This window comes from Petromyzon marinus, chromosome 75, assembly GCF_048934315.1.
Source record: "Petromyzon marinus isolate PM22_M1 ecotype Great Lakes invasive population chromosome 75, UKy_Petmar_22M1.pri1.0, whole genome shotgun sequence".
Lineage (NCBI taxonomy): Eukaryota > Metazoa > Chordata > Hyperoartia > Petromyzontiformes > Petromyzontidae > Petromyzon > Petromyzon marinus.
In genome coordinates this window covers 2,038,015-2,098,962 of record NC_133741.1, presented here as the reverse complement: position 1 = coordinate 2,098,962, position 60,948 = coordinate 2,038,015, and the positions used below count along the sequence as shown (strand labels likewise).

Here is a 60,948-nt window from a genome sequence, read left to right as displayed (position 1 = left end):
CTCGTGAGCGGTCTGCACTGCTCCAAGAGCAGTGGTTGTCAACCTTGTTTGGCTTCTGCTCTACCCCCCCCCACCCATTGTTGAGTTTAGTTTCAACCGAGTTCCCCCCTGCCTGACCCAATGTGGTTCTAAGAAATGCATTTATTAATAATGAACGTGAATATTTTAACCAAATATAAATTTTGGGAGGTATTATAACTAGCTAATAACTGCAAGCGAATAAAAACAAATTCAATGGATGCCCTGTATGTGTGATATAATTTGGTCATGCTCGCCGGTTGCTCTTGGAAAACTGCATTGTTTACGATAAAATGAGTTTAGAAAGGTCTTTTACATCATTTTACTTTTCCATTTGGATTGAAATTGTATCGTAGTTATTTTATATTGGCAGATTCATACAACATGATTAATCACCAATGACTCTCATATGATATAATTTCACACATGTATAAATTAGCTCACGTACACCCCATTAAACTCCCAGCGGTCTGCGTACCCCACTGTACTATCACTCTATCAATAAAATTTGCCTTGCCAGAACTGCCCATAATGTTGTCGACCTAAAATAGTTGGGAATGAAGCCATTTATACCTTTCAGAAAATATTACAGGATGCTTTTAATCAGATTTCTTCTCCTCAGAGGGTTAAGAATATGACCCAGGTAATTTTGCATTGTCCACCGATTCCCTAATGGTTTGTGAGTATAATGACAGGGTGACACCTGCTGGCCTGGGAAGGGATTCACGGGTACGGGCACAGAAGTAACAACCAATCAGGGAAGGAGGTGTATCTGGAGAAAAGGTAACAGATGTGGTTAGCCGAGGTACTCCGGGAACCTGCTCGAAGGTTCCACGAGAGGGCGTGGCCGGAGGCGGGGCCTAGCCACGCCTGGGGGGATATAAGGGGAAGCGGCCCCAGAGCTCGGGGCTTGCGTGTGGGGTCCTGGGTCCTGGCTGTGTCGCTGTTCACCGACATCTCTCTCCATCGTCCGGCCACGTGGGAGATCTCCTGCGTGGTTTCCATCGCCGTCATCGTCACGCTGCCAGCCAGCGGCATGACCGAGTGAGGGCGAGGGGACCACGCCGAGTGATCGGCTGTGCGTGTAGCCAGTGGAGGTGTTATTACCTAGAGTTATACTCAGTGTGAGGAAGAACAAGCGTTGGCCTGTGTTGTGCTCAGTGTGAGTAATAAAGAACAAGTACCCTCTCTACGACGTGTCGTGGAAGTCGCTCATTACACAAGTATGATTTCCAAGAGCGTTCTCATAGAAAAGGCCTTGGCATAGTTAAAGTCAATATCGGAGGTGTTTTACAGAAATTTGTGCCCTTCAAGGTGAAACTCAACAACTTGTGTCCTGAAATTGTCCGCCGTTCTGACATTAAATGTGAATGATCTGAACTTCCTAAACGAATTTTCAACCGGTCCCTTCAAGTTGGACCAGCTGTAAATAAGTGGTGGAGTTGCAATCTACATTCAAAACAAAAACTCCTGCTCTCTCCTTCACACTATCCATAAAATAAGATGCTTTGAAGCAATTGTGTTTAAACATTGATCTTCCTGGAAAACAGTCCTTTCCTGTTCCGTGTTGCTATAAACAACTTAATAGTTATTTCTAGATTTGAAGTTTTCGTGACTGCAATGATCCATACTCTTTTGTTCTTTCGGTAAAGTCACGTGGGTAAAACATAAAATAAAGTTAATCAAATCACGACGTTTCGGAAGCAACACAAGCCTCCGTCATCAGGTGGCATAGTCACAACAAGAAGTAATTTGCTGTAGTGGACTTAATGTCTTAATAGTTCTGGCACCATCCTTTCAAGTACCAGTAGTTTTTACCTTGAAATTTAAATCTCACAATCTATCGGTCCCAATGTAATAATCTCACCTGACCCACAATCTAAGATAGTTGGTAATTCCATTATCATTTGTTCATGTGGTTAGAATTCATCTGAGCAACCACTGCATTGCCTTCACTATTTGCACTTCACCAGATGCTCAAAATGCCTCAATTAAGTTAAATACGTATTTATTGATGTCCAGGCTTTGTATAATTATTTCCTCCATGCAGACCAGGAAACTGTCTGCAAAATCCCAGTGGTTGGCATTTCCTGGATGTAGCATTTGTACAAATAGTTGAGAATAAAAAATATGCCTTGATAAATGGATAACTTGCTCTGCTCAACTATTTAAAATATACAACCTCACGAGCCATAATCAGCGCATAACCCACCAAATTCCACATCCCCAAGATACCAGTCCACAGGCGTGTGTCAACATATCCACATCGAGCAAAGAGCAAAGTCAAAATTTACTTTGTCCCTACCCTGATAGACTTTGCACTGGCCGCACCCTATCACGGAGAGCATGTGTTTTTTTCCTGAACACATTGTATGTCAGGATTTGTTCTGTATATTCACGTGACTAGCTTCATGCGCAGATTCTGGTAAGAAAAATTACGTTTTTTTCATGAACTTTCACTGTTGGCAAGCTCTGAGTTGTATGTTTGTTCAATATCTGATGTGGCACGGGGAGTAGAGAGCTTGAGCTTTGGCTTGCAGAGTAATGCACATCCATTTCCGGATTAAATTAATTTTCAACTGTTAATGTCAAACCTTTGTATGTATGTACGTTGCACCTCTTTCGCACCGTACGTAGACAACCATGGTAATCTGATGTGCGAGGGAAGGACAACAAATGTGAATTGTACGATATTGATAAACACTTTAAACATCAAAGGCAAAGCATCCCCTTGTCAATATGAACGTAGATTGGCGCATGCCTACATTGATGCCCCGCAGCCATGGTTGAAAGTTTCAACGTTCCAATGGCCATGGCCAGCTTATCTAGAATGACCATTTTTGACATCCACGGAGTGATAACTATTTTATCAACCTGAATGAGATATTAGGGTTCAGTTAAGCCATGCTCCAGTGTCTGTATGTGTTTGTACTGAGGGCAACACCATTGACGATTATCTAAACCGGTCCTGGGCCTCCCCTAGGTAGATTCAAATAAGTACCTGGTCTTGCATGTAATAACATCGCCACTGGAGAGACAAAGGCGGCAGGGCGTGGTGCTGGTCACTCACCCCCTCGTGACCGTTGTGATAGCAACAAAACTGGGCCATCATGGTAAGATCATGAATCATCATTGACCTGGGAATATGCTGATACTTGCGACAGGAATAATATTAGCATGCAATAGTATGTGTATGTGACTCAAGCACCTGGATTGTTTCAGATCTCAGAAACTACGCATGCTTGAGGATTATGCTTGGGTGGGCAACTACCATGCAAACATGTATTATTGGCTGCAGGCCTACATGGTCCGCAGTACAAGTATAGTGCATTGCAGTAAAATGTATTATGGGACTGTATTCCAATGCTCCCAGATATTAACAAGCTGTACTGAGTGGCCTGGTGAAGTCTAATTGTACAAAGGCCAATACGACCTCGAGAGGTTTTCATCCAGAAGTGGATTAACAAAGTGTGAAAATTCGTACTTAATTGTATGACACATGAATTGCTTGCGGAAAAAATGAAACTGAGCGAAAAACACCTTCACCAGGGGCGTCACAACACCAAGGATATGTTAACCCTTTCCACTTTCTAAGACGCCTCCAGGTTACAGGGTGGGTGTCCCGTCCACCACTGAACTTCGGAACGCGCGAGCGGCTCAGCGTTTATTTTATTTAGAGGGGCACAGTAGCGACGCGACCGCCGGACTCTACAATAGCTGGTGCCAAAACTGTGCCACACGCCCTTGTGGGAGCCTCGGTACCGATAAAGTTATTTTAGCTTAGCTTATCGTAGACGTACGCATATGTCATCGCAATGGATAAGGGGTAAGCAGATTGAGGAACGATTAGCCCTGCGACTTAGACACAGAAAGAACAATGATTTGCTAGTACAGGTATTCTTCCACATATAGAACAGATAGTTAATAAAAAGTTGTCCGTAAAGTGAAATTCTGAATATTATTTAAATGGAGATGCGTTCCGACGGACAACAAAAAATCGGCCCCAAAACCTCAATAAAATCACACTTGAAAATGAAGAAAACCTTAAAAACTATTTAATATATCTAAAACAATTACAACAAACAAAAAGCATAAAAAAACAATGCAGAAACCCTTTTTAAATCACGTATTTGATGGGAAATGGATAATTTCACGATGAAATATAAATAATGATAAGTTGCTAAAATAAATACTCCACAGTACTCGCATCCACGTTCTCTTTTTTGTATTTCTGCCATAGAAACACGCGTTTAGTGCGTTTGGCTGCTATATATTTCCACGTGATAATTAACTTCGTTGAGCTGTCATTTGTCGCCAGGTCACTTCTGAAAAATAAGCTAATAGCATAGTGGGCTTTACCTGGTTAAATAAAAAGTTTATTTACATGTTTTATGATTTGCTTACCTTTCCAATACTTTGCACTCCTATCGTGTTTTTGTATTCTTTTGTTTCTCTAACTTTCTACTGGACATCTGTGAAAAAGAGCTTCATAGCTCATCGGATTCTTCCAGTATAACTTGCTGCATTCTAGCCAGTCGGCGCTCTGCTCATTGCTGTGAGCGTTGCTCCTCTGCCTTCCGTTGTTGTTGGAGGGCGACTGCCTCCAATTGCTTAGTAGCGTCATTCACGAGCCCCCTACATAGAGCCCGATCTTGGCACTGCTGGTACCAGTCAATCTCCTATTACCGCATCAGTCAATCTCTTCTGCAACTCACGCAGCACCTGTTGAATCCTCCTCTTTCCGGGGTTGGAGGGGGATTCAACGAGTACCCGCATGCGCAATGGTGGCTGGGCATGCGGGATAAATGATCACTCACTCAAACAAAGATCCCCCGTAAAGACTTAAAATAATGTTGAGGCAAGTGCTCTTAGCGAGCTCCTATGAAGGCAGGAACGACACACGAGGGAGTGGAAAGCCAGCTCCATGACCGGCCCCCTTTGCCTCCTGAATGAGGTTCTTTTTACACATCACACTAGGTACTCCTTGATGCTCAGTCAACCTAGGGGAGTCCCAGGACTGGTTCAGATAATCGTCACTGGTGATGGCCGTGGGCGGAAATCGTATTCGGGGAGCCAGGTTCGTAACACAGCGCGCTAACCACTGCACTGCCACTCACACATTTACACAAAGACCCAGGCGCTATGGGTTGACTGGTTGAGTTGATCCACAGATATACCGCCTGTGCTCTCCACTGTGCACACATACACAGTATACTCACCCTCACGACATACTGTAACCACATCGACCCAACCATCCATCGTCACTTCCTCAACAATCCCCTACCTCAACGCATATGCTATATCTCTATTAAACCAACATTCTATAAATCTCGCGAGGGTAATTACGTGCCAACCAGTGCTGGTGAAGTATGAATAAACAAATGTACAAACTTTCCACGTGTTAATAATAAGCTATACTCATTAGGCGCCTTTCACAATATTTCAATGGAATGGTGTGGCCATCAACCAGCAGTGGTTTCACAAATAACTCTAAACTGTACGTAGTACATGTCGATGTTTAAGTCTTTTCTGTATTCTCCAGTGTGCACAAGTGCTGTAGAAAGGCGCAGATTGCTATGGCTATTGCAGGTGGTATGCATTTTATTGATATGAATGACACTGCCGTGTATCTGCACTCCTGGCATATGGAGTATAAGGGACGTTCAAAGTGTAGCTCTGTGGTTCTCGACTGGGGGTACGCGGAGCCCTGGGGGTATGTGCCAATTTCCCAGGGGGTTATTTCTACATGTTTGAAATTATATCACACGTGAGTAATTGGTGACTGATCACGTATGCATCTACCGATAATATTGTAACCTGAAACGATGTGAAAAATACCTTTCTAAACTCATTGATTGTAAACAATGCGGTTTACAATAGTAACCAGTGAGCGGGAACAAATTATGTCACGCATGCAGAGAATCCGTTGACTTTTTTTTAATTCTCTTGCAGTTCCTCGCGTGTTAGGATACCTCCCAAAATGACAACGTCTTGTCTTTCCGTATATTTATTACTAGCTGTACTACCCGGCTTCGCCCGGGACTTGGATTCACCACGCCCGGCCGCCTTTGTCTCCCCAAGTGGCGATGTTCACACACCACACCAGTTACTTGTTTGAGGTTGAGTCGACCTAGGGGAGGCCCAGGACCGGTTAAAATAATCGTCACCGGTGGTGGTGGTGGTGGCCGTGAGCGGGAATCGAACTCGGGTCGCCGGGTTCGTAGCGTCGCGCGAATCACTACGCAGTCGATGCCCCCCCCCCTACACACACATAGGATATAGACAAAGATATCTCGTGTAGCCTGTAGGGGGCAAGTGCTGTTAGCGAGCCCCTATGAAGGCCGGCACGGCACACGAGGGGGTGGGTGGCCAGCACCACGGCCGGCCGCCTCTGTCTCCCCACACACCACAGCAGTTACTTGTTTGAGGCTGAGTCGACCTAGGGGAGACCCAGGACCGGTTAAAATAATCGTCACCGGTGGTGGCCGTGAGCGGGAATTGAACTCGGGTCGCCGGGTTCGTAGCGCAGCGCACTAACCACTACACTACAATGCGTTACGCTTCCACATGCGCGGGTCACGTGACAGATTTGACGTCACAGCTCACTTGCCGTGCAAAAAATATATGCATTATTGAGCCCCCCACCCAAAAAAAGTGTATTTTCATAATGTTTGCATGGTGTACAGTCTGGAAGGTACCCACATAGCAAATTTCAAGTTTGTTGCATGTCGGGAAGGACGCTAAACATTTTGAACAGACACACGTATTCACAACTGTGCCTTTTAAATATATGGAGATGAATAAAGTTCGCTGACAACTCAACGAGTAACCGCGAGTGACTATATACATTTGGGTAGTTAGACGACTCTATTCTGAGACAACATAGCATCTAGTCTCAAGACAACTTGAAGATGATGGAGACGACCCGTTCCATGCCGACGACGATGGCGATCCCCCAAACCAACAGCCCCCAGGTCTGGTTCACGCCGGCTCTTATGCCTCGCCCGATCCGGCCACGCCCCTATTCTCGAATTCTCCTCACCGCACCTGGCTCTGTCAATCGCCGCCCCTATTACACTTTCCCGCCATTGGATCCCGTGCTCCCCCTCACATGGCACTGTCAAACGCTTGTCTCATCAATCATCATTAGCACGTCCATTAGTAACCATGGTCCCGGGGAACCATACTGTCCCGCTATCGCTCCGTAGTGTCTTTACACGTATAGTGGCGTAACACGCACAGGGTTGCAAACAGCGGATGCATTCACGCGCACGGTAGCAAACAGCGAATGCATTCACACGCGGGGTTTGCAAACAGCGGGTGCATTTCAGGGCGAGCAGGTGCAAGCGTTACGACATGCAACAGCCGCCAGAGAGGCTCCAGCAATTAAGGGGAGAAGCAATAAATAGGTGGGTGCATTTAGGGACAGGCAGTTGCAAGCATGCAAACACAGAGTAGGCGCCGGAGAGATGGGAAATGGAGACAATAAGGGAGAGAAAGCATGTGCAGGAGGCGCCGCCGAGGTGCTGGCTTAATAGGGAGCAACTGAGGACCCTTAATGAGGAGGGGGATATAAAGGGGTGTGCAGAGAACATGGGGTTGAGTAAGTTGGAGCTGAAGGAATGAAGAGGACAAGAGCCGGAGACAAGAGGCCTGGGACCTTGCCCTTCACACCTCGTCCTCACCAGCGGTGTTGGCTGATCCCCCGCTGGGGGCACGGAAGATGTTGGAGGTGTGTGAGAAGGCTGAGTATTCAGTAACAAGCTAGCAGAGTATTAAGTAACAGGCTAGCGGAGTGTTTAGTAACAGGCTAGCGGAGTATTCAATAACAGGCTCGCAGAGTAAGAGAGAGAGTTTGGAGCAAGAGTGCGTTGTGTAAAGAGTGAGGAGCATCCATGTGTGATGCGAAGTAATGAAGTGACACAGGAGAAAAGCTGACAGTGTCCGTGTGAATACACCACTACACATGTGTAGCGACATAGAATTAGCTATGCAGCAGGATAGTGCTGGCTGCTGGCAGGGAACGGGATCTGCGGCTTACAACATTCCTGACATCAGCAGGCCAGGTGATACACCAGCGGGGATATCTAGGAGAAAAGTTACAGAAAGGGCATGTGGGGGGAGCCCGGGAGCCCGCTAGTAGGGCCCTGAGCGATAGCTCAGGCTGTCGTATGAAGTGGGATCCCCGTCGTGCAGTTGAAGATTGTCGCCATCATTGCTGTCGTCTCGTCGCCATTGTCGCTGTCATTTTAACTCGATATTGCACTGCTAGACAGTAGTTGGCTGTCTATGTTCAGTGCCGTAGGTGTTAGACGGCAAGTGTTGTGTATAGGCTAACAACCCACTTAGAGTTGTGTATAAACGAGCGACAGAAGAGTGTGTACCAGCATTAGCTGTGCATTGTGCAAAGGGTGCTCGGTTGAGAAAATAGTTCCTCCAAGTCTTCTAGTCTCCGAGTTCAGTCACTACACATGTGTAGTGGAGTAGGAAGGTGTGCTGGGGAAACTGCGCGATTGTATTGATCACACGGACAGTGTGAGGTTATTTGGGGGCTAGCGTATGGAAGGCGTAAACAGCGTGGGTCGCCTTAGGACAGGCACGTGCAGAAGCTGGAAGGTGAGGTAATCGGTTGGGCCAATTAAGGTAGACGGGAAGCAACGGTGGTGATTGGCTGGGACTGTTGTCGGGGCTGGAGAGGCGCCGGGATGTCTGAGAGGAGACAGGTGGTGGATGACGCGTTGTGTGCGGAGGCACGCGGCCCAATTAATTAGCAATAATGTGAAGGGGGATAAATTGGGAGGAGGGACGGAGAGTTGGGGAGTCGGAGCTGGAGAGAATGGTGAGTGGGAGCTGAGGAGAGTTGGGGTCCGGAGTTGGAAGCCAGGAGTGTGTGTAGAGTTAGCGGAGCTGAAGAAGACGGAACAGTTAGCGGTGGAGTGAGCGTAGAGTTAGTGGAGCTGAAGAAGACGAAGCAGTTAGCAGTGGAGAGAGCGTAGTAATAGAGGAGCTGGAGACGAGGTGTGCGGCGACAGAGAAGTGAGATTGGGTTTTGCTGTGTGCGACAAGGCTGTATAGCGGAGGAGCTGAGGAGGATAGCCAGCAGTGGAGAGAGCGTAGGAATAGAGTTGAAGACGTGTGTGCGGAGCAAGCAACATGATACTGGGAACCAAGGTGGTGAGTGAGACGGGCGAAGCACGGCGAGTGAGCCGTGGTGTCCAGGATACGGTGGAGTGTGGAGGACGTGTTAAACGATGAAAATAAAGAAGTGGTTGAAGAAAGACAAGAGTTGTTTGTGTGAAGTTAAACCACTACACATGTATTTCTCAGAACCATGTTGGGTCAGGCAAGGAGGTATTCGGTTGAAACAGTTGTAGCCAAACAAGGTTGAGAACCACTCTTGTAACTTGCTGAGTATTCTGTTTGAATACGGCGTGGAGAGCCTCCCATTGGTTTAGAGGCGAGCCGGGATTGCTCTAATTGGCTAGCAGGAGCAGCCAAACGACGCCTAATCGGCCAATGGCTGTCTGATTGGTCGCCCGATTTAAACGGTGAATGATCTGGAAGTTTGACTGTGCAACAGGCATGGAAATATCTAGAAAGAACATCATACAACATTTAATTAAAAAAGTGTTTTACCAGGTAAAGCCCACTAAGCTATATTGCTTTTTTTCAGAAACGACCTGGCTATCACAAATGAGAGCCCGACGAAGTGGCTTATCATCATTTGGGAATTGATAGCAGCCAACTACTTTGCATGCGTGATGTTTATTCTAAATGTGGATAGAAAACACAGAGGACCCGAATACAAATCCACGCGACCGTGCGGGGAGAGATGCAGACTCCAAATATACAGGAGGCATCAGGGTCGGGACCAAACCCACGACTTCCTGTATACCAGGCGAGTTAGTTAACATCTCACCACTGCGACGCGATGGTTAGTTATGGCTCTGGTGTAAAGCTCACTGCGCAGTGTGCATCATAAACACTACTCTGCAAACATCACCCATGTGTGCTGGCGTGTACCTCTCTTCATGAGTGCAAAGGCTATGAAAGCGATGATGACAATGTAAACTCACGTAGAAAAAATATATAATTAAATAGAATACGACGTTTCGATTGCAACACAAGCAGTCATCATCAGATAGAACTAAATTTGAGAGACAAAACACAGACACGGAGACACACAAACAGACATTCAAGCAGAGAGAGACAACACAGACACACAGAGAGAGACACACAACATAGACACACAGAGACCCAATGCCTCTGTGTCGTGGCCTTAAATAGAGAGGGAGGGGGCAAAGACAGAGGTGGGTCTGCTGGAGCAGAGAAATTAGCATGTCAATGAGAGAGCTGTGTGGACATCCACCTCGTGGTTGCCGGGGAAGAGAAGGAGCGAATGGACCTATGAGAGCCTGGTAAATCTTAGAGAGAGAAATAGGCAGTTTGAGAAAACAAACTTACCAATATTGGGGGGAAATGTAATGCAGTGCAACACAGAATGGGCTCACACACAGTTAACACATATCCTGGTTGATTACGTTCTCCAGAGATTGCTAAATTAGAGCCGTGTGGAAATCCACCCCACGGCGGCAGGGGGAGAGAATGACCCAGCAAGAATGGTCAATTTTAGAGAGAGTTGTGTGGAAATCCACCTCAAAGCGGCCGGGGGAAAGAAATTAGCATGTCAATGAGAGAGCTGTGTGAAATCCACCCCGCGGTGGCAGGGGGGGAGATTGAGCGAATGGACCTATGAGAGCCTGGTAAATTTTAGAGAGTGTCTCTCTGTGTGTCTCTCTCTGTGTTGTCTCTCTCTCTGCTTATGTGTCTGTCTGTGTGTCTCCGTGTCTGTGTTTTGTTTCTCTCTCAAATTTAGTTCTACCTGATGACGACTGCTTGTGTTGCAATCGAAACGTCGTATTCTATTATTTAATTTATTTTCTTTTTACGTGACTTTACCAAAATAACCAAAGAGTCATTCCTGCAGTCACGAAAGCTTAAAATAAAGTTTGATGACAATGTATTGATGTACATTTCTGTCTGCAGAAAATGCTGTTGGAGTGGGCATCCCTTTGTCTCATCGCTGGTTTTCCACAAGTCATACACGCTGGGAATGTTCTCGTGTGGCCAGCTGATGCGAGTCACTGGTTCAACATCAGAGTCATCATGGACGAGTACGTAGACCCGTGGGGCCACTGGCCGCCACTGGTTGCCTTTCATGCGGCCCCTGATGTGCGGACCCCCCGACAGTACACAACTGTGAAAAGATCTCCCATCATAATTCTGCTGTCAACCCCCATTGGTTTCAAATGTGTGGTGGCCCACACGCTGATGATGTCTTATCAGCAAAAGTGCCCCCCCCCCTGAAAATTAGCGAAGTACACTAACGTGGAGAGAACACCGCATCGTGATTTGTTGAGTTTTTACAGAACGTACGGTACATATTATTAGCCTACGTGCCCTATGGCCATGATCCGTGAGGGATATGTCAGGGCAACCATTACTAACCAACATAACTGTCCATCGTTGCCGCTTCGTGGGCAAAGATGGCAGCAGCCTGTAATCAGCCTGTAATCAGTCATGGTTTCTCCACCTGAAAAATATGGCATCTTTCGAACACAGCACGAGTGGGATCTACACGGATGGAAAAATACCTTCTGATGGATTGCTTTTATGCCAAGTGATGCAATGTGAATTTAAAATTTAGTCTTTTGCACCCAATATTAGAATTCGTAACATGCTTTGGATCAAATTTCATAAGTAAAATGTTTGTTGTAAACCCTCCTCCACCCAACACAGCCCATTAATAAAGTTGTCAGTTGAACAAACGTTGATACTCCTTCAGCACACGTTATTTTATAGAGCATTTTATAATATTTAACCTTTTCACCAGGTAGTCTCCATTGGTGTTGGACCAGAAGACGCCAAAAGGCGTAACACCAATGGAGACTAGGCTCTAAGAAAAGCTGTCTGGGGTGTGGACCAATCAAATTCAAGGACAGTGCATATTATTATCAGAGTTGTCTTTTTTGTTTGCATTTTGACTGCTTGTGTTGTGGTTATTGCAAACATGATGCCTTGAATAAAGGTGTCAGTTTTTGTGCCAGTTAAAAGGGTAAAACCTATTCCTATATCTTGTTACTGGCAAAGGAGGTCTCATAATGTAAACGCTCACCCCGAGCCCTCAATACTCTGATAGTGTGCTGTTTTTGAGTTGTACGCCTTTTGGCGTCTTCTGGTCCAACACCAATGGAGACTAGGCTCTAAGAAAAGCTGTCTCGGGTGTGGACCAATCAAATTCAAGGACAGTGCATATTATTATCAGAGTTGTCTTTTTTGTTTGCATTTTGACTGCTTGTGTTGTGGTTATTGCAAACATGATGCCTTGAATAAAGGTGTCAGTTTTTGTGCCAGTTAAAAGGGTAAAACCTATTCCTATATTGCACACACGTGTTAAACATTGTGGGTTGCACTCCAGCATACCGGTGTGCTGAAGCAGTAGAATATTGGCACATATGTCGATTTAACTCATTTATTAATTGGCTGTGTCAGGAGGAGGAGTGTTTACGGCACACATTTTGCTAATGCAATATGACCTAAAATATAAATGATTAAACGTAATATATTGTATTTACTGAGTGACTGGCTAACTGACTAGTAATAACGGACTGTATGAAGGAAGTACATTTCTCCACATCATCATCATCGTCACGAATAGGTGTCCACTGCACATTTTGTCATTTGTTTCCACTTTCCTCTGTTTGTACCAATATGCTCAAGTAACGCCACATCTTTCTGGCTCCAATCTCTTTTGTCGTCGTCAAGCCATTTTCTGTTAGGTCTTCCTCTCTTTCCGGTTCCTTCCGTTTTTCCCAACAACACACTTTTAATTTTCTTGCTGTTGTCAATCCCACAATTGTTCAAATGGTGCCAGTTTCCTTCTCATCGCTCCCTTAATGCATCAAGTCTTTTTCCGTGTGCAACCTATTTCTTACTTATACAAATTCCTTCACACCCTTTCATATTGGATTTTTCAGACCTCGAATTGAGAACTACGTTTAATGTGATGTTTCGTTCTGTTATTGATAACAGGGCTGAGACCATCAACTCACTATACAGTCTGTTCTCCGATAACACGTGTTTTCATAACGCAAATTGGATATACGCAATTGAGTAAATGGAACTACATCGCACGAGTAGGAATACGTGGTTGTACGGCTGCCTCGGCGTAGCATCATTGCACAAGGCAGGATTCTGCTGGATGATTTTAGATGCTATCTACGTGCCTAAGTCTTTGTTCGGTTTGCGTACACATCTCACGTGTTATCGTGGACTGCTTTACCCCCTATATTATATTTATTAGAACGCAATTTTCCAGAACGTGGTGTTCTTCATGAACGTAACTGCCACGATATAGGAGAACTGACTATACTTGAGAATGTGATTTAGTCAAAGGTGGTTACCTGGATTTCAAGCCCGGATCTCAGCAGTGCCGGTTCGCCACTCCAATCTCTGAGCCACTTAGCCACTTCACCACGTCTTTGTATTTTTTAAATCTACATAATTGACTTTCTTTGTGCCAGACTCATTGAGCGTGGACACCAGGTCACCGTGATTGTCCCCACTGGGGCGATGTTCATGAAAACCGAGGACTTGGGTCACGTGCAGCACGAGCTCCTCAAAGTCAACTACACAAAGGAAGGGCAGGAGCTCATTATGAACGAGTTCTTTCAGTTTTGGATTTTCGAATTCTCCAAACACTCGTACTGGGAGATCTACAAGCGGCACTCTGCGGTGATGGCGGAAAACCAAAGGGGTAAGTCGTTTTGTTACGTCGCCCTGCCAAAAACTGACCACTGTTAGAGCCGTGGGGCCTCTATTAATAACAATAGTAATAAACAAAACTTCTCACTAATATAGAAAAGCATCACTCAGTCTAAAGTGTTATTTTTCATGAGTGTGCAAGCCCTGGCATTTCTGGTCAATTCTGCTTATGTAAAGAAGTGTACCGTTTCTTCATAATGTCTTCTGGAAATGGCTGTAACTAAATCTCAGTTGTGTCTTGAATTGGTTCAATGTGACTCGTAATGCATTTTTACAATTATGCACGTTAACTGCACCTTTGTTCCAAATTGCGAGTGCCACTCACGCGGGTACACAATAAGAAATATCAGTTTCGTTAATTAAAAATAATAATAACCCATAACCCATAGGATGGATTCAATGCCACTGCTGTAACAGACAGCAATTACAATGTTAATTGCGTTTGCCAAGAAATAACTGTTAAACCAACAACCTCATCAGGACCAAATAGAACTCTTGGAGATGACCAATCTCTTGCTTGTGTAGCCAGTATGGGGTAAATGTAATGAATCACACGTATAATGACACTGGTCTACAGCCAAAATAGTTTCAAAATAAATGTAATCCAACTGTACTAATTCTGGGCCACTGAGAATGAAAATGATGCATTGTTGATTGGCTCTAGTTTTCAAGATACGCTACTGAGTTAGTATATACGATGCTTGACTTGTGAATGGCAGAGGATCTCAATTTAAACCATGAATTACTCAAATACATATTTGGCTGGATCTATGAATAAATATATGACTGGGTGTGGACAGTACTTGCTTTTTGAGCAAAAAAATGAATTATGCAATCTGAACCTGGTATTGCATCATACATGATATGAATTGCATCATATTCTTTGGGTCTTTCGGTAAAGCCACGTAGATAGAAATAATAAATGAATTCCTCCAGTCACGAAAGCTGTAAGTGAAGAATTGCATCATGTTATTCCTAGAAGTCATGGATGATGCAATTATAACTAGGCTTACATCCCTCTGCTGAACAAATTGCCCTATTTCAGCTCTAGAATCATGCTGTGCCGTGCTCTCTTATTTCTCAATGTTTGATTTTGCAAAGGGACACATTTCTATTTAACCAAAGGGAGCAAATATGCCTCGTACTTAGGTGAACAAAGCAGATAACTTCTGCTATGTTTTTGGTGAAGTGACTTTTGCATCACAAAAGCGAAGTATAACCACTATGGTTAAGAAAGCCTATCACGTTTATTTTGGCTGAAAAATTGGCGATCAAGACAAGATGTGGGCCCCACACATATGCTGCAACACTTGTGCAACAAATCTTCGCCTGTGGTTGAACAGTAAAAGGAAATATATGCCTCTTGCAGTGCCAATGGTTTGCAGAGAGCCAACATCATATCACCAATTGTTGCTTCTGCATGGCGCCTCCAGTTTGGAAAGGTGTGTCAAAAAAGAAAAAGTGGACTGTGCATTTTCCAAACATTACATCAGCTATATGCCCAGTACCCCACGGAGAAGGACTGCCGGTTCATGATGCACCAGAATCATTCTCACTTGAGTCAGACGTGGAAGAGGATGAAACTTCTGGTCTGGAACCATCAAGGTCACAGATTTTCTCCCATCCTCCTCCTCTGAACCACACCTCATAACACAAGGGGAACTGAAAGGCCTTGTCGGGGATTTGAAACTACCCAAGAGTAAGGCAGAGCTGATGGGCTCCAGACTGCAGCAGTGGAATCTCCTGGTAGGTGATGTTAGGGTTTCCATGTTCTTTGACCGTCAAAAGGATCTTGTATAATTCTTCTTCATTGAAGGTGATCTTGTAGCCTGCAACAACATCGATGGTGTGATGGCAGCCCTCAACATTGTTCATGATCCAGATGAGTGGATCGATTAATCGAAGATGAGTCTTAAAGCTGTTTTGCTGTATAATGGCAATGTTTTGCCATCAAATACAGTTGGTTATGCAGTCCATATGCAGGAAACCTATGACAACATGAAACAACTTTTGAGGTGCATAACTATGACCAACATCAGTGGCAGCTTTGTGTGGATTTGAAGGTTGCTGTTCTCTTGCTCGGTCTGCAGACTGGATACACAAAGTTCTGCTGTTTTCTCTGTGAATGGGATAGTCACGTGAGAGATTCCCACTACATCAATATAGATTGGCCACTCCGACAGTCATTGGTGCCTGGGAGGAAAAGTATTCAACATCCACCACTTTAGGGGAACTCCTTTGCCAGTACTAAAATATGATAATCGGGGTTTCCCCTTTTTTCTGGCAACAAAACGGGTGTTAAGATGTTAAAAAACCAAACTGAAACCTTTTACAGGGAATCATGTCTGCATTAACCACAATGCTTGTGGTAAGAATGCACACAAAAAACACACTGATGATATATGCATTGTCCTTGAAACTGGTCAACACCAGAGACAGTTTTCTTTTGAACCTCGTCTCAAACGGTGTGAGACCACAGGACGCCAAAAGGCGTACAGCCCAAAGACAATGCACTATCAAGAGTAATGAGAGCTCGGGGCCGAGCATCTACATCATGGGACCTCCTTTGCCAGTACCAAAATATAATAGGGTTTTCCCCTTTTTTTCTGGCAACAAAATAGGTGTTAGGATGTTAAAACACCAAACTGAAACCTTTGACAAGGAATCATGTCTGCATTAACCTCAATGCTTGTGGTCAGAATGTTGCCAGAAAAAGGGGAAAAACTTATGATATGAACAGGACAGGTGACATGTTATCATGTAAAGCAACCATAAACACATCAAAAGACCTAGGTTTACAATTAATGAGCAAAACACTACTATCTACCCAATGTTCATAGATATAAAATGTAAAAACTGTAATATCTTGGGAATAGTAGCCAATCATTTGTTTTAATTGTGATATTTGAATTCAGCACATCAAAATCCATAATAAACAGCACATTTCATCTCTGAAGCAGACCGTCCAAAACATTGTAGACCATTGTTTTCAATGCAGTTATTGATGACCATGTATTGGACCCAAAGACTCACGTGACTATCTTATTTGTGTGACTGCACAGTAGGCCACGCCCACCAGTGGAGTAATCAATTCAGGGTACAGGGCACCTATTCAGATTCAGATGTACGCTGTACAGGGATTTAGCATTGAGGTGTTGTGCAACGTGGGGTCGATTGGTGTTCATCTGGTCATAGTTACAAAGGGACGAATGCTCCTCAGAACACTTTGAAATGAAGAGTTGCCATTCCACAACCCTCTTATGTCCCTCGGTGGTGGAGTCACTCGATTCTCAAGAGGAGGGAAGAAAACAACGCAGAGTATCCACTCATAGCCTCTGAACTCCTATTATATTGTTGTCTTTATTAACCGGCCTATCCCCTCGTTTAGGTAATGGGAAGAGAGGGATAGGGATGAGCCCATTACACTTTTCTGAACTCCTTTCGCACCGTACGTAGTCAACCATTAAAATCAGATATGCGAGGGAAGGACAACAAACTAAATACAAAAATGATAATTCTATAGCGTATGGTGAATGTCATATGGATGGTGGATGGCATAAGCTAATTATGCCATCTAAAAAGGGATGTTGAAGGGGCAGATTTCTATACTGCCAACGAGATGGGACTATGAGATGTCTCTTGCCAATGATGTCTAATAATTTACAGAATCAGGATATCTTCTATATATAGGAGGAATCCGATTAACCATCAAGCTCGTATTTATAGATGCACGGGGCCAGAACGTGACAGCAACAAACTATTCAAGAACACAATAGGAGTGCAAAGTATATGAAAGCAAAGCAAATCACACAAAAACGTATGTACAGTACATATATGGTAGCAGGTAAAGCCCACTGAATTATTTCGTAAGCGACCTGGCCACAAATTATAGTTCAGCGAAGTGGCTTATCACTTGAAAATTTATAGCCGTCAAATAATCTAAATAATCTAAACGCATGTTGATTCTAACTGTGGAGCGAAAATAGGAGGACCCAGAGAAAAAAAACATCCTTGCGACCATGGGGAGAGAGACATGCAGACTCCAAATATACATGCCTCAGGGTCATAAACGAGCCCCTGACCTCTTGAATACCAGACAAGGAAGATAACATCACGGCACCGTGGTACTCCTTAAGTAGATAATTACTTGAAGACTGGATACAATACCTTCTCATTGATATTGTTTGATCATATTTTACCACACTGGTGTATGCAGCCGTGTGAAATTGAGGGACCTTAGAGCACTGATGTACTAATTGGGCTCAAACTCAATTGGCTGGATTCTTAGGTCGCGTGTCATGGGTGAAAGAGTATGGTAAATGATGTGTCTGCTCTCTGCGCCTGCTTGTGTTGATTCTTTCCAATATTTGGACCATGACACTTGGCACACGGCAGCCTCCACTTTTAAAGTAAACCCGCAAGGAAACGGTGTGATTCGAAAAGAGGATACGGCATTTACATTTACCGTTAGTACAACTCGCGTATCACCCGTGGTGGCCTGGACAAATTTGAACCAAGAACCTCTTAACCATGCAGCGAACATGCGACCGCTGAGCCATGTTACCAGTCCGTTATATTTTCCCCACTTGTAAATCACATTTGCATGTTTATTTGCTCATCGTTTTTTTGTGTGTAACCCATGCATGCATATCTGCACACGTACATCCACGCAGTCGCCAAGGAAATGTGCATGGCGTTGACACGCGACAAGGACCTGATCTCTCGTCTGCGGGATAGCCACTTCCACGTGCTCCTAGCTGACCCAGTCGCAGTGTGTGGTGATGCGCTGGCTCTAACACTGGGCATCCCCTACGTCTACTCACTGCGCTTTTCACTGGGCTATGTGGCTGAGCGCTACTGTGGGGCGATGCCCGCGCCTCCATCCTACGTGCCCGTGCCCCTGTCTGATCTCACGGACCAGATGCACTTCTGGCAACGAGTGCGAAATACAGCGATGTACGCATTTACCGACGTACTGACTTTCCTCATGGCCAGAGAGTTGAACAGAGCTTACAGTGAAGTGCTAGGTAAGTGCATGTGTGTCAAGCGTTTAAACTTTGTGTAAAAAGGTAAACGTATTGTATTACAGAAAGGTGTGGTGGATACATGACGTATTGGCGGTGCACTGGCGGTGTGCAGTGTTAAAAAAAAAGCTAAAATGTCACAATAATTATTTATTTTCCTGCGATTCGCAAGCCGGGGCAGAAAATCTTGCAGGGTGGTACATCAAAATCAGTTCTCGTGATCTCGAAGCATTCGGAAGGCGAATGTTTATGAGCAGCTGAACACGAAGCATCACATTCTGTTGCCGTATAGCAGCACCCAGCATGGTGACGTTTGGCTGGCTCAGTGTTCCAAAGGCAATATTTGACTCCTGCCCCATGACTTGATCGGACGGTTCCTCGATATATTTACAGAATCATTTCTGAGCGGACGGTGGCATCAAAAGATAACTATGACTCATGGTTTCACCGCACGTTCGAATTGGGAAAGCAGCTGCTGAATCTAAGTGCACATTTTGATGGAGTCTGCAGCCCATTCAAGGGTCAATAGTGACATTGTCAGACTTTTATTGGGACTGCTGTGTTGTTATGCTGCACCGGTGTACCACCAATATGTCTAAATGTCTTGTTTTTTTCTTTTTTACAAATATTAGATATCTGTGTGATTGCATGTGAAAGAGCTCTATAGTGATTCTCTCACATATTGAAATTGTACGCTATATACAAAATACATCCTGCTTGCACTGCCATCTCTGACCTCGCAGGAGAAGAAACGACAATCTGCCAGGTGATGAGCGGCGCCGAGTTCTGGCTCATCCGGAACAACTGGGACCTCGACTTCCCACGCCCGTTCCCCCCGAACTTCGTTTTCGTCGGAGGGCTCCACTGCAAGCCCGCAAAGCCCTTACCCAAGGCAAGTTAAGCAATGCGATAGCTTAATCCACAACATTATCATCAACGGTAATACTAATATGGTCATCATAAATGACATGTACGTTAAACCCTCTCAATCCGCGAGGGTTACATTCTTTGAAACCATTGCGAATGCAGAAACCTAGTGAATACAGGAGGGAAATGGAAAATTATTCATAACAATTACTACAATGCATAATATATATATAAAAGGGAAAGTTGTGAATATGTGTGCCTGTTCGAAATGTTAAGCTTACTTCCCAACATGGAACAAACTTGAAATTTGGCATGTGGGTAGCTTCCAGACTGTACACCATGCAAAAAGAATAAAAATAGACTTTTGTATTTTTTTTTGGGGGGGGGCAATAATGCATATATTTTGCACGGCAAGTGAGCTATGACGTCACATGTCATGTCTCCCGCGCATGCAGAAGCGTCACGGATCCCACCCCCCAACCCTCCGCGAGTAAAGTGCCATACAAATGTGTTGCAGGTCTAAGGCGTTCTTCGCGCAGCATTGCTTTATTATTTCAGTCGTTTACTGCCGTACGCACCCTGAAAGTTGTGTGTCTGCAGCAAGCGCGTGTATGTGTACCTATGGACGCGCGCGCGTGTGTGTGCGGGGAGAGACAAAGGCGGCTGGGCGTGGTAAATCCAAGTCCCGGGCGAAGACGGCTAGTAAATTATAAAGAACAATGTGTTTCATATTCTTAGTTTTTTCGGTAAAGTCACGTTGAAGGGAAACAACAAAATAATAAAATATATATTTCATATATTGTTGTTTCCCTTCAACGTAACTTTACCGAAAAAACTAAGAATATGAATTACTGCAGTCACGAAAGCTTTAAATCAAAACAATGTGTTTCTTTTTGGTATTACCTTTGATGATCATGATTTGACGACGATGGAGGCGAGCAATTCAGCAGCATGACTCCTCCGGAGTCATTCTTACTGAAGGGGAGTGCTAACCGCAACACACTCTCTGATTTCATTCGCGTTATTTTTAATGGACCTCACAGTTGACTCGTTTATACCAAAATGTCGGCCTACCACAAAGGCACTCTCAACAGTATCTAGCCAAACAATTATACCTTTTCACTAAACCTCATCACTTTTTTTCCGCCCTTTTTTCAGTAGACGCACTTTCTTCTCTCATTTGACGCCTGAGAACCATGATTAAGGGCAGTTAACTAGCAAGTGTGTACTGCATAAAGTAAAACATGCACAATAGCGAGTTCAGAGCGGGATGACTGCAAGACTGAGGACTGAACGGGCAGCCGAAGTGGCGTGCATAATCTTCACAGTTTTAAATGTAGTAACGTCTACGCACACCTCCACGGCGTCAGTGGTCCATAAGCACTACGTAGACTCGCGAATACTGAAGTCCGGCTGGGTCACGAAAAGGGAATTAGTGTACATTTAGTGCCTCCCGAATATGCAAAACTCGCGAATTGAGAACTCGCGCATAGCGAGGGTTTACTGCACTCAGCACCAGCATCAATGACACTGATGACATGACCGATCAGAGAGCAACATCAAATATAAAACATCAATAGCATCAAATATATCACTGTTCTTACCAAATATTAACGTGCACTATGATGCTCACATCGGACATACAACAGGGAACACGCCAAGAACGCCTCTAAATCATTTATATAGATTCGACACTTTGACATAGTGAAATACTTTTCCATAACATAAGTTTATTTTATTTATTTACAGTGATCGACATATTTCACATATAACAGTTCCCAATTGGGGTCATTAATGATCCCATAATAAAAAAATGACAGTCTTTTTTTTCACAAACATTAAGTACTATTTATTGGGCAAAACAACAACTGCATAATTATTTTATATGCATGATATTTGATCAATGATTAGTTTAACGATATAAATATTATGCAGATATATTTTTGTATTATTATATTAGTTCATTGACAATATTTTAAACATACCATATAATTTTTGAAAAATCAGATATTTTATTATAATTTAAACAACTACACATATGCATATTTGACTCAAAAGAAAAGCACTAATTCCAAAATCCAAAACTGAAATATAAATGAACACAAAGAACACCTGTAGTGTTACACTTGATTCGATGCAAACAACTTTACCCACAGTGAGTCCCTCTGGGTTCTCTTCCTCGGTCCCCTGCTGCTCCTATTGGTCCACCTCATTAATAACTTATTTTGTCAAAGTCTATTTCCACATAGGTGACAGCCTACTCAGCACCTACAATGATTCCAAAGATGTCGCTGGATACAAAAGGCTATCAGAATGTGCCCGCTACCTTGCACCAGCGATTCTGGGCCCATGGTCTCTTCTTGAATCACGTCCAGATTTAAAGCGACTCTGCTCAGACAGCCAATCATCACCTCCACGCTCCTTTCTAGCATATTCATCGCTGGCTCAAGTATTCAATTGTCAGAGCCGTCAGCATCAATATCGATTCCACATTATCCTTCAAAACAGCTCACCTCCGATTAGCACGGTTGGCTACATACGGTGCAAAAGAAGTTCCACATGAATACGAGCACATACAATGTGTAACTCTCCACAGCACAACGTACAACTTCCTCTCTACACCAAGAACCAGGATCGTTACTGCCCGGCGACATTTCTCCCTGGCAGCCCCAAATCTGAAATCCCAACCCTCTGCACATTTGCCCGGCTCTTTCGCCTGGCTTTAAGGTTTTTCGTCTTTCATGTTCATAATACACCGTGTGCATTACAGAATTGCATTATTAGTATCATTATCATGCATCTGCCTCATCCCATCTGTGTGTGGCTGTGTCACTTTGAGCACTCCAGATAAAAGTATGTACGTTGAACCTCTTTCGCACCGTATGTAGCCAACCGCGCTTATCGGAGGTGCAGTGAAAGGACAACAGCGTCACATACCCTGTCAGATAAATGTAACCGTGCACGTGTTTGCTTTATTTTTGTTAATTTCAGGACTTTGAAGAGTTTGCGCAGAGCTCAGGTGAGCACGGCCTCATTGTGTTCTCGCTGGGGTCCATGATCAAATACATGCCTTTGGAGAGGGCTGAAGTAATCGCCTCTGCACTGGCTCAGCTCCCACAGAAGGTAATACAAAAACAAATCTACGTCTACAGCAGTGGGAAAAAAGGGGGATTGTCTCGCTGCTTAGAACTGCTTTAAGTATTTAGTTTGTTGTCTTTCCCCTGCATGCTCTGACGAGCATGGTTGGCTACGTACCCGGCAAAATAAGTTCAACATACATAGCTGGATGAAGTTTACCTGGAGGAAATGCTCTACCAATGCCAAAATACTAATATACCACCATCCACTTGTTAAACATTGTTTTATCAACGTCACCACAATGTCACCGTTGTGCTATGATGGCAGATTGTTCGTAACCTTTAAGTCAATTTAATCTTCATTAAAGTCAGGATCAGGCTTTTGTCAGCTCAAGACAACCAGTCTGGGAACGTGTCTACAACGTAAGAGCTGTGTAAGAGTGCTGGTTGCCTCTTCCCTTCAACCGGAGTGTGTGACGCGACGCCGCGTGACCTGGTAGGTGGTGTGGAGATACGAGGGGGAGAAGCCATCTTCCCTGGGCTCCAACACTATGCTGGTGCCCTGGCTGCCACAGAACGACTTGCTGGGTACGCAGCACTTCCATGCAGTGGTTGTCAACCTTGTTTGGCTACTACTGTACCCCCCCTTTTGTTGAATTTAGTTTCAACCAAGCACCCCCTTGCCTGACCGCTCATGATTCTGATAAATAAATGTATGAATGATGTTAACCAATTGTTCATTTTGTGAGGTATCATAACTAGCGAGTAACTGCAAGCGAACAAAACAAATCACTGGACGCTCTGCATGTGTGGCGTAAATTGTTCGCGCTCGCAGGTTACTCTTCGATACCCGCTTTTTTTACGGTCAATTATTTTCGATTGGCAGATTCATGCATGATTATTCCCGAATGACTCATGTATGATATTTATACATCAGCTCACGTACCCCTTGGGACATTGCCACGTACCCCCAGGGATCCGCATACCACTGCTCAAATTATATGAAATGACAGCATCTAAAGACCGAATATATTTGTCCTACACTTTCATCAGAACTGGCCAGGTGGCGCTGTAATTCCATTTATGCCCTGTAATTAGGGGATTCTGGTAATAGATAACTTTCAAATTGGATCAATACCTGAGAATGTCATCAAAGTCAAAACTTGTTTAGAAGCATTGAAGTTTATGATGCTATTTTTGGTAATCACAAATGAAAATGTTTGTAAAATTAATAATGGATGCTCCATAGCAGCTATCCCAAATGCACGAATTATTTATGCACCTCGATGTCAGCTCAATGCAAAGAGAACCTGATTTACAAATTCAACCTCCTGTCTAAGAATAAGCCAGAGCCACACATTAAAAAGTTAGACTTTGATAAGATTGTTATCAATCAGAGTAACAGCCCAATTTCCGACAGCCTAAAATCGGTACTAGCTAAAGGGTTGAATTTCGTAGTCACCCCTAAACACATCCCAGTTTATGATATCATTGCCTAGGTCGACGTAGCCCTTAAAGGTTTGGGAAACATTCCTGCAGACGTGGCGAGGTCGGAAATCACTGGAATCTTTCAAAAAACGCTAAGAAATCCATTAGCAACATCAGCAAGGATGAACGCTTTAAACTTGCTCAACTGAAAAAGAGAGATGACATAGCCATCCTCGACAAGGGCAATGACACTGTCATCATGGACAAAACCACATACAGTAATAAAATTCAGGACCTACTTAATTATGGCAGCTATACCAAAATCAATAGAGATCCTACCAACCGCCTGGTTATGACAACCAACAATATCATCACTGATTCGACATCTTTAATCGAACCAACCAAGCGGCTCTCCCTAAAACCCTCTGCTGCTAGACCACCCAGATTTTATGGCCTACCAAAAAATATATAAAGAAGGTACACCACTCCGTCCTATCGTCTCCACCATTGACTCACCCACCTACAAACTGGCCTGATTTCTATCTGAGACCTGGCAAGACCACCTCAGCTGTACTTAATTTAGCTCACTTGGTATCTCTAATTAAAGATATCTCACTATCTCCAGGCGATTTGCTTGTCAGCTTCCATGTCGTTTCTTTGTTTACCAAAGTTCCTGTGCCTGACACGATTGCAATCATTGAATATTTGGTCCAACAAGGACTGACTGCTGATGTACCGGCCCTGGTGAGACACTACCTCACCAACACTTACTTCACCTGGAATGGTACATTCTACAAACAAGTTGAAGGTACCCCAATGGGTTATCCCTTATCTCCAGTGGTCGCCAATGTTTTAGTGGAAACTTTTTAGACATATGCCATCCAGGCATCCATCCTACGTCCTTCCTTGTGGAAGAGATACGTAGATGACACGTTTGTCATCTGGCCACATGGCCTGCCAGCTCTGATCCAATTCTTCAACCACATCAATTCCATACACCCAGCCATCAAATTCACCATGAAGGTGGAAAAGGATGGCAAGTTACCATTCTTGGATGTTTTAATCGAAAAGAGACCAGATGGCTCATTGGGACACTCTGTCTAGAGGAAAGCCACCAACACGGATGCCTGTCTAAAACCTGACTCCCACCACCATCCAGCCCAGAACTCTACACCACAGGGCTCGTTGTATTTCCAACCATCACCACCTAGCCAGTGAACTGGAGCACGAACATCAAGCCCTCAAGATGAATGGATATTCGGATTGCACAATCCGTAAAGCTGTCACCCCAACCGTTGGGAGAGAACCACCTGAGGACCCAATCAAAACCATAACCTTGCCATACATAGCAGGGGTCACCAAAAATATTGCCAAAATCATAAGCAAACCCAATATCCAGGTTCGATTCAACACAGTACATAAAATTCGTGATCTGATCCCATCTCTGAAGTATGTGATCCCTGATATGCAATACCCCAGTGTCTACAAACTAAGTTGTGTCTTCGGCAGTAGTTACATTGGAGAAACCAAGCGACATGTCTCAGACCGTGTTCGTGAATACAAAGCAGATCTGAAACACAGTAGGACTAATACCTCTGCCGTGGCTGATCATTATTTTAATGCTGTGGGCACATATGATATTGATTTATCCAAGATGAAGGTTCTATGCAAACCCACTGGCTATCAACAAAGATTTGTTCATGAAGCCATCCAGATATATAAACACTGACACAATTTCAACCGAGAAGATGGGTACAAACTGAGTAATCATTAGAAGGATGTTATTAACCAGGTAATGTCATAACTTGCTGTGATGCATTCCATAAAGCCTGCCGATGTTAACATTTATTTCCGATTCTTTGAGTTACATTACCTTGTTAAATGTCTTTACATTAACAGGCAAAATGTCTCACTAACATAGCCACTGCTTCCCTTTTCCTCGATGTGGCGGTGGCTCTCCTTGTTTAATAGGCTGAATGTGTCTCATTAACACAGTCGCTGCTGCGGGAGCCATCTCACATTGACATGCTAATCTCTAATCTCTAGCAATCCCATGGCTTCTTCAGCACCATAGTCGTGGGGTTACATTAACATATTGACATGCTAATCTCCAGAAATATAATTGCGAGTTATATTACTTGTAAATTCCATCTCTAGCCCCGCCCACTTACCCTTGAGTTGTACCCATCTAAAACCTACGTATATAACCTCTTGCTGCAGAAGTTGTCTTGCTATGTTTCTCCTGCCTCAGCAGTTCGCCTGTTGTATTTTCACCTGAATACAATTGCTTGTGTTGCGATCGAAACGTCGTGATTTTTTTTATTTTTTCTATCTACGTGACTTTACCGAAATACCCAAAGAGTACAACCTACATTTGGTATATAACCTTGCCCTGGCAATCCAAGCAGCCACTGTCAACGACATAAAATCCTCTCTGAAACGAGACCTACACACTATAGGGCAGGGTTATTCATTGCAAAGCCGGCGGGTCACTGGCGGCCCCTGGTGTCCTTTAGTGTGGCCCCTGATGTGGGATTCCTCGACAATACACAAATGTGAAAACAACCCCCATCATTATCGTGCTACTGTCACACCCCAAAGGTTTCACATGTGTGGCGGCCCTCAGACTGATGATGTCTTATCAGCGAAAGCGGCCCCCCTCTGAAAATCAGTGAAGAACACTGCCATGGGGGAATATTTCTAGAAATGGAGGCTCAAGCAAAATCCCCACACAACAACAGTCACTGCATTTCATCTTGACAATAGGAGCGTCAAGCACACCCTCTGAAAGTGACCTTCTTCAGAAACTCTGTGCAACATGACACCACTCCAACCTCTCTCGGAGTGAATCTGGACCTGCCATGACCACTTGAAAAATGTAACCGCCAAGTCCAAAACAAAGGTTAACCTTGTCCAGAAACTGGCAAGCACAAGCTGGGGAGCAACAGAACCCAGTGCTACGGACATCAATGATGGCCCTTGTGTACTCTGTAGCCATGTACTCTGCACCAGTATTGACCAGAAGTAGTCACACTCGACTTGTTGATGTCCAAGTGAAGACTGCAATGTGGTGTATTACTGGAACCTTCAAATTGACCCCAACACCCTGGCTACCCATGCTGTCACAAATCTCTCTCCCACCCAATCACTGCGACACTGCAACCAGTGCCGGATTAAGCTAGTGCGGGGCCTGTAGTATATATTATAAAGATAAGAAAAAAACGTAAATATTAAAACAATTTTTTACTTGCATAGTAAAGTTATTGTATTTTTTTAATTTGCTGTACAGCCAGACAATATGACAAACCGCTAAATTTACACACCCAGTCATTCATAAAAGTTGAAGGCAGTATAGTACTATAGTAATAGAGCATAATCACTGAACTGGAATTGATAGCTTGAAAGCATTTAGCCATATTTTTATTTTCTGATGCTGTAAACATAATTTGAAATTTAGATATTTTAAGTTGTGCCTGCCCACACGTAACACATTCGTATTTGGACACTTATGTTTAGCATCCAGAATCTTACGAAATGTAGTGCATTTGAAGTGGTTTTATTAGTGTTTCTCTGTGTGTGTCTCTCTCTGCGTGGGTGTGCCTCTCAGTGTGTGTGTCTCTCTCTCCTCCCTCGATGTGGTGTCGTTTGTTTGTCCAACGATCTAGATGTCTCACTAGCACAGCCACCGTTGCCGTTGGTTCGTTTACATTGACATGCTAATCTTTCACAATACAATGGTCACCTCCTCAGCTCTCGCAGCTCTCGCATCACCCCCCCCCCCCCCATCTCAGTTCCCATCTTTGGATTTCCCACTCGCTTAGGCACAATCTCTAGCCCCCACCCTCTTGCCCGATGCGGCAACCCCCCTCTCCCCCCTCTCGGCTCTTTCCCACCTGAAGACGATTGCTTGTGTGGCGATCGAAACGGCGTGATCTATTATTTTTTTCGACCTACGTGACTACCGAAAAAACAAAGAGTATGGATTCCTGCAGTCACGGAAGCTTCAAATCAAGTTTGAATATAAGATAATATACTTCCCCAGAGGCAGGCAATATATATATTCCAAGGGAAACATATAAAATTGTATCATATTGTATAATGATTGTGGTGGCACAAGCTGGATAAAGCTAAATCGGCAAACCAATCAATTACCGCGACTGGTATTGACTCTAACAATGAGGGTTTTTTTTGCTTTTAAAGGCCACCCGAAGACCTGCGCCTTCATCACGCACGGCGGGACTAACGGGGTCTACGAGGCAATCTACCATGCTGTCCCCATGCTCGGCTTCCCGCTTGTTGGCGACCAGAAGGACAACCTCCTAAGAGTGCAGATGCGTGGGGTTGCTATCGTGCTGGACATCAACACCGTCACTGCCCAGGAGATCCGAGATGCAATCGGCTTGCTCATCAACAACAGCAGGTGCGTGCACAGCAACGACATTACTTGTACGTGTACCATCCTTGCGAGTTCATTATAGACAGCAACAATTAATTAACACAAAGGAGTTGACATGTGGGATTATATAACGTCAATCCTATATCGATTAACCTACATTAAATACGGCAACACGAATGTAAAGAGATGATTCTCACATTGCTTGGGGTTGATGTGAGTGTTGCTCTGGGGGTCTGCAAACTCTAGTTCTACCAGCTCTGCGCAATGGTGAACGAATGTTAAAGTATCAGCAGTTATATTAGCTTAAGACATCAGTGTCAAGGGGCATGAATGGTCTAGCCCAGTGATTCTCAAACTTTTTTTTTGCACCTGTACCCATTATTGAATTTCGCTTCAACCAAGTACCCCCTTGCTTGACCCAACATGGTTCTGAGAAATAAATGTATTAATAACCAATTGCACATTTTGTGAGGCATCCTAACTAGTTAGTAACTGCAAGCAAATAACAAAAAAATAAACGGACGCTCACCATGCGTGACAAAATTTATTCACGCTCGCTCGCTGGTTACTCTTGGAAACCACATTGTTTACAATCAATGAGTTTCGAAAGGATCTTTATATCGTTATAGGTTACCATGTGGATTTACATTTTATTGTAGTTATTTTATATTGGGAAATTCCTATATTATTATTCACCAATGGTCCCCATGTATGATATTTCACACATTTATAAAGGACCTCACGTACACCCTGGAACATTGCCACATACTCCCAGTGGTCCATGTACCCCCAGTTGAGAATCACTGGTCTAACCTGCTGTTGGCATTGGGGCATTGGTCCTCTGCATCTGAAAAATATACCACACTTTACCCAGCAACCATAACTAAGGCTTTGGCCAATAATGCACTGCAATTTACCCACAGAGAACAACGTATCTACCCACAATGCACCGCACCCTTTCCCGTGATTCAATGCCCGCACCATGCCCTCTCCCGTCAGTGCTCCCTCACGAGGCTCATCCTCCCCAGGTATTATCCAAGAGCCTTCATCGCGTATTTCGACACTGATACAGCTTAGACAAACCACAGATCACCCTGACCACGAGTTTAAGAGTGGCAGATGGTGGCGCCTGCAACATTATCACTTAACGCATAGGAAAGATTAAGAAACTCTTGCGTCCCACCAACGCGATGCACCATATAATAAATTATTCCCACGATGCCTTTATTCCCCAGAAATGTCCCCAAAAAAATTCGTAGCAAATTATGTTATATCAATGCGATTCAAAGGCTCCGCACACTGTCCCGACCAAGTGTCTAAGATAGTTTTTGTTTTACTCCGAATAGACGCTCCTACCTCCTGTTTCCTGAGTACCATGCGACCCATTATGTGGGTTTGCAATATTCAAGTTATGGAGCCTCCGCTAGGCTGTGCTGGCCAGTTTCTGCTAGAAATAACTAAACCGACGTGGTGCCTATGCCCGCCACGTCTAGGTCAGACATGGCTACCCTATTCAAATCTACTCACTCACTGGGCACGCGCACATATAATATTTTCTCCTATAATGTGGCGGTAGCTGCATTCCTCAAGAACACCGTATTATGGAATATTCGCATTATAATAAATTAATGATATATTATTTTGGGTACAGCAAAGTCCGCGATAAAATGTGAGATGCGTACGCAGGCTGAACAAAGACTGAGGTTCGTGGGTAGCATCTAAAAGCATCCAACAGCATCCCACATTGTGTGATGCTATGCCAAGGCAGCATTACGTCCGCTTATTCATACTCGCGTGACGTAGTTCTGTTCACTCAATCTCCGATTTGCATCCGCGTTATAAAAAATGTGTTCCCTAATACATGAATCGCGTTTCATACAATTCACGCTATAAAAACTACACATAGGAGAACGGACTGTATTTAGTATTTTTTTTTGCAAAACATCTGCGCCGGTTTGAAACATTCAGGCTGGCCTTTCTTCGATTCACCCTGGGTTTAATCAGACTGGATTGTGTGAGCTCAAAGATCTTTAAAATATCTTGGCACAGTCCCATCAGTGAGCCTCTCTGGCAGGTGAGGCTGCATTGGCTCAATCATGTGGCCTGTATGGGGTATTAGCTCTGTCAAGATTGCCCTCTATAAAGGAGGCTCTGAAGGATGCTACCGGGCAGCTGAATGCAGCTGCACTGCAACAACAACTCAAAACGAGTGAGTTCCACGTGACTAAAACACAGCAGGTTTGCATAGTAGGGAGTACAGATGGTTCATCTGTAAGCTATCTTAGTGAGTAAATCCATAGCACCTTGGTCTGTCGCATGATCTCAGGGCAGCAAGCCTTCAATGCGTCACGTGGCCTCAGTCCACCTATACTGAAAGAAGTGCCGTGGTGACGTCGCCACCACTGAGTAGCGAATGGCCGTATCGTGACAATTAAATTAGTTTTACTTCAAACGTGGTTTGCAATAACCCTTGAAAAAACACGTGCTTGGAGGGAGATATGTAACAAGAATCTTTAAATACAAAAAAAACTGTGCTTTTGCGTAACGTTTCTGCCTGTTGGCCCTGCCCTCTGACCCGTGATGTCCACAGCTACCAAGAGAGCATGGAGCGCCTCTCGCGCCTCCACCACGACCAGCCCGAACGACCGATAGACCGTGCGGTGCACGCGCTGGAGTTCGTGATGCGTCATGGCCACGCGCGCCACCTGCACACAGCAGCGCATCAACTCGCCTGGTATCAGCTGCACTGCCTGGACGTGGTGGCCTTCCTGAGTGCTGCTGCAGGGTTTGCCCTCGCGCTGCCCGTCCTCCTCTGCTGCCTGTGCTGCCACCACAGGAGGGCGGCCAAAGTGGCAGGAAAGAAGAACAAGAAGGAGTGAGGGGAGCCGGGGTCACTGTTTTGTCTCTTATATGAAAATCAGTAATTTCCTTGGACAGAATTGAGTTAATTGAAACACAATAACACAATAATAGGTATTCTTTGGGTCTTTCGGTAAAATCATGTACATATGGTCAAAATAATAAAAGAAAAAAACTTCGACGTTTCGATCGCAACACAAGCAACTGTCATGAGGAGGACAAAAGGGGGGAAAGCTACTCAAGGCAAGCTATTTTAAAGGTTTAAAATGGGCGTAGCCCAAGTGTCAGAACGAAGTGGGTGGGGCACAAGTGCCGTGAAGTCGTAATTGGCTGTGATGTTCCAAATTTGTCACCTTCCGATGTTAGTTTTAGTTTACTAAAGATGGGACCTCCAGGACTCATGTCTAACCTTCCCTTGACTCCCAGATTTTACATTAACATGTTAATTTCTTACATTAACATAACCATCTCCACTTGTAATTAAATGTCACGCTCTTTTCGAAAATAACGTAGGTTTTGCTGAAAACATACTATAAAAACGTACATTTGTCGAAAACACTATTTAAAAGAACATGTATAAAATCCAATGCTTTGGGGAAGAGATATTTTTGATAGCACAGAGAGGCCAGAGAGATAGAGGGGATAAAAAAACGCTAAGATGCCAGCTAGCAACCTCAGCAAAGATGAGCGTTTTGAATTATATAAATTAAAAAAGAGGAATGATATTGTAGTTCTCTCAGCTGACAAAGGCAATGCTACTGTCATCATGGATAAAATAGAATACAACAACAAAATTAAAGAATTACTCGACGATGGTAGTTATACAAAAATAAAAAGAGATCCCACCAACAGCCTCGTCACACAAACCAACAAAATAATTTCTGATTCAACCGCATTAATTGATCAATCTAAACAGTTTTCGTTGAAACCTTCTGCTGCCAGGCCACCAAGATTATACGGCTTACCAAAAATACATAAAGTTGATACACCTCTTCGTCCCATAGTCTCTACTATCAGCTCCCCCACCTACAAACTAGCTCGTTTTTTGTCTGAAATCCTGCGTCCTTTCACTGGAAAGACCACCTCTGCGGTACAAAATTCTACTCACCTGGTATCAACAATCAAGGGTATTTCCCTGTCCCCAGACGACCTGCTTGTCAGTTTTGATGTAGTTTCCTTATTCACCAAGGTTCCTGTACCTGACACCATTGCAATCATTGAAGACTTGGTTCATCAAGGACTAAACACTGAGGTACCCCCCCCTGGTGAGACACTGTTTAACCAATACATACTTCACTTGGAATGGAACTTTCTACAAACAAACTGAGGGCACCCCAATGGGCTCCCCCCTTTCTCCAGTTATAGCTAACATTTTCATGGAGAAATTTGAGACTGACGCCATCCAGACTGCCACTCTGCGCCCAACCTTATGGAAGAGGTACGTGGATGACACTTTTGTCATCTGGCCACATGGCCGGCCTGCTCTAGACCAATTCTTCGACCACATCAATTCCATACACCCAGCCATCAGATTTACCATGGAAGTCGAAATAGATGGCAAGATACCTTTTTTGGATGTCCTAATTAAAAAGAGACCTGATGGTTCAATGAGCCACTCTGTCTACAGGAAAGCTACCCATACGGATGCTTATCTGAAACCGGATTCCCACCACCATCCATCACAGAAGAATTCTCTCATCAAGACTCTGTATCATAGAGCCCAATGCATATCCGACCAGGAACACATAAGCAGTGAACTCAAGCACGTACACCAAGCTCTTAGGGCTAATGGTTACTCCGACTATACAATCCGCAAAGCTATCACTCAAACCATGAAGAAGAACCCTCTTGAGGAGCCTTTCAAAACCATCACTTTACCCTACATTGCTGGGATCACAAAAAAGATCTCCAAAATCTTGAATAAACACAAGATCCAGGTCCGTTTCAACACATTACATAAAATCCGTGATCTGGTTCCGTCTGTAAAAGATGTGATTCCGGACATACAATACCCTGGTGTCTACAAACTAAGTTGCCTCTGTGGTAGTAGTTACATTGGAGAAAGCAAACGCCATATCTCGGACCGCATTCGTGAACATAAAGCAGACCTTAAACACGGTAGGACCAACACCTCGGCCGTAGCAGATCATTGTTCTAATTCAGTAGGCTCACATGCCATTGACTTTTCCAAGACGGAGGTTCTTTGTAAGCCATCTGGCTTCAATGAGAGATTCGTTCATGAGGCTATCCACATATACAAGCACAGAGACAATTTCAACCGAGAAGATGGATTCTATCTTAGCAATCATTGGAAAGATTTGATAAATCATTTCAGTTCTTGATTGATTGTTCACGCTTACAGTGGCTTTCAGACAGCATACATAAAAACAAATTTCGTCTCCCCCCTCCTCTTTTCAAAAAATAGATGGACTAGTCCTGGGCAAACTGCCAATCGTTGCGCGTGACGCAAACGTTATTTTTTATATATATAAATAAATAAATATGCCGTTTTCAAAATAAATTTATGCAAACCGACACACCTGATGATGACCGTTTGAGTTATGGTCGAAACGTCGTGAGAATTTTTTATTGTTTTATATATATTTTGTTATTTTGTTGTTTCTCTTCAACGTGACTTTACCGAAAAAACTAAGAATATGAATTACTGCAGTCACGAAAGCTTTAAATCAAAATTTAATCGCCTCTACGGGGAGGGTTTTCACGTAACTTTAAGATCCTTCAACAAACTCCGGGATAAGAAAGCTCAGCTGATCGAGTCTCTCACCTTCCTGAAGAGATGCCGCGACTCTGGGGTAATACCAATCGCATTTACACTCACCTCTGCTACTGTAACTTCTTCTAATGCGAAACGAATTATTTTCAAAACTAGCTTAGCTCTTATCTCAGAAAAAATCAGACTTATACGCACAGAACTAGATCAGTTAGACAAGACACTCTACAAATCACACTTATCATTGACGGCAATAATGTCCACATCGGATTGGGAACATGTAGACAATATGACTGCCTCTTCAGCTGCTACTATGTCGACCAAATGTAAGGAAAACCTGATTTCCAAATTTAACCTCCTCTTCAACAAAAGACCGGACCCACACACCAAAAAGTTAGACGTTAATAAAGTCGTAATTAATCGCAGTAACAGTTCTATTTCCGATGGTCTGAAATCCGTTTTAGCTAAAGGTCTAAACTTTGCAGTCACACCTAAACACATACCAGTTAATGATATAATTGCCCAAGTAGACGTTGCTCTCAGGGGCCTGAGTCACATCGCTGCAGACGTAGCAAGATCTGAAATCGCTGCAACCCTCAAAAACGCTAAGATGCCAGCTAGCAACCTCAGCAAAGATGAGCGTTTTGAATTATATAAATTAAAAAAAGAGGAATGATATTGTAGTTCTCTCAGCCGACAAAGGCAATGCTACTGTCATCATGGATAAAATAGAATACAACAACAAAATTAAAGAATTACTCGACGATGGTAGTTATACAAAAATAAAAAGAGATCCCACCAACAGCCTCGTCACACAAACCAACAAAATAATTTCTGATTCAACCGCATTAATTGATCAATCTAAACAGTTTTCGTTGAAACCTTCTGCTGCCAGGCCACCAAGATTATACGGCTTACCAAAAATACATAAAGTTGATACACCTCTTCGTCCCATAGTCTCTACTATCAGCTCCCCCACCTACAAACTAGCTCGTTTTTTGTCTGAAATCCTGCGTCCTTTCACTGGAAAGACCACCTCTGCGGTACAAAATTCTACTCACCTGGTATCAACAATCAAGGGTATTTCCCTGTCCCCAGACGACCTGCTTGTCAGTTTTGATGTAGTTTCCTTATTCACCAAGGTTCCTGTACCTGACACCATTGCAATCATTGAAGACTTGGTTCATCAAGGACTAAACACTGAGGTACCCCCCCTGGTGAGACACTGTTTAACCAATACATACTTCACTTGGAATGGAACTTTCTACAAACAAACTGAGGGCACCCCAATGGGCTCCCCCCTTTCTCCAGTTATAGCTAACATTTTCATGGAGAAATTTGAGACTGACGCCATCCAGACTGCCACTCTGCGCCCAACCTTATGGAAGAGGTACGTGGATGACACTTTTGTCATCTGGCCACATGGCCGGCCTGCTTTAGACCAATTCTTCGACCACATCAATTCCATACACCCAGCCATCAGATTTACCATGGAAGTCGAAATAGATGGCAAGATACCTTTTTTGGATGTCCTAATTAAAAAGAGACCTGATGGTTCAATGAGCCACTCTGTCTACAGGAAAGCTACCCATACGGATGCTTATCTGAAACCGGATTCCCACCACCATCCATCACAGAAGAATTCTCTCATCAAGACTCTGTATCATAGAGCCCAATGCATATCCGACCAGGAACACATAAGCAGTGAACTCAAGCACGTACACCAAGCTCTTAGGGCTAATGGTTACTCCGACTATACAATCCGCAAAGCTATCACTCAAACCATGAAGAAGAACCCTCTTGAGGAGCCTTTCAAAACCATCACTTTACCCTACATTGCTGGGATCACAAAAAAGATCTCCAAAATCTTGAATAAACACAAGATCCAGGTCTGTTTCAACACATTACATAAAATCCGTGATCTGGTTCCGTCTGTAAAAGATGTGATTCCGGACATACAATACCCTGGTGTCTACAAACTAAGTTGCCTCTGTGGTAGTAGTTACATTGGAGAAAGCAAACGCCATATCTCGGACCGCATTCGTGAACATAAAGCAGACCTTAAACACGGTAGGACCAACACCTCGGCCGTAGCAGATCATTGTTCTAATTCAGTAGGCTCACATGCCATTGACTTTTCCAAGACGGAGGTTCTTTGTAAGCCATCTGGCTTCCATGAGAGATTCGTTCATGAGGCTATCCACATATACAAGCACAGAGACAATTTCAACCGAGAAGATGGATTCTATCTTAGCAATCATTGGAAAGATTTGATAAATCATTTCAGTTCTTGATTGATTGTTCACGCTTACAGTGGCTTTCAGACAGCATACATAAAAACAAATTTCGTCTCCCCCCTCCTCTTTTCAAAAAATAGATGGACTAGTCCTGGGCAAACTGCCAATCGTTGCGCGTGACGCAAACGTTATTTATATATATATATATAAATAAATATGCCGTTTTCAAAATAAATTTATGCAAACCGACACACCTGATGATGACCGTTTGAGTTATGGTCGAAACGTAGTGAGAATTTTTTATTGTTTTATATATATTTTGTTATTTTGTTGTTTCTCTTCAATGTGACTTTACCGAAAAAACTAAGAATATGAATTACTGCAGTCACGAAAGCTTTAAATCAAAATTTAAAATTGTATTTTGTTATGTATTCTAATTACAAGTTTTGAAATTGGCATATGCATACTTACCTAGTCGTGGCTATTATGTATAATAATAAAACAACTATTTCTAAATATTCGTTGGGTCTTTCGGTAAAGTCACATAGATAGGTTGAAAGAAAATAACCAAACACTACGACATTTCGATCACAACACAAGCGATCATCATCAGGAGGAAAAAAGAGTAAAGCTGCTGAGGCAGACTATTTTAAAGGTTTAGAATTGGTGTAGCCCCAGGGTCATAAACAAAATGGACATGGCTAGTGATATTAATGTGAGAAATTAGCATGTTAATGTAAGATCGGAGGATGACGTCCACGCCGGAAGGTGCAGAGGTGGCTATGTTAGTGTGAGAGATTAGCATGTTAATGCAAGATCGCAGAGCCGCTGCTGTATTGGTGCGTGAGGTGGCTCTGTTGGTGTGATCAATTCAACCTGTTAATGCAAATGTTAAATCAGAGAGCCGAAAATAACAACTAACATCGGAAGGTAGGGTGGAAACACCACAGCCAGTTATGACTTAAACTGATTAATAACGTCCTTCCAATGATTGATCAGTTGTACCCATCTTCTCGGTTGAAATTGTGTCTGTCTATAAATATGGATGGCTTCATGAACGAATCTTTGTTGATAGCCAGTCAGTTTGCAAGGTACCTTCGTCTTGGAGAAATCAATTTCGCGTGCGCCCACTGCATAAAAATAATGATCAACCATGGCTGAGGTATTGGTCCTACCGTGTTTCAGATCTGCCTTATGTTCACGGTTTGAGACATGTTGCTTAGTTTCCCAAATGTAACTACTGCCACAGACACAGCTTAGTTTGTAGATGCCGGGGTATCGCATGTCAGGGTTCACATCCTTCACAGATGGGATCAGATCACGAATTTGATGTACTGTGTTAAATCGAACCTTGATCTTGTGTTTGTTCATGATTTTTCTAAATACATGTTCATATCAAGAGCAAGTTATTAAATGTTTCAGGCACTTAGTATTGTGGAATAATATGCTCTTGTGAACGCAAAGGCACATTCCACTTAGCAATGCGTTTCTGATCTCAATTATTTCAATCCGAGGAATTTAACTGACCTTACATTTCTGAGACTGAGAAATATAATGTGAGGTACACATATGAAACTAAAATAAAATGAAAAAAAAATGGATAATGTTTGTCTAGCACTCAATATTAAAGCTATACATGTGTAGTGACTGACTCGGAGACACTTAGTAACTACGGTTCCCAGTCAGGACAGCTGGTAGACTGCCTGACTGGGGACGCTGAGATGGGGAAGACGGAAACTACGGTAAAGACTCCAGCAGCACGACGGGATCCCACTGTAAACGACAGCCCCGAGGTCCCCTCCAGGGGTGCCCTCTTATACTGTGAGCCTGGCTACGCCCCAGCCATGCCCCCCTTCTGGAACCTGCTAGCGAGTTCTCGATGTGCCCCTTCCATAACCTTTCCCCTACATCCTTATCTGGTCTATCACGTGACCTGCTGTCAGTCAGGACTTCTGTAAGCTGCAGATCCCCTTCCCCGTGAGCAGCCAGCGCTATGCTGCTACGTGACCGATTCTATGTCACTACACATGTAAGTGAAGGTAAGATGTTGATTCAATCTACCAGTTGAACAGTATTCGGTTTAAATATGAGGCAGGCTTCTGTCCTTTTTCTGGTCTCATTCCCACCAGAAATCCATACGAGGCCATGCACTGAAATGTTACCGGCACTTGTCGTGACACTTACGGCAAGATCCGACTCCGTCCATCCAATGCTCACTGAGCTGCATTGGCTTCTGGTTGCTGAACGAATACATTATAATGTCGCACACATTACACACAAAGTGCTTGCCACAAACGTAGGTGCTGTTGACGATCACTACATCTCTGCTGTAGCAGACGGACAGAAAAAGTATCCATACAAGACCGCCCTGTCTGAAACCACATTCATGCTTCAAACGCCTTTCCTCAGCATGTCTGACAAGGCGATGTTGAATAATCATTTCCAGAACCTTTCGCAGCACATGGAGGAGGGGGATTCCATGTTTTAATCACAGAATCAGCACTCACAATAGATCTCCCTCATTGAGGTTTTAATCCCAGCAGCGAAGCATGAAATCTTGCAATTGGTTTTCCTAGTTGGGGATTAATTGGCATACTCTAGTATGAACAAAACTGTGTAGTTCCTGGACACTCAAGGGGGGAGTTTCATGTGAGACCACCCTCCCAGTGAGTCTGAGTGTTATAGTATAACATTATGTAACATGTGTGTTTGTCGTATCCATACTCAGCCAGCAACAAGTTAGATCATTGTTAAAGGAAAAAGGCCATGGTCGTACAAGGTTGAGCAATAAAAAAAGTTACAAGTCGTGCTAATTTGGTTTTAAATAGAGCCTAGAGTTTGGGAGACCTTTCCTGCTGAGGCTAATTTGTTTTTAAATAGTTTGTGGAGGATTTCTCAGAACAGGCTAATTTAGTTGTTAATAAACCCCAGAACTTTTCGATTTAAAGCTTTCGTGACTGCAAGGATTCATCTTCTTTGGTTCTTTCGGTAAAGTCACGTAGAATGAGAATAAAATAATAAATTGATAAAATAAAATAACACAATAAAATTCTCACGACGTTTCGGCCACAACACAAGCGGCCTTCATCAGGTGAAGGGACGAGACTGTCTGGAGGACAACAGCGCTGGAGCGAAAAAGCCACGCTCAGATCGCGATCTTTAAGCTGTGTGAGAAGAAACAAAGTGCCTTGACAAAGGAATTAGCATAGAATTTAGCATTGAAATAGCTGAGTGATTAGCTTATGACTGGTCACAGAAATGGCTATGTTAAAGTTAAAGCATACACATCCACAGAGGCACCCCTTGACAAAGGAATTAGCATAGAATTTAGCATTGAAATAGCTGAGTGATTAGCTTGTGACTGGTCACAGAAATAGCTATGTTAAAGTCAGAGCATACACATTCACAGAGGCACCTAGTACAAATCAAACAGGAGAATTTAGCATTGAAATAACTAGGATAATTTAGCATTGAAATAACTAGGAGAATTTAGCATTGAAATAACTCGGAACAGAGGAGGGGGAGAGAGACAGCTGCGAGGCGCTGTTATACTCCATGTTGTAAACCATACCATTAACCGTGGTGTGAGAGGTATTAAGAGTCAATGCCAGCGAAAGAGCTGCGGTCTGAAGGTCATCGTAAAATACAATTAATTAAGAACGGAAATGGTTTAAAACATCTTTCCAAGGGTTACTAAGCCAGAATCCATCTTCTCGATTGAAATTGTCTCTCTGCTTGTATATGTGAATGGCCTCATGAACGAATGTCTCATGGTAGCCGGTTGGTTTGCAAAGAACCTCCGTCTTGGAGAAGTCAATGTCATGTGAGCCCACTGAATTATAACAGTGATCTGCCACGGCAGAGAAGTTCATTCTACCGTGTTTCAAGTCTGCTTTATGTTCGCGGATGCGGTCCGAGATATGTCGTTTGGTTTCTCCAATTTAGCTACTACCACAGAGGCACTTTAGTTTGTAAACGCCCGGGTACTGTATGTCTCGCACAGCATCTTTTACAGATGGAACTAGATCACGGATTTTATGTACTGTGTTGAATCGGACCTGGATCTTGTGTTTATTCAGGATTTTGGAGATCTTTTTAGTGACCCCTGCAATGTAGGGTAAGGTGATGGTTTTGAGTGGCTCCACAAGAGGATCCTTCTTCATGACTGGAGTGATGGCTTTGCGGATTGTGTAGTCGGAGTAACCATTAGCCCTGAGAGCCTGGTGTACGGGCTTGAGTCACTGGTAATGTGTTCCTGGTCGGAAATGCATTGGGCTCTATGGTATAGAGTCTTGATGAGGGAGTTCTTCTGGGATGGATGGTGGTGGGAATCCGGTTTCAAATAAGCATCTGTATGGGTAGCTTTCCTGTAGACAGAGTGGCTCATTGAACCATCATGTCTCCTTTTAATTAAGATATCCAAAAAGGGGAGTTTGCCATCTTTTTCGACCTCCATGGTAAATCTGATGGCTGGGTGTATGGAATTGATGTGGTCGCGGAATTGGTCTAGAGCAGGCTGGCCAAGTGGCCAGATGACAAAGGTGTCATCCACGTACCTCTTCCATAAGGTCGGGCGTAGAGTGGCAGTCTGGATGGCGTCAGTTTTAAATTTTTCCATGAATACGTTGGCTACAACCGGAGATAGGGGGGAGCCCATTGGGGTGCCCTCAGTTTGTTTGTAGAAAGTTCCATTCCAGGTGAAGTATGTGTTGGTTAAGCAATGTCTCACCAGGGGGGGTACATCAGTATGCAGTCCTTGATGAACCAGGTCTTCAATGATAGCGATGGTGTCAGGTACCGGGACTTTGGTGAACAAGGACACCACATCAAAACTGACAAGCAGGTCGTCTGGGGACAGGGAAATTCCTTTGATTGTCGATACCAGGTGAATATAATTTAGTACCGCAGAGGTGTGTTATTTTATTTTATCAATTTATTATTTTATTCTCATTCTACGTGACTTTACCGAAAGAACCAAAGAAGATGAACCCCAGAACTGGTTGAACATTTTTACAGTGCATGCTAATTTGATATGGCCTCCTTCCGACCTTGGAGGAAGGAGGACGCTGGCAGAGTTGTTGCTGCTCCTGCTCTCCTAGCTTTAATCTGTCTTTTAGTTCCCCTTTTAAAGTTTGACTTATTTAAATTGTTTACTTATTTAAATATATATTTTTTCAAGTCGGTATCTATTTTTCGTATTTGATCTGTACAGTAGTTATTTTTAGTTTAATCTCAGGGCTGCAGAGGACTCCCCACAAAAGCATCTGCAGTTTGCGGCTCACAGTGCATTTTCGTATACACAGGCACGTGTAAGGATGTTAAACATCAGTTTAACACGTAGGCTTTTGCGACCAACATCATCTATAATATAGGTTTTGTTGGGTTATATCACCTGAATATAAATGTGTCGCTTGATAAAGTGAGTTGTAATTACTGGCGAAACGTCATACTCAGATTGTAAATGTTGTAGATTTGCTCTCCAACTCACTGGTGTGCTATATAAGTGTGGTGGGTTCACTGAGCAACACTAACTCAGGAGGAAACACATTTAATCTACAATAACCACAACGGGCTAACTGTATAACCGATAACCACAACGGGATAACAATATAGCCAGGTCAGGTCAGTCAGCACACTGCCTGAACCACTATGCCGAGCACGAAGATCAAAGAAGACGTAGCATGGCGGGTTCCATTCAAGAAGAGAGCTCCGATCCCCCTCGGGACCCTCTCTTTATCCTCCAGCTTGGCCTAGCTCCGCCCCTGGCCACGCCCCCTTCTGGAATCCTCCAGAAGGTTCCAGGCTATGCCCCATGTGTCCCTTCTGTCACCCCTATGCCTCACATACCTTACTTTGGCACATCACATGAACTTATTTATCTGTGCCCTTGTGGCTCATTACATGACACTACACTAGTAATGAATTTGTATGTACTGTTTACATGACAAACCTTACTAATTGGCTGTGTCAAGGGGTGACCAGTTTAACAATACAATTACATTTTCGCTATCTAATCCCAAAAAAACCTATATTATGGATGTTAGACAACCTTGGATAGAATATTTGTAGGACATGGGGTGAGAAGGATATCACATGCACCATAACCTCCATGACGGGACACTACTGCATGAGGACAGCAATGACGTGGTTTTCTATATGGTGATTGGTTGGAAAGTCTGAGAAAGAAGGAGGGTATATTCGAATGAGGCTAAGGGTGGGTTGAGTCGGTTATAAGGGGAGCAGAGGGATTGGTTTGACAGAAGGGATGAGCAGAGATTGGACATGGGGAGATAGAAGAGGATAAAAGGAAGTGGCGAGGGGGGAAAGGGAGCACTGGGGAGACAGAAAGCAAGGGACTTGTGTTGGTTGGTGGTGGGCGCTGGACGTTGTTATTGAGGGCAATCAACTTTATCCAAGAAGTGCTGCATTTGGAGTGTTTCAGTACATTTTATTCAGATCCTGTTATACGAGGGACTCCAGGAGAGACCTGTGGAAATGGAAGATGGAATGTTATGGGACAGCACGAAAGAGATGAGCGAGCCCGGGACGGCAGGTACTCACAAAGGCTCTACCCGATCACCAAGTCATCCAATACGTTCCACACGAGCCACAAGTGCTGCAAGGTCGACCCCGTCCAACAATAAATTGAGTGCAACGCGTGGAGAAGTTGGACAGACTGTTGGATGCTGTTATATTCGTACTGCAACAGAAAATGAGAGGGGCGTGCCCGCAGCCAGTACAGCCAGAATCAGAGTAAGAAAACAAGGGGCCAAGGCCACCTACTCAACCACCGATTCTCAGGGAAACCATGCCAGATTAACCTTCCTCGCCAGATCAACTGTTACCTCTCCAGCAACAGCAGAAGCCGCTGCAGCAGTAGGCAGCTCAAACAGCTTATTTCACCTCCAGGATCAGGAATAGGGGGCCCCGGGCTCACAGGATTCCATAGCAGCGACGTGAAGGTGCGAGGCAGCTGTGTCGGCTGGCACCTATAGAAAAGGTCGTGGCAGATGGAGGAAACGTGGGCGCCTTTGTGAAATAGTTTCAAGTATCAGCAAAGGTGCTGACATGGTTGGATGGAGATGAATTAGAGGCACTACCATCGGCCCTGAGTGATGGAGGGCTCAACATTTTTAGGGGGAATCGCACAAGAGGACGACTCTGCAAACAGTGCTCAAGGAGAGGCGGATATTTTTGAACCGCCATTTACCGTCAAACGGCGGTTTCAGGAGCACCAATGGGATGCTGCCGAATCGCTCCTGGTCTTTAGAGGAATGCTGCTGGCTCGGGCGTGGGAGGCATTAAAGGATGCCATGAATTCCATGGTAGCGGACCGCCTGCTTGAGTATGCACACCAGCACACCGTCTTCTTCCCACCGAGGAGGATGACTTACCTCCTTCCCTATGGATCGCTGGCCCCATCCAATCATTTGAGGGCATGCATAAGCTGTTCTGAATAGTAGGGCAGGTGGTGGAGCAAGCAACCTGTACTGGACAACTAGGAATGAAATGTGAGCAACCAGGGAAGGGTGCTTCACAAGGGTTGGAGTGGTTAGGAAACCCTCCCGTGGGGAGTCAATGGGGGAAATGGATGAATTGTTGGAGCAGGGAAAGCGAGTTCCCCTAGTTCGCAGATAGCAATTGCATGCTTATGTTGTGGCCAGGTGGATAATTTGGCCCGATGGTGTCGAAACCAGGTCACGAAAATTGAATCATCACCCCGGGATCCATTCTCCAAGAGTACTCTCAAGATGGGGAAGACAAGTGCAGACATCTCGGACACCCGGCGGGACATACTGAAAATGCATTGGCACAATGGGATTCAAGAGGGGATTCCTGCACAAGCTTCTCCCCACACACACGACACAGAAAAACATAGGATCAGGACATCCCTGATCGCAGTCATCCCACATCATCGAGTGAGCCTGTTCAGTGGGCAAACCTCCAGACAAAGTGGCGTAAATTAGATAGGAGGGTAGTCGCAGGGGCGTAGATAACGTATTTCCTGGTGGGGATAGTAGGGGCATCAGGGTACATGAGCAATTAGACACAAGTGCCTCTGTGGAAATTAGTTCCCTTTTAATTCTTGGGAAGCAAAATATACTACAGCTTCACAAGACCATTCCCAGCTATGGTACAGTAATTGTGTCATGCCCATCTGATAAGAGCCTCTTGTATTCGGTTCCCTACTTCCCATTCGAATGCTAATTCGCTTTGGTGCTTCTGGGTTTTCCACGCTCAAAACGCATTGAATGCACACTTTTGTCTACACAGATCTATGATATTAAAAATAGACAATACCACACTTAATATACATTTTGGAAAAGACATATATGTGTAATGACGACTTGACACACTTCTCTAGGGATGGCACTTCATTGAAGACATGTTCACTTGACATCAGGTGGAGATCCCACCGCAAAAGCCCGGAGTCTCCCGCGCATCTTCCTTATATATCAACACGAGGCTACGCCCCCCTTCTCGATCATTCCCGCTGACTCTGGACGCTCCCTCTATCGGAAGACTCTACTGTCCTCTTCCGTCACCCGACCACGCTCTCTTCTCGAGCATTCCTGTAGCCACCAGTCCATTCACACTCACTTCTGACACCCTTGTCATTACCTCCCGTGGCCACTAGTGCATTAATACTGAAAGCTGACCTCCGTCTCATTACCTCCCGTGGCCACTAGTCCCCTTACACCACATGCAGGCTCTATTGTCATTACATATACAAAACACCAATAGTGGCTGCCGCCGGTTGGCACTCCCTAGCAGCGGAGACACTCATGCGTATTGGTCGCCAGTTAATTATACAAGTGCTTAACGCATCAGAAGCGGTTATAACCATGCAGCCAGGAATGATCCTCACGCATGTTGACCAACTTACCAGTCACTCGGGATGGCGTGAGAATGGCCTGGTTAGGGTCTTTGGATCGATTAGATCCACATGATGACAACTCATAGATTGAGAACATTGCGATGGTAAACTCGGAATTGTTGCCTGTACAGATGCAACAACTGCGCTCCCTATTGGTGGAATTCGGTGATGTATTTAGTAAAATAAATCAACACCACTAACCATATATGATGCTCCTATAAGATTTAGCTTCGATTTCTCCTGCTTAAATAAGGTCACCATAGCCTATACATATCCTATCCCACGCATTGATGATACTCTTGGCGCTCTTGCAGAGCCATATATTTTTCCACGCTGGACCTTTTGTTGGGATGTTGGCAACTTCCATTAGATGATGAATCCTGCCCCAACAAAACATTGAAAACACCTCAGGGGTTGTTCAACTTTAATTATTTACCTATTCGGCTACAGACATCACCTGCCATGTTCCAGAGACTGATGGAACTAGTGTTAACCGGGCTTCAGTGGGAGATTTGCCTCAATATCATTGTGTTTTGTGGTACCTTTGAGGAACGTTAATATTGGCTAAGACAAGTGTTCACGAGGATGAGAGAGGCTAATTGAAAATGATAGCCATCCAAATGTCATCTAGTTCAAACCTCTGTGTGGTACCTAGGTTACGTTATTAGTACAAATGGTGTCACCACAGACACGGAGAAAACAGCTTGCAAACGGGAATGGCATAGCCCCCACTACAGTACCTGAGGTGCAGCATTTCTTAGAATGTACATTACCGTAGGTTTGTTCCCAAATTTGCTACTATCTAAAGGCCCTACACCTACTCACCAAATGTGTCGCAACCCTCCACCACCCAACACGGCCAATCAGTAAAAAATGTGTCACGTTGAATAGATGTGTCGGGTGGTGGCAGGTTGCAACACATTTATAAATAACGCGATCTAACCCAAAAACCTTTATTATGAATAATATTGGTCGTGAAAGCCTACCTGTTAAACAAAAAAACAATAACTTAAGTACATCCCATTGGCTCAGCGCTAGAACGAGCCAGCTTGGAATAAGAAGGTTATTTAGTAAAAGAGAGTTACAGGAAGAGGAAACGAACCAGATATTAAGCCATACTTAACAGAGCCAGGAATTCGACAGCACAGACCTGCCTGCGAAAATGATTCCGGATGACCTCATTGACGCTACAACATAAAACCTGAGTTGCTCGAGTAAAGAGATTGCTGGAGGGGGGTGTCGGGGGATTTGATTGAGATGAGAACAGAGAGATGTTGACAAATTGATAATATCGCTCAAGTTGTCTTCCCTCTGAACAAAAAAATCAAGAACAATAATCTGACGGAAAGAATTTCGCAATGTTCATGTGCGGTGTTGTCCAAGACATTTGACACAATTGCTCCTAAATTGAAATGAAACTTAGAAGTGAGAACTGACCTTTTGCAGTTCTTGTTGGAGCAATACTTGTGAATGTCACTTTAAACCCGTTCCCTGGACGAAGGGAATTCAAAAATGTGCGTTATTATATATTATTCATCTAAACTTACTTTCCCATTACCATTCGACAAATGTTCATCAGCCATGCTCGATTAACTGGCGATCTTTTTTCACAATTCACTGTCTTGCAATTGAATGGTCGTTCTAACTCCTGCCCCTTCTTTAACCTCTTTAGCTGATATAGTGCAGTGTTTTCACGTGCAGTGGAATGTTGATGATTAACCGTTTCCCATTTCGATGACGTACGTGTACATATGATAATTCACGTGAACATCATTAGTTTGTCTTCTGGTTCTATTCCGATGACGTATGTCTAAGTAAAATAAAATGATAAAATAACTTTATTGGTACCGAGGCTCCCACAAGGCCATGCGTGAGGGCCTGTGGCACAGTTTGGCGCCAGCTATTGTAAAGTGCCGTCGTGTCGCTACAGTTGTCTGTAGTTAGTACATTGTCTTTATAAAAGGAATGGCGCTATGCCTCTCTAAATGTAATGTATGCTGACTGCTTGCGTATTCCGAGATTCAGCGGTGAACGGGACCAACCCTGCAACTTGCAGACGTCTCGAAATGGGAAAGGGTTAACCTTATACAACAATGTACTCTTATGGATAATATAAATTTGCTCTCTTCATTTAGATGCATGCATTTAGATTATTTGGCTACCATGAATTCCCACACGTGATGAGTGACTTCGATGAGCTATTATGTATGGCCAGGTCACCTCTTAAAAAGAGCTACAGTATTATCTCAGTACGCTTTACCTTGTAAAGCGAACAGTAATATGTATGTTGAACTTATTTTGTACCGTACATAGTCAACTGTGATCAATGGAGTTTACAACTTGATTTTAAAAGTGCAGAGCTCCAGTGGCTTCTTAAAAAAAATAGTATTCCTGGCTACATCGTTATTGTGTCTGCGAACGCAAATCAACTGTTGCTAGGGTGGTTTTGGGAGGGATACATTTTGTATGGGATGGAGACTATGTGAAAGATGAAATTGGTAACAAATATGCAGGACCAAGCCCTTCAGAGCATAAATACACAAGGGTAATATTGAAGCAGATATCATTTTGAATTGAAATGTACTGGGGACTTCACATGAGCAAAATTCATCGACAGTTTCATGGGTTTAGTTCGATTAGTACAGTTGTCTACGTACGATGTGCGAAATAGGTTTACATACAGACATTATGTCACTGGTTTAGAACATACCTTCTAGAGGCTTCGAAGAGGAGAGCTTCAAGCTGATTCCCGGTCCCATAGATTGTATGGTGTTATGGACCCATTTGTTGTGCCACATAGTTGGGCTAGTATGTCCACACCAAAATTCACGTTCATCACCTCCACGCTTTGAGAGCACGGATATTCATTATTTTTTAAGCTGCACATACACACATACACATTGCCGTAGCGAATTGAGCTTTAACATTGTCGTATTTGTAGCGCTAGCTGAGTCAACACTTGTGCAGTCAGATATAGTGTGTCAGATTTGTGGTGACATTGCACTTCAGAAATATGTAAGCCTGTATAACCAGACAGGCTTGAAGCAAGATCAGCAGTTGCCCAAGAACAAGCCACGCCATCAGGAAGTCTGCAGGCATTTCTCAATGGACTCACAGATACCGAGCCAAAGATATTTGCGAACAGATTAATTATACACTAGGCAAAATAGCGGAGGGCAGAGGAGTGATGCTCACAACAACGAGTGGAGCTTCAGGTGGTTAAAACACAGCAAGCTAGCACAGTAGGGAGCACACGTGGTGCATCTTCCAGTCTTCTCAGTCAGTGAACCCATGGTACCTAGGTCTGTCCCGTGACCTCCTGCCAGCGAGCCTTCGAAACTGCATGTGACCTTAAAGTACACATAGCCTGGCACAACCGCCGTGGTGATGTAACCGCCAATTTGTGATGAATCGTGTTTGTTGTTATAGCGTACTAGAGAGCATAGTTCAGTATGACATTGGGCTTTGATGCACTGAACCGTGCTAACCAGCACACAACCCAGCAGCCTATAACAAGTTACTTTGTGCGTGGTGGTTAATCGTCCAATCACTATCCAAGCTTGGATGATGAACCTGGAATGCTCAAGATCCAGTGCATTCCAGGTTATTTGGTCATAGGTTCTTGTACACAGCGAGACTAAATATTCACTTGAACTATGATGTACTCTACTGTCTCCTACTGAGGGAAAAAAGTATTTGATCCCCTGCTGATTTTGTACGTTTGCCCACTGACAAAAAAATTATCAGTCTATAATGCTAATGGTAGGTTTATTTGAACAGTGAGAGACAGAATAACAACAAAAAAATCCAGAAAAACGCATGTCAAAATGTTATAAATTGATTTGCATTTTAATGAGGGAAATAAGTATTTGACCCCTTTGCAAAACATGACTTAGTACGTCTCTTGTAGTTGGCCACCAGGTTGGCACACATCTCAGGAGGGATTTTGTCCCACTCCTCTTTGCAGATCTTCTCCAAGTCATTAAGGTTTCGAGGCTGACGTTTGGCAACTCGAACCTTTAGCTCCCTCCACAGATTTTATATGGGATTAAGGTCTGCAAACTGGCTAGGCCTAGAGCCTTCGGGGGTGGCGGCTAGGATTCCCGTTGACGGTCTGGGCCCGTGGCCGGACACGGTTAATAATTGACGTTGTTTGGCCAGAAGGGTGGTGGCGGCCACGGCTGGGACATCCGTGTTGGTAGGCTCGGTGGAAGGGGTTAGCGTCTGCGTGTTAGTTGACACGGGTGCGTCGGCCAGCATCATATCCCTGCGCGTCTTTGACTTGTTACCGGAGTGACAGCGTCATCTCTCACCGGTTCAGGCAAGGTACATAGCCATAAATGGGGGAAGTATAGGGATAATAGGCCAAGTGGTAGTGCTTGTATTTCTTGCGTCCAGACGGGGAACCAATGCAGCTTCCACGAGTTCAGGCGCTGGTCGGGACTATGGTCTCGATCCCGCCTGGTGCGTAGGCTTTGGTGCCGCTTCGATATCGCACCCCGCTCGTCACTTCCCGGTCAGATGCGCCACTCATCGTCTCTGCAGTACCGTCGGTGGTGGGTCGTTATTGCCTAGCAGCAGCTGACACACTCGTGAGCAGGAATCAGCCACTGTTCCTGCAGGTTCTTAATACGGCTGACACACCCATTACTGTATAGGAAGGGACCTTGTTTGCAAATGTCAGCCCCATGCTTTCGAACCCTGAGGTGCAGACCGTCAACAATGTAAATATGGACGGTCCGTCAGTCGGCGCAGAGGATATGTCATGGATAGACGCGCTCCTGGCACAGAATACCGATCTGTCGGCAAAGGAATTGGGGGAGCTCAGGACTTTGTTGCGTTACTTTGCAGACGTGTTCAGTCAGGATCCTTACGATGTTGGTTGCACGACGCTGATGGAGCAGCACATTGATACTGGCGATGCACCACCCATTCAGCAGAATCCCTATAGGATGGGTCCTAGGAAGAAGGAGCATGTTTGGCGGGCAGTGCAGGAGATGATGAAGTCTGACATCATATCGCCATCTATGAGTCCGTGTGGGGAAAGAAATTGGATGGATCTATGCGGTTTTGAGTAGACTTCAGGCGGCTGAACAAAGTTACCTTAGCAGTGGTTTTCTATATGGTGGTTTTCTATATGGTGATTGGTTGGAAAGTCTGAGAAAGAAGGAGGGTATATTCGAATGAGGCTAAGGGTGGGTTGAGTCGGTTATAAGGGGAGCAGAGGGATTGGTTTGACGGAAGGGATGAACAGAGATTGAACATGGGGAGAGAGAAGAGGATAAAAAGAAGTGGCGAGGGGGGAAAGGGAGCACTGGGGAGACAGAAAGCAAGGGACTTGTGTTGGTTGGTGGTGGGCGCTGGACGTTCTTATTGAGGGCAATCAACTTTATCCAAGAAGTGCTGCATTTGGAGTGTTTCAGTACATTTTATTCAGATCCTGTTATATGAGGGACTCCAGGAGAGACCTGTGGAAATGGAAGAAGGAATGTTATGGGACAGCACGAAAGAGATGAGCGAGCCCGGGACGGCAGGTCCTCACAAAGGCTCTACCCGATCACCAAGTCATCCAATACGTTCCACACGAGCCACAAGTGCTGCAAGGTCGACCCCGTCCAACAATAAATTGAGTGCAACGCGTGGAGAAGTTGGACAGACTGTTGCATGCTGTTATATTCGTACTGCAACAGAAAATGAGAGGGGCGTGCCCGCAGCCAGTACAGCCAGAATCAGAGCAAGAAAACAAGGGGCCAAGGCCACCTACTCCACCACCGATTCTCAGGGAAACCATGCCAGATTAACCTTTCTCGCCAGATCAACTGTTACCTCTCCAGCAACAGCAGAAGCCGCTGCAGCAGCAGGCAGTGCAAACAGCTTATTTCACCTCCAGGATCAGGAATAGGGGGCCCCGGGCTCACAGGATTCCATGGCAGCGACGTGAAGGTGCGAGGCATCTGCGTCGGCTGGCACCTATAGAAAAGGTCGTGACAGATGGAGGAAACGTGGGCGCCTTTGTGAAATAGTTTCAAGTATCAGCAAAGGTGCTGACATGGTTGGATGGAGATGAATTAGAGGTACTACCATCGGCCCTGGGTGATGGAGGGCTCAACATTTTTAGGGGGAATCGCACAAGAGGACGACTCTGCAAACAGTGCTCAAGGAGAGGCGGATATTTTTGAACCGCCATCTACCGTCAAACGGCGGTTTCAGGAGCACCAATGGGATGCTGCCGAATCGCTCCTGGTCTTTAGAGGAATGCTGCTGGCTCGGGCGTGGGAGGCATTAAGGGATGCCATGAATTCCATGGTAGCAGACCGCCTGCTTGAGTATGCACACCAGCACACCGTCTTCTTCCCACCGAGGAGGATGACTTACCTCCTTCCCTATGGATCGCTGGCCCCATCCAATCATTTGAGGGCATGCATAAGCTGTTCTGAATAGTAGGGCAGGTGGTGGAGCAAGCAACCTGTACTGGACAACTAGGAATGAAATGTGAGCAACCAGGGAAGGGTGTTTCACAAGGGTTGGAGTGGTTAGGAAACCCTCCCGTGGGGAGTCAATGGGGGAAATGGATGAATTGTTGGAGCAGGGAAAGCGAGTTCCCCTAGTTCGCAGATAGCAATTGCATGCTTATGTTGTGGCCAGGTGGATAATTTGGCCCGATGGTGTCGAAACCAGGTCACGAAAATTGAATCATCACCCCGGGATCCATTCTCCAAGAGTACTCTCAAGATGGGGAAGACAAGTGCAGACATCTCGGACACCCGGCGGGACATACTGAAAATGCATTGGCACAATGGGATTCAAGAGGGGATTCCTGCACAAGCTTCTCCCCACACACACGACACAGAAAAACATAGGATCAGGACATCCCTGATCGCAGTCATCCCACATCATCGAGTGAGCCTGTTCAGTGGGCAAACCTCCAGACAAAGTGGCGTAAATTAGAAGGGAGGGTAGTCGCAGGGGCGTAGATAACGTATTTCCTGGTGGGGATAGTAGGGGCATCAGGGTACATGAGCAATTAGACACAAGTGCCTCTGTGGAAATTAGTTCCCTTTTAATTCTTGGGAAGCAAAATATACTACAGCTTCACAAGACCATTCCCAGCTATGGTACAGTAATTGTGTCATGCCCATCTGATAAGAGCCTCTTGTATTCGGTTCCCTACTTCCCATTCGAATGCTAATTCGCTTTGGTGCTTCTGGGTTTTCCATGCTCAAAACGCATTGAATGCACACTTTTGTCTACACGGATCTATGATATTAAAAATAGACAATACCACACTTAATATACATTTTGGAAAAGACATATATGTGTAATGACGACTTGACACACTTCTCTAGGGATGGCACTTCATTGAAGACATGTTCACTTGACATCAGGTGGAGATCCCACCGCAAAAGCCCGGAGTCTCCCGCGCATCTTCCTTATATATCAACACGAGGCTACGCCCCCCTTCTCGATCATTCCCGCTGACTCTGGACGCTCCCTCTATCGGAAGACTCTACTGTCCTCTTCCGTCACCCGACCACGCTCTCTTCTCGAGCATTCCCGTAGCCACCAGTCCATTCACACTCACTTCTGACACCCTTGTCATTACCTCCCGTGGCCACTAGTGCATTAATACTGAAAGCTGACCTCCGTCTCATTACCTCCCGTGGCCACTAGTCCCCTTACACCACATGCAGGCTCTATTGTCATTACATATACAAAACACCAATAGTGGCTGCCGCCGGTTGGCACTCCCTAGCAGCGGAGACACTCATGCGTATTGGTCGCCAGTTAATTATACAAGTGCTTAACGCATCAGAAGCGGTTATAACCATGCAGCCAGGAATGATCCTCACGCATGTTGACCAACTTACCAGTCACTCGGGATGGCGTGAGAATGGCCTGGTTAGGGTCTTTGGATCGATTAGATCCACATGATGACAACTCATAGATTGAGAACATTGCGATGGTAAACTCGGAATTGTTGCCTGTACAGATGCAACAACTGCGCTCCCTATTGGTGGAATTCGGTGATGTATTTAGTAAAATAAATCAACACCACTAACCATATATGATGCTCCTATAAGATTTAGCTTCGATTTCTCCTGCTTAAATAAGGTCACCATAGCCTATACATATCCTATCCCACGCATTGATGATACTCTTGGCGCTCTTGCAGGAGCCATATATTTTTCCACGCTGGACCTTTTGTTGGGATGTTGGCAACTTCCATTAGATGATGAATCCTGCCCCAACAAAACATTGAAAACACCTCAGGGGTTGTTCAACTTTAATTATTTACCTATTCGGCTACAGACATCACCTGCCATGTTCCAGAGACTGATGGAACTAGTGTTAACCGGGCTTCAGTGGGAGATTTGCCTCAATATCATTGTGTTTTGTGGTACCTTTGAGGAACGTTAATATTGGCTAAGACAAGTGTTCACGAGGATGAGAGAGGCTAATTGAAAATGATAGCCATCCAAATGTCATCTAGTTCAAACCTCTGTGTGGTACCTAGGTTACGTTATTAGTACAAATGGTGTCACCACAGACACGGAGAAAACAGCTTGCAAACGGGAATGGCATAGCCCCCACTACAGTACCTGAGGTGCAGCATTTCTTAGAATGTACATTACCGTAGGTTTGTTCCCAAATTTGCTACTATCTAAAGGCCCTACACCTACTCACCAAATGTGTCGCAACCCTCCACCACCCAACACGGCCAATCAGTAAAAAATGTGTCACGTTGAATAGACGTGTCGGGTGGTGGCAGGTTGCAACACATTTATAAATAACGCGATCTAACCCAAAAACCTTTATTATGAATAATATTGGTCGTGAAAGCCTACCTGTTAAACAAAAAAACAATAACTTAAGTACATCCCATTGGCTCAGCGCTAGAACGAGCCAGCTTGGAATAAGAAGGTTATTTAGTAAAAGAGAGTTACAGGAAGAGGAAACGAACCAGATATTAAGCCATACTTAACAGAGCCAGGAATTCGACAGCACAGACCTGCCTGCGAAAATGATTCCGGATGACCTCATTGACGCTACAACATAAAACCTGAGTTGCTCGAGTAAAGAGATTGCTGGAGGGGGGTGTCGGGGGATTTGATTGAGATGAGAACAGAGAGATGTTGACAAATTGATAATATCGCTCAAGTTGTCTCCCCTCTGAACAAAAAAATCAAGAACAATAATCTGACGGAAAGAATTTCGCAATGTTCATGTGCGGTGTTGTCCAAGACATTTGACACAATTGCTCCTAAATTGAAATGAAACTTAGAAGTGAGAACTGACCTTTTGCAGTTCTTGTTGGAGCAATACTTGTGAATGTCACTTTAAACCCGTTCCCTGGACGAAGGGAATTCAAAAATGTGCGTTATTATATATTATTCATCTAAACTTACTTTCCCATTACCATTCGACAAATGTTCATCAGCCATGCTCGATTAACTGGCGATCTTTTTTCACAATTCACTGTCTTGCAATTGAATGGTCGTTCTAACTCCTGCCCCTTCTTTAACCTCTTTAGCTGATATAGTGCAGTGTTTTCACGTGCAGTGGAATGTTGATGATTAACCGTTTCCCATTTCGATGACGTACGTGTACATATGATAATTCACGTGAACATCATTAGTTTGTCTTCTGGTTCTATTCCGATGACGTATGTCTAAGTAAAATAAAATGATAAAATAACTTTATTGGTACCGAGGCTCCCACAAGGCCATGCGTGAGGGCCTGTGGCACAGTTTGGCGCCAGCTATTGTAAAGTGCCGTCGTGTCGCTACAGTTGTCTGTAGTTAGTACATTGTCTTTATAAAAGGAATGGCGCTATGCCTCTCTAAATGTAATGTATGCTGACTGCTTGCGTATTCCGAGATTCAGCGGTGAACGGGACCAACCCTGCAACTTGCAGACGTCTCGAAATGGGAAAGGGTTAACCTTATACAACAATGTACTCTTATGGATAATATAAATTTGCTCTCTTCATTTAGATGCATGCATTTAGATTATTTGGCTACCATGAATTCCCACACGTGATGAGTGACTTCGATGAGCTATTATGTATGGCCAGGTCACCTCTTAAAAAGAGCTACAGTATTATCTCAGTACGCTTTACCTTGTAAAGCGAACAGTAATATGTATGTTGAACTTATTTTGTACCGTACATAGTCAACTGTGATCAATGGAGTTTACAACTTGATTTTAAAAGTGCAGAGCTCCAGTGGCTTCTTAAAAAAAATAGTATTCCTGGCTACATCGTTATTGTGTCTGCGAACGCAAATCAACTGTTGCTAGGGTGGTTTTGGGAGGGATACATTTTGTATGGGATGGAGACTATGTGAAAGATGAAATTGGTAACAAATATGCAGGACCAAGCCCTTCAGAGCATAAATACACAAGGGTAATATTGAAGCAGATATCATTTTGAATTGAAATGTACTGGGGACTTCACATGAGCAAAATTCATCGACAGTTTCATGGGTTTAGTTCGATTAGTACAGTTGTCTACGTACGATGTGCGAAATAGGTTTACATACAGACATATTATGTCACTGGTTTAGAACATACCTTCTAGAGGCTTCGAAGAGGAGAGCTTCAAGCTGATTCCCGGTCCCATAGATTGTATGGTGTTATGGACCCATTTGTTGTGCCACATAGTTGGGCTAGTATGTCCACACCAAAATTCACGTTCATCACCTCCACGCTTTGAGAGCACGGATATTCATTATTTTTTAAGCTGCACATACACACATACACATTGCCGTAGCGAATTGAGCTTTAACATTGTCGTATTTGTAGCGCTAGCTGAGTCAACACTTGTGCAGTCAGATATAGTGTGTCAGATTTGTGGTGACATTGCACTTCAGAAATATGTAAGCCTGTATAACCAGACAGGCTTGAAGCAAGATCAGCAGTTGCCCAAGAACAAGCCACGCCATCAGGAAGTCTGCAGGCATTTCTCAATGGACTCACAGATACCGAGCCAAAGATATTTGCGAACAGATTAATTATACACTAGGCAAAATAGCGGAGGGCAGAGGAGTGACGCTCACAACAACGAGTGGAGCTTCAGGTGGTTAAAACACAGCAAGCTAGCACAGTAGGGAGCACACGTGGTGCATCTTCCAGTCTTCTCAGTCAGTGAACCCATGGTACCTAGGTCTGTCCCGTGACCTCCTGCCAGCGAGCCTTCGAAACTGCATGTGACCTTAAAGTACACATAGCCTGGCACAACCGCCGTGGTGATGTAACCGCCAATTTGTGATGAATCGTGTTTGTTGTTATAGCGTACTAGAGAGCATAGTTCAGTATGACATTGGGCTTTGATGCACTGAACCGTGCTAACCAGCACACAACCCAGCAGCCTATAACAAGTTACTTTGTGCGTGGTGGTTAATCGTCCAATCACTATCCAAGCTTGGATGATGAACCTGGAATGCTCAAGATCCAGTGCATTCCAGGTTATTTGGTCATAGGTTCTTGTACACAGCGAGACTAAATATTCACTTGAACTATGATGTACTCTACTGTCTCCTACTGAGGGAAAAAAGTATTTGATCCCCTGCTGATTTTGTACGTTTGCCCACTGACAAAAAAATTATCAGTCTATAATGCTAATGGTAGGTTTATTTGAACAGTGAGAGACAGAATAACAACAAAAAAATCCAGAAAAACGCATGTCAAAATGTTATAAATTGATTTGCATTTTAATGAGGGAAATAAGTATTTGACCCCTTTGCAAAACATGACTTAGTACGTCTCTTGTAGTTGGCCACCAGGTTGGCACACATCTCAGGAGGGATTTTGTCCCACTCCTCTTTGCAGATCTTCTCCAAGTCATTAAGGTTTCGAGGCTGACGTTTGGCAACTCGAACCTTTAGCTCCCTCCACAGATTTTATATGGGATTAAGGTCTGCAAACTGGCTAGGCCTAGAGCCTTCGGGGGTGGCGGCTAGGATTCCCGTTGACGGTCTGGGCCCGTGGCCGGACACGGTTAATAATTGACGTTGTTTGGCCAGAAGGGTGGTGGCGGCCACGGCTGGGACATCCGTGTTGGTAGGCTCGGTGGAAGGGGTTAGCGTCTGCGTGTTAGTTGACACGGGTGCGTCGGCCAGCATCATATCCCTGCGCGTCTTTGACTTGTTACCGGAGTGACAGCGTCATCTCTCACCGGTTCAGGCAAGGTACATAGCCATAAATGGGGGAAGTATAGGGATAATAGGCCAAGTGGTAGTGCTTGTATTTCTTGCGTCCAGACGGGGAACCAATGCAGCTTCCACGAGTTCAGGCGCTGGTCGGGACTATGGTCTCGATCCCGCCTGGTGCGTAGGCTTTGGTGCCGCTTCGATATCGCACCCCGCTCGTCACTTCCCGGTCAGATGCGCCACTCATCGTCTCTGCAGTACCGTCGGTGGTGGGTCGTTATTGCCTAGCAGCAGCTGACACACTCGTGAGCAGGAATCAGCCACTGTTCCTGCAGGTTCTTAATACGGCTGACACACCCATTACTGTATAGGAAGGGACCTTGTTTGCAAATGTCAGCCCCATGCTTTCGAACCCTGAGGTGCAGACCGTCAACAATGTAAATATGGACGGTCCGTCAGTCGGCGCAGAGGATATGTCATGGATAGACGCGCTCCTGGCACAGAATACCGATCTGTCGGCAAAGGAATTGGGGGAGCTCAGGACTTTGTTGCGTTACTTTGCAGACGTGTTCAGTCAGGATCCTTACGATGTTGGTTGCACGACGCTGATGGAGCAGCACATTGATACTGGCGATGCACCACCCATTCAGCAGAATCCCTATAGGATGGGTCCTAGGAAGAAGGAGCATGTTTGGCGGGCAGTGCAGGAGATGATGAAGTCTGACATCATATCGCCATCTATGAGTCCGTGTGGGGAAAGAAATTGGATGGATCTATGCGGTTTTGAGTAGACTTCAGGCGGCTGAACAAAGTTACCTTAGCAGTGGTTTTCTATATGGTGGTTTTCTATATGGTGATTGGTTGGAAAGTCTGAGAAAGAAGGAGGGTATATTCGAATGAGGCTAAGGGTGGGTTGAGTCGGTTATAAGGGGAGCAGAGGGATTGGTTTGACGGAAGGGATGAACAGAGATTGAACATGGGGAGAGAGAAGAGGATAAAAAGAAGTGGCGAGGGGGGAAAGGGAGCACTGGGGAGACAGAAAGCAAGGGACTTGTGTTGGTTGGTGGTGGGCGCTGGACGTTCTTATTGAGGGCAATCAACTTTATCCAAGAAGTGCTGCATTTGGAGTGTTTCAGTACATTTTATTCAGATCCTGTTATATGAGGGACTCCAGGAGAGACCTGTGGAAATGGAAGAAGGAATGTTATGGGACAGCACGAAAGAGATGAGCGAGCCCGGGACGGCAGGTCCTCACAAAGGCTCTACCCGATCACCAAGTCATCCAATACGTTCCACACGAGCCACAAGTGCTGCAAGGTCGACCCCGTCCAACAATAAATTGAGTGCAACGCGTGGAGAAGTTGGACAGACTGTTGCATGCTGTTATATTCGTACTGCAACAGAAAATGAGAGGGGCGTGCCCGCAGCCAGTACAGCCAGAATCAGAGCAAGAAAACAAGGGGCCAAGGCCACCTACTCCACCACCGATTCTCAGGGAAACCATGCCAGATTAACCTTTCTCGCCAGATCAACTGTTACCTCTCCAGCAACAGCAGAAGCCGCTGCAGCAGCAGGCAGTGCAAACAGCTTATTTCACCTCCAGGATCAGGAATAGGGGGCCCCGGGCTCACAGGATTCCATGGCAGCGACGTGAAGGTGCGAGGCATCTGCGTTGGCTGGCACCTATAGAAAAGGTCGTGACAGATGGAGGAAACGTGGGCGCCTTTGTGAAATAGTTTCAAGTATCAGCAAAGGTGCTGACATGGTTGGATGGAGATGAATTAGAGGTACTACCATCGGCCCTGGGTGATGGAGGGCTCAACATTTTTAGGGGGAATCGCACAAGAGGACGACTCTGCAAACAGTGCTCAAGGAGAGGCGGATATTTTTGAACCGCCATCTACCGTCAAACGGCGGTTTCAGGAGCACCAATGGGATGCTGCCGAATCGCTCCTGGTCTTTAGAGGAATGCTGCTGGCTCGGGCGTGGGAGGCATTAAGGGATGCCATGAATTCCATGGTAGCAGACCGCCTGCTTGAGTATGCACACCAGCACACCGTCTTCTTCCCACCGAGGAGGATGACTTACCTCCTTCCCTATGGATCGCTGGCCCCATCCAATCATTTGAGGGCATGCATAAGCTGTTCTGAATAGTAGGGCAGGTGGTGGAGCAAGCAACCTGTACTGGACAACTAGGAATGAAATGTGAGCAACCAGGGAAGGGTGTTTCACAAGGGTTGGAGTGGTTAGGAAACCCTCCCGTGGGGAGTCAATGGGGGAAATGGATGAATTGTTGGAGCAGGGAAAGCGAGTTCCCCTAGTTCGCAGATAGCAATTGCATGCTTATGTTGTGGCCAGGTGGATAATTTGGCCCGATGGTGTCGAAACCAGGTCACGAAAATTGAATCATCACCCCGGGATCCATTCTCCAAGAGTACTCTCAAGATGGGGAAGACAAGTGCAGACATCTCGGACACCCGGCGGGACATACTGAAAATGCATTGGCACAATGGGATTCAAGAGGGGATTCCTGCACAAGCTTCTCCCCACACACACGACACAGAAAAACATAGGATCAGGACATCCCTGATCGCAGTCATCCCACATCATCGAGTGAGCCTGTTCAGTGGGCAAACCTCCAGACAAAGTGGCGTAAATTAGAAGGGAGGGTAGTCGCAGGGGCGTAGATAACGTATTTCCTGGTGGGGATAGTAGGGGCATCAGGGTACATGAGCAATTAGACACAAGTGCCTCTGTGGAAATTAGTTCCCTTTTAATTCTTGGGAAGCAAAATATACTACAGCTTCACAAGACCATTCCCAGCTATGGTACAGTAATTGTGTCATGCCCATCTGATAAGAGCCTCTTGTATTCGGTTCCCTACTTCCCATTCGAATGCTAATTCGCTTTGGTGCTTCTGGGTTTTCCATGCTCAAAACGCATTGAATGCACACTTTTGTCTACACGGATCTATGATATTAAAAATAGACAATACCACACTTAATATACATTTTGGAAAAGACATATATGTGTAATGACGACTTGACACACTTCTCTAGGGATGGCACTTCATTGAAGACATGTTCACTTGACATCAGGTGGAGATCCCACCGCAAAAGCCCGGAGTCTCCCGCGCATCTTCCTTATATATCAACACGAGGCTACGCCCCCCTTCTCGATCATTCCCGCTGACTCTGGACGCTCCCTCTATCGGAAGACTCTACTGTCCTCTTCCGTCACCCGACCACGCTCTCTTCTCGAGCATTCCCGTAGCCACCAGTCCATTCACACTCACTTCTGACACCCTTGTCATTACCTCCCGTGGCCACTAGTGCATTAATACTGAAAGCTGACCTCCGTCTCATTACCTCCCGTGGCCACTAGTCCCCTTACACCACATGCAGGCTCTATTGTCATTACATATACAAAACACCAATAGTGGCTGCCGCCGGTTGGCACT

At 44.6% G+C, this 60,948-nt stretch overlaps 1 protein-coding gene across 2 annotated transcripts; it reads left to right on the top strand.

Moving 5' to 3' along the window:
• The first annotated feature begins 2,269 nt into the window (after positions 1 to 2,269).
• Positions 2,270 to 31,672, top strand: LOC116957478 (UDP-glucuronosyltransferase 2A2-like). 2 transcript variants are annotated; one of them, XM_032979654.2, is made up of 9 exons: positions 2,270 to 2,443; positions 11,065 to 11,192; positions 13,602 to 13,834; positions 18,516 to 18,869; positions 19,610 to 19,758; positions 22,725 to 22,856; positions 23,311 to 23,398; positions 28,439 to 28,658; positions 31,225 to 31,672. In XM_032979654.2, exons 2-9 carry the CDS (start codon positions 11,068 to 11,070, stop codon positions 31,511 to 31,513), a joined length of 1,590 nt encoding a protein of 529 aa, XP_032835545.2. In that variant the 5' UTR covers positions 2,270 to 2,443; positions 11,065 to 11,067; the 3' UTR covers positions 31,514 to 31,672. The 2 variants fall into 2 exon arrangements, with proteins under 2 accessions (XP_032835545.2, XP_075912374.1); XM_076056259.1 differs by lacking the exon at positions 2,270 to 2,443 and adding an exon at positions 9,646 to 9,916.
• Positions 31,673 to 60,948: the final 29,276 nt, after the last annotated feature.

Bases quoted from the DNA above. Each gene is read 5' to 3' on its own strand.
- LOC116957478 (XM_076056259.1), top strand. From the start codon at position 9,851: ATGCAGACTCCAAATATACAGGAGGCATCAGGGTCGGGACCAAACCCA. The intron at 22,857-23,310 runs GTAATACAAAAA...GTGACCTGGTAG, and splicing joins TGGCTCAGCTCCCACAGAAG to GTGGTGTGGAGATACGAGGG. The intron at 23,399-28,438 runs GTACGCAGCACT...TTGCTTTTAAAG, and splicing joins GCCACAGAACGACTTGCTGG to GCCACCCGAAGACCTGCGCC.